At 46.2% G+C, this 72,089-nt stretch overlaps 1 long non-coding RNA gene across 1 annotated transcript; it reads right to left on the minus strand.

Annotated features, from left to right (window-relative positions):
* Positions 1 to 11,841: 11,841 nt before the first annotated feature.
* Positions 11,842 to 59,825, minus strand: LOC149126037 (uncharacterized). Its single transcript, XR_016235306.1, has 3 exons — positions 59,629 to 59,825; positions 12,368 to 12,519; positions 11,842 to 12,139 (listed from the first exon to the last, which is right to left on the minus strand). It is a non-coding gene; the product is annotated as an uncharacterized LOC149126037 (long non-coding RNA).
* Between the last annotated feature and the right edge of the window lie 12,264 nt (positions 59,826 to 72,089).

Raw genomic sequence — 72,089 nt, forward strand, 5'->3', positions numbered from 1 at the left:
TTCAGAGGGATTCTATGTTTTTTTTTTTTTCCCACTTTTGTACTGTCTTGCTACTAAGAGCTACGGAGAGCTACACACAATTTGTGACTGCATACTAAATTAACCAACCTTCACCTTGACATTAAATGCTTCACAGCTTGCCCTTGCCACTCGGTCGACTGTGTGATGACTTGTCCCCACCTAACCATCGGAGTTCCGCAGTCCCTGACACAACTCATGTTTCCCCATCTCTGCCTTCTCATGCTGATCTGTGTACTTGGACCACCCCACTACCTTCTGGGCTCATCAAGATTCTACTGGTCTTTGAGGACATCCCCCAGATGATTCTTTGACCCCAATTTTGCCCAATGGATAGAAGCTCGTGCACCTCTAAACCTCTCTAATATTTTGCAGGATATTCCGAAGCTCTTGTTCAACTTTAAATATTTTCAGCTCCCTGTAACACTGGGGGGAAAAAAACACCATTCATTACATGGTGACAGTGTCAGGAACTGCTAGCGCTACGCATGTTGTCATTCAGTCCTCACAGCAACTCCTAGTACTATCCCCATTTTTCAAATACATGCTAAGTCCCGGATAAAGACTCAGAATGAGCCTGCTATACGTGGTGACCAACAGAAGAGATCTACCCGGATGCAGGATTCACCAAGAGTGCCAAGCTGGGATGGCCCCGAGAGAAACAAGGTGGTTTGTCACTCAGTAGACAGAATCCAAGCTTCCCTGTGAGCATTTCAGTCCATTCCGCACAACTAAAGGCTCAGAAGTGGAAGTAGGCGGCTACTGTGGTCCAGCAGTCAGGAGCTGTGCCAGAGTGCACTGAGGCAGGTGTCCAGCCGACAGTCAGAGCTCCAAGAAGTCTCCCCCGTGTTGCTGGTGCTGCGACACGGTGGGTTGGGTGCCTGTGTTGCTGGCATCCCATATGGGCACCAGTTTAGATTCTATTCCTGGCTGCTCTACTTCCTGTCCAGCTCCATGCAAGTAGCTTGGGGAAAGCAGTAGAGGATGGCCTACGTGCTTGGGTCCCTGGTCCATGTGGAAGCCCCAGACAGCACTCTTGGCTCCTGGCTTTGGTCTCTCTGAGCCTTGGCCATTGTGTCTATTTGGGGAGTGAACTAGCAGAAGGAATCTCTCTCTGTCTCTCTGTCTCTCTATTTCTCTCTCCCTCCCTCCCTCCCTCTCCTTCTCTCCCTCTCTCTGCTTAACTGTACCTTTCAAGTAAAATGAATACATCTTTAAAAAAACAAAAGGAAGTATCTCCATTATTGGGTTCTATTCCCAACCCCTGTCAGAAGGGTGCACTCACCCTGAACCTAGAATGGTCTCTGAGAACAGTCAATGTAGAGACTGAATTTGTGGAAAATTAAACCCAGTGACAACATACGTGAAGATGCTTAGTTAAAATATCACTTTTGATGCTCAAGCTACAATACTTCCTTTGCTACCTACCCCTATTTTCCTTTATTGGACACATTTTGATGTTCCCAATTTGCTGAAATTCTCCCCAAATTTGCAAGTCTCTTAATGAGCACTCCTCATTCTCAAGTTCAGCTTTATTCCTACAGAGTTACCTCCCAAAGAGCTCTACTGAGTTAACACCTTGTCCTTATTACTTTTATCTCACAGTCAGAAATATGAGTTTGCAAATCCTATACAACCACTACTCATATAAGACCCTGGAATCTTTCTATTTATATAACTTGGACTCAGAAACTTGGTGTAAATTTTAGGCTTTTAGCTATTTTCAAAGTATTTCTACAAGAAAAAATCTTGGAATGAAATACTCTTAAAAATATTGCAGTCTGAATTTTCTAACATTTACTTTATAAAATTATCTTGATCGTGGTAATTATTTTCCTAATGTTACATTAAAAGTGACAGTTTAAAATGCTGAACAGGAAGAAGATAGTAATTTAATGAAGGGCATCTTTTCCACATTGACATGGATGTTAAATCCTTTTTTTTTAAGATTCTAATATGGTCTAATTACTTTAATTTAAAATTCTGGATACGTATGTTTTATTCATGACTTTCTCCATGATTGGGAAAGTTTTGTACAGCTCCTTTGAAGCTCTAACTTTGGAACTATAACAAATAATGAAGCCATCATATTTTCAAAACACTCAGAGGAGACTTTTGGAAGACAGTATAATTGTGATTCAAAGCTTAATCAGTGCCTGTGAAATTAGTCTTTAATTATAACATTGCCCCGGATATGCTGGAGTTCACCAAGGTTAAAAGAGTGACCTCACTCACACACACTCCTTCCGACAGGGTGGGGTTTTCCCCTTTGCTGTACATCACACCTAAACCATGCAGGGGTGCAGGTACTCTGCTGCCTAGGAAACTGTCCTTCTGAACCGGTTTTTCTCACTCAACCTTGGTTCATCTCTCGCAAGAAACACAAAGCGTCACTTGTTTTTCTCCAACTAGAATGGGTTGTATCTAGCAGTGGGAACAATGCTCTCTGAAATACCATACTCATCCGCCTCCTCTGAAGACAATCACATTTTCCAACATAATTTATTAAAGAGGTATCAAAAAGGTGCTTACAACACCCACCTTTAGATTTTAGAATTAGGAGCCAAAAACGGTTGGTGTTCGGGTGGGCGTTGGGCACAGTGGTGGACCCCCGAGATGACCACACTCCATGTCAGAGTGCCTGGTTCAGCTCCCAGCTCATCTGCTTCCTTTGACTAACGCATACCCTGGGAGGAAGCAGGTGCTGGTTCAAGTTCTTCAGTCTGCCCCACTCATGGGAGACCTGGTTGTCGTCCTTGGCGTCAACATAGCCCAGTCCCAAATGTGGACATCTGGGGTGTGAACCAGCAGATGGAGAGCTCTCTCCTGTCCATGCCTCTCCAGTTTTCAAGTAAAAATTTAAATTAAAAAAAATCTACAGGAACTCATTTTATGACAGGATTTTCCAAGCTGGCCAAGAGTATGGTGGCACAAAGTAGCACTATGGGCAGTCAGCACTTGACTTCTCTTGAGACAAAATTCAACTCAAATTTTCTTTTTTAATAAATGGTCATTTTAAAAAACTGTTCAAAATTCCTGTCTTAAATGCAGACATCCACACATAGCCTAACCTGGCAGCTAAATAAAATTAGATCACAACTTAATTTTTTTTTAAAGTTCCTTAAGAATCAAAGAAATATTACATTTCCCAAAGCTCTCATGTCCATGGTTTCAATTTCAACTCACCTTGTTTTCTCCTTGGATAATAAAGCATTTCACCAAATGAAAAATTTGTGTTCTGCTTAGAGATGAGCACCAATGTTTTGACTTCATCTTAATTTTCTGTACCAATGAACAGAACTGGGACTCCCACGTAGTTTAACAAGGAACACTTGTCTAATTTACTTCCAACTCACAATCTCTCTGGTTCCTTACTATACACAGACGGATGGACGGATGCAAGTATTTCATACTCAATCAAATCACAGAAACAGGGATAGATGACAAAGCAGCCACCGCCCCCCACCCCCCGGCCCCAGAATTCCTCCTGAATTTGTCCTGTGGCGGAAATGCAAATAATCTGGGGCTCATTTAACCCAAGAGGTTGGATCTGGTAATAAGCGTGACTTATAGGAAAGTTGTCATTAAAAACGTGGCTCCATGGGCCGGCGCCATGGCTCACTTCGCTAATCCTTTGCCTGCAGAACCATCACCCCGGGGTTCTAGTCCTGGTTGGGGTGCTGGGTACTAGTCCTGGTTGCTCCTCTTCCAGTCCAACTCTCTGCTATAGCCTGGGAAGGCAGTGGAGGATGGCCCAGGTCCTTGGGCCCCTGCACCCACATGGGAGACCAGGAGGAGGCTCCTGGCTCCTGGCTTCGGATTGGCGCAGCGCCAGCCATGGCGGCCATTATGGGAGTGAACCAACGGGAGGAAGACCTTTATCTCTGTCTCTCTCACTCACTGTCTAACTGCCAAAAAAAAAAAAAAAAAAAACAGCTCCAGAGGTTGAATTGATTATATTTAGTAGCCGCTCAGGTATCTGTGTTAAATCTAGTAGCTTCAACACACAGGTTATCTTTTCTGCTCACATTAGAACGGGCTCAATGGCTACTTGAGAAATGCGGCCTCACCCCCTCACCTGTCCATCTGCGGACACGCTTAGTCCCTTCCAGTTCTCAGCTGACAACTCAGGACTCACACAGCATTTCTAAGGCTGAGTCAACGCTGTGTCGTTTATCTCTTGAAAATGCTGTCTCTGGGGGCCAGCGCCATGGCTCATTTGGTTAATCCTCCACCTGCAGCGTCAGCATCCCATGTGGGCACCAGGTTCTAGTCCCGGTTGCTCCTCTTCCAGTCCAGCTCTCTGCTGTGGCCCGGGAAGGCATTAGAGGATGGCCCAAGTGCTTGGGCGCCTGCACCCACATGGGAGACCAGGAGGAGGTACCTGGCTCCTGGCTTCGGATAGGCGTACTTCCGGCCGTGGCAGCCATTTGCGGGGGGTGAACCAATGGAAGGAAGAGCTTTGTCTCTCTCACTGGCTGTAACTCTACCTGTCAAATAAATAAATAAAATCTTAAAAAAAAAGAAAAGAAAAGAAAATGCTATCTCTGAATGCTTCAGACACCTCTGCCATGGGAGATAAGCGCCCTAAGAACCAGTGCACATATTAGGAATAATAGTACTAGGAATAATACTAATAATAAAAATAGAAGCTAGCATTTATCAAGCGATTAGAAACTGCCAGATCCTGTGCTAAGTGCTGCCCAGGCCTTTCAGTGTCTCCTTGAAACCTCAGGCAGCTGCCATTACTGACCCACACTGACAGGTGAGGAAACCAAGCCTTCATGAGGTCACTCAACCCGGCCAGCATCACAAGCTCTCAGGGCCGGAGTTAAACGGTAAAGTCACCTTTCCCAGGGGCTACATAACCAGGGCTTTAACAGATGCAGACCCGAGCCCAGCACAGTCACCACTTGGCCTTGAGCACCGCTGTTGCAATAAAAACTCGCACAGCAAGCCCACCGTGCTAGGACAGAAATCATCCAGAAAGATGGCCATGCAGACGCTGTGATCTCGTGACCCCGCGCCATTGGAGGGTCTGAGCACCACACCCCATCCTCGTTGTTACCTTCCGGGCACTCCGTGTTCGAAGTTTTGACCTCTAGCCACAGGAAAGACAAGCGATAAAAGTCTGAGTGATGCTTTGTGTAGTGCCCTGGTGCTCAGTTTGTGTTCAGAATTGTTACTGCAGATGCAGAAATGCGTTTGCCAATTAGTGAGAATCTTAGATGATGGAACTAAAGCACCCACCAGATCATTAACTCATACTGACCGCCTGTGCCAGTGCCCAGACCATGCTTGCCACAAGGTCTCAGCACACACAGACAGACTATGGACACTCACACTAGGCTCACGGAGACCTCCACAATTAGAAATCCATCAACACGGGGCTGGCGCCACGGCTCACTAGGCTAATCCTCCACCTAGCGGCGCCGGCTCACCAGGTTCTAGTCCCAGTTGCCCCTCTTCCAGGCCAGCTCTCTGCTGTGGCCAGGGAGTGCAGTGGAGGATGACCCAAGTCCTTGGGCCCTGCACCCCATGGGAGACCAGGAGAAGCACCTGGCTCCTGCCTTCGGATCAGCGCGGTACACCGGCCGCAGCGCGCCGGCTGTGGTGGCCATTGGAGGGTGAACCAATGGCAAAAGGAAGACCTTTCTCTCTGTCTCTCTCTCTCACTATCCACTCACCTGTCAAAAAAAAAAAGAAAGAAAGAAAGAAAGAAATCCATCAACACACAAATACTTCGGTGGCTCTCTCCCCAGTTGTGCCCATTGCAAATGGATTTTAAAACTCAAATACTGCTAGTTCCAGCCTTGTCGGAATAAAAAAAAAATCCAAATTAAAGAAAGAGATCTTTGTAATTAAGAAGCATTTGTACGGCTGCATCAGAAATCGATTTTTTATAAATAACACACAATGCATTCCACATAGAAGACCATGATTGCTTCTGATCCATATGCCAAACCTCATCTATTCAACAAATATTTATTTAGTACCTACTATGAACAAGGCACAGGATAGACGCTAGGGAATACAACATGATTAAGACATACACTCTCTCACTATCACATGCTATCTAGAAAATATCGCTAGAATTAAAACGAAGCAGAATTGTCCAATGATCTATTGAAATCCCTGAGAGAAGCAATCAAGTTTCTAAATTATTCCATCTCACATGTTGTTCCCTGAATTGCAAGAAATCAGAGAAAGTTTACAAGGAAGGAAAAAAGAAAGAGCAACGTTACTGTACTTCAATCTGAAATATCTGGACTCCAAATGTTCTGAATCATTTTATTTCCACCATGTAGCTCACTTTAACTCCCACTGACAGACAAGTCACTAATACATTTCAGTCCTTAATTGGGATCAATTTTGATCTAGTTTGGCCTAGGGAGGAGAAGTATCTGAAAATATCCGGATCAGTTCTGGCCATGGATCCAGGACCAGAACATTTCCACATACAGTCCAAGTGAGAGCTAACACACATTGGAGCAGCTGGGGCAGGAGGAACCCTACTAGCCTCTGCACTAACCCTGCCCCACGTTAACTAAGTCTCCCCTTTCTCTCAGAGTCTCCCTCCTCTTTCATGCCCCAAAATACACAATTTTCCCCTCAAATGCTGTCTTTGACTCAACTTTCTGGAGCAATTCCATAGATCCGATCATCTATCAGCAATGCCAGTTCTCTGGCTAACATTGTACTTCTGGGATCAAAGGGTTGTATCTCATGAGGGCTTTCTTACTCCATCCTGATGCAGCAGCGGGTGTCCCATAGTTAACCAGCAATGCGGGTGAAGGGGTATGACTACTCCTTTCTTCTAACTAACCCAGTACTGGAATAGTGCCCTTAAATTCACACCTAATGGAAGAACCCCAGGACCTAATTACCTCTTAAAGGTCTTACATCTCACTGGCACCGTGGCTCAATAGGCTAATCCTCCATCTAGCGGCGCCGGCACACTGGGTTCTAGTCCCAGTCGGAGCGCCGGATTCTTTCCCGGTTGCCCCTCTTCCAGGCCAGCTCTCTGCTGTGGCCCTGGAAGGCAGTGGAGGATGGCACAAGTACTTGGACCCTGCACCCCATGGGAGACCTGGAGAAGCACCTGGCTCCTGCCTTCAGATCAGCACCGTGCACCAGCCACAGCGCACCAGCTGCGGCAGCCATTGGAGGGTGAACCAACAGCAAAAGGAAGACCTTTCTCTCTCTCTCTCTCACTGTCCACTCTGCCTGTCAACAACAACAACAAAAAAAAAAAGTTCTTACATCTCAACACTACTACAGTAACTGTTCAACTTCAGCATGATTCTTGGAGAGCATTTTCAGGCCATAGCACGCTCTGAGATGGATTACAAGAAGATACAGCCTACTATCTCTTTCTACATTCTCCAGTTCTAAACAACTCCTCATTCCTGCATGTATCAATCACCACCAACACCTCTGACCTGATGCCTTGGCTCCAGCTCTTGCCTCTCAAGGACCCCCTACCTCATCACCATATGGATTTTTCACCCAAGACTTTCGGCCTGTAATGTGTAATGACTCAGCACTGCTGGAGAGTACAATACAAAACTCTTGAATATGGTATGCCAAACACCCCACTATAAGGTCCCCATCATTCCCACCCAGGTCACTGTGACAATTTCAGGCATGCAGGTACACACCTGGGGAGACGGTGAGATACAGATTGTGGGGAGCAACTGGGAGCAACTCGGACTAGACTAAGTTACTGGAATTAAGACTTATTCTATGCATCTGCTCTCCCACAATATGGCGCTGGAGAGGAGAAAACAGCTTCTACGCAGCTGCCTCTTGCCAACTTGAGTGATGACCTCCAGGAGCTGATCCTGCTCCTGATTGGAGGAGAGCAGCGTACTCGGCGTGTGGGCAGCTGAGTTGGGATTGGTGGAAGAGGACTATAAAGGAGGAGAGAGACAACATGCACCAGGAACATCTAGGGGGAACATCTAAGAGGAACACCTGTGCAGCCCCCGAGAGAGCCGGCCGGCGGTGTGCCGCTCCCCCGCGGAAGTGGGGAATGTGGCAGGGGGAACCGCCCTTCCACGGAGGTGGAAGGGTCGGTAACCAACCCGGGAAGAACCAGCAGCAAACCCGGGGAGGGCCGAGCAGACAAAAGAACAGCGCAGGGTCCTGTGTCGTTCCTCCACGAAGAGGGGGAGCGACAACAGATAGAGACAAGCCCCACCTGGCTCTGTAGTGATTTGTGTGAACAGGTCTCTTGTGCTCAAGGATTTTATCTGCTTCTACCCGTGTCGGCACCTCTCTGGGATGCATCTCACCCAATGACGGCTATGAGACTCAATTCTCATTTCAATACAATTTTTCCCATAAGTCATTTAGATCAACAAAAAAAAAAAATATGTAACTCCTAAGAACTGGTGGGAAGTTAGGAAGGCAATATTCTTTAATTCTCATGTAATATGTGTATCACTAGTCTCACGTCCCCAGAATCTAAGCTAGAAATTCTCAGTAAGAATATCAATAGAGTAAACCCTGCCTCTGCTTCCCTGGCACTTTTCAAATTTGATTAGTATTCTTTTCTGCTGATCTCATTTTCCAAATTTTGCTAAAGTTTGAGGTTATTTTAGGATTGGTGTTTTTGAAAACAATCTTATTTCCTGGAAGGCAATACAATATAATGTACTACATTTCAAGTTGTAAGAGTAAAGGACAATTGTAATGATTTTTTAGCAGATTGATTTATTTATTTGAGAGGCAGAGTTACAGAGAGAGAGGTAGAGACAGAGAAAAGTCTTTCATCCATTGGATCACTCCCCAGATGGATGCAACAGCTGAAGCTGGGCTGATCCAAAGTCAGGAGTTTCTTCCAGGTCTCCCATGTGGATACAGACGCCCAAACACTTGATCCATCTCCTACTGCTTTTCCAGGCCATCAGCAGAGAGCTAGATCGGAAGTGGAGCAGCCAGGACTCCAACCAGTGCTCATATTTGAAGCTGGCCCCACAGGCAGTGTTAGCCTACTAAGCCACAGCACTGGCCCAGACAATTTTAATTGTGTCTATAGTTTTGTTTTCTAATCTTTGCCTAGTAACGATTATGGTAAGAACAGGATGGGGGAGCAGGCACTTGTCACAGCAACTGGTACACTGCATCCCACACTACATTGTCTGGTTTCAGTCCCAGGATGTACTTTTAAACCAGCCCCCTGCTAGAGGAATAGTAACACCACATACTCCACAGAATATTGTTGTAAGGACTAAGTGACATAGTGTATTATAACATGGTTTGTTAAGTAAGACACTAATATTACTACCTAAACCCAAGTGTAAATGTTCAGAATCATAGCACCTAAAGAACAGAAAGCTGAACAACTGTAAAACAAACATCTCAACCACAAATGATAATTCAAAAACCTCTTCATCATGGTGGTGGGAAGAAAAGATTCTCAAAAATATGGTAAATGGGATTTGGCTTACATTCTATTAGTTTAACTTCCCAAGTTAATAACAAGAGGAAAAGAAGCATTTAGTTTTATAACTATATGCTTTGTTCGTTGAAATATTTTGTTTCAGACTAGCCACCAACCGAGAACAACTATAAATGACAGATAAAATATACAAGGAAGATTTTTGAAGTTTTCCAAAATCAAATAAGTTAATCAGGACTTAAAGGGGTGAATCCTACAGAAAAAAAAAAAAAAAAACACACACACACAAGAAGGGGATGTGCACGAGCAACAGTCTTGAGGTTAGCTTCCACACTGCAATGAGAGTCAAACTGCAAGCAATGACCTGAAATTCTAACAGTCTCACTGGAGATGGTGGTAACTGCATACACAGAATTCTTAAATTGAGTCAACAGCAAACTAAAGAACAAAAAGATAGCGGGTAACCTGGAGGATAGGGTTATGGAAAACCAACACTGAACCCTCAGCAGAAAAATGGATGTAAGATAGAGAAAAACAACTCAGAGTGATTGACATAAGGTTAGGTGTATTAATGGCCATATAATTGGAATCTTAGGAGAGGAGAGAAAATGGAAAACAAGCAGCATTTGAAACCACAAATTGCCAATACGAGGAATGAAATGGGAGCTACTACCACAGATCTTATAGATACGTAAAAAGAGTATCGTGAACAATGAAATGATCATGGATTGACAATTCAATGTTGTAAAAGTATCATTTTGATCTGAAAATTGAATAAAAATTTCAAAAGGATATGTTTGTGGAAACTTACTAACATGTTCTAAAATATATATGGAAAAGTAAAGGGCCAAGAACAACTAAGACAGGTTTAGACACAAACAACATTGGAGGACTTATGAGATACAAAGACCTACTGTAAAAATCACAGTTAACCTTATATAATTGGCACAAGAATAAACAGACCAATAAAATTGAGCCTGAAACAGACACACAAATGTTTGGTCATAAAAGCACTGTTGCACTGCAATGCAGTTTGGGTGGCCTTTTGAATAAACGATGTTGGATCACTGGATATCCACACACAAAGTAAATTCCAGTGGACTCAAAATCACAATATAAAATCGAAGTAATAAAGCTTTTAAAAGTTAACACAGGAGGGGCCAGTGCTGTAACAAAGTGGGTAAAGCCATTGTCTGCAGTGCCACCATCCCATGTGGGCTCCAGTTTGAGTCCCAGCTGCTCTACTTCCAATCCAGCTCTGTGCTATGGCCTGGGAAAGCAGTAGAAGATGGCCCAAGTGCTTGGGCCCCTGCACCCGCGTCAGAGACCTCAAAGAAGCTCCTGGCTTCTGGCTTTGAATATGCCCAGCTCCAGCCATTGCAGCCAACTGGGGAGTGAACCAGCATTTGGAAGACCTCTCCTTGTCTTTCTTTGCCTATGCTTCTGCCTCTCTCTAACTCTGCCTTTCAAATAAATAAATAAATCTTTAAAAAAAAAGTTAACATAGGAGAGTATTTTTGTAATCTTTGTATAAGAAAAGATGCAGAGCAAACCAATAGCAAAAACATTAATAAACTGGACTTTAGGCCAGCGCCGCGGCTCACTAGGCTAATCCTCCGCCTTGTGGCGCCAGCACACCGGGTTCGTAGTCCCTGTCGGGGCACCGGATTCTGTCCTGGTTGCCCCTCTTCCAGGCCAGCTCTCTGCTGTGGCCAGGGAGTGCAGTGGAGGATGGCCCAAGTCCTTGGGCCCTGCACCCCATGGGAGACCAGGAAAAGCACCTGGCTCCTGGCTTCGGATCAGCGTGGTGTGCCGGCTGCAGCGCCCCAGCCGCGGCAGCCATTGGAGGGTGAACCAACGGCAAAGGAAGACCTTTCTCTCTGTCTCTCTCTCTCTCACTTTCCACCCTGCCTGTCAAAAAATAAAAATAAAAAATAAAATGGACTTTATTACAATCAAAACTATACTTCAAAAGATATATTATCTGATTGGAAAAAGGCAAACAGAATGGGGAAAGATAAAAGAAACAATTCCAGGATAAATCTTAAAAATGAAAGAGAAAAATACAGATAACCCAACTTTCATAAAACTGGACAAAATAATCAACAAGTTTTTTTTCCAAAAAAAGATATCCATATTCCCTAATAAGTATATGAAAATGTTATTTGCCATTGTTTTCCATAAGGAAAATGAGATACCACTAAATATTCACTAGAACGGCCTAAGTTTAAGGGTGGCTTTTGGTAGTTTCTATTGAATAACAATACATCAGTAAAAAATAAAAGAAGTATGAGTAAAAATTAAATCATCTGGAACACTATTAACAGTTATCTGCATTATTACAAATACTGTGGAAAACAATTTGTCACAAACACCTAGCTGCCAAAGCTAAACTTAGGCATCTTTATAAGACAGCAATTCTAATAATTAGGTGTAATCACAATCCAAAACCCTACAGCTATTCTATAAAAAAAAATGAGTAACATTGTTTACAGCAGCCTTTTGTATAAATTCCCAAAACCAAAAACCACCCAAACATCCATCAAGAGTAGAACGGATACATAATGCTTCAGTCTTTCAGCAGAATACTGTACTGCGTGGATCAACAAATCACAACCCGTGCGTCGATTCCAGCCGTGCCTGTTCATAGAGCACCATCTATGGCTGTATTAGTGCTGCAAAGGTGTGTCTCAGCGGTTGCCTAAACCTGCAAAGCTGAAAATGGAATTGGGACCTTTACAGAAAACTTAGCCAACTATTGATATATCGCAGTATAAAAGAGTGAGTTACCACTGCTATTAATAGTACAACTGCTACTCTACAGTGCAAAGAAACCAAACATAATAAGAGTATTATTATTCAATTTGCATCAGGTTCAAAACATAAGCAAATTTAATTCATAGTGATGGATTCCAATGCTGATTAAAGTTGGGGGGAACTTACCTAGGAAGAGCAATGCCTGAACACTCAGTGTGAACTTGATCATGGCGTTTACGATAGAGATTAAGCAAGGAAGACTATGGAGAAACAGCCAAATCCTCACCACTCCACAGAGGCCACCGGTCACTCCCTCAGAGCGCCAGACTGTTCTACAGCTTCCCAAGTTAGGAAGGGAAAGAGAGTAAAAAAATCTATCAGAAATATCCTCTGGTTCCCATGATTTTCAATTTCTGTATTTAAAGGTTGAAAGGGAGGGGAATCAATTACAACTTAAACCAAGTAGAGTGCTTTTAATGTCAACTTAAAGAACACGTCCACCCCAAACCCACCCCCTTATTCAGATGAGCAGATGGAACTGCTGAAGCACATGACATTATTGATTTTGGAACAATAATGAAAATCTAATGGAGTTAGCCAGTGCCACACAGAACTATAAATTTCATCCAAAGACATGATCAAGTGTTGAATATCTAATTGCTTATCTACTCAATTTTTTAAAATTCAGATTTCATTTTCTGACAGTGTTATTCACTTTAACTAGGAAATTGTCATACTATCTGGGATGCTGGACACTTTATTCTAAGAGGGGAGGGAGAAAAGACTCGTTTTGGTTCTTTATGGGGGTCAAATTATACATCAAACAAAGTATGAAGTTCCAGCGCCAGATACATTTCATAAAGTTAAATGGTTCTTTCAAGATTATGCTGACAATAGAGTCTTCAGTCTTTGTTATAATATAGTCTACGACCTCACTAATAAGGATAATAATGTATCATCAAAAAATGCTGTTAATTGAAAACTGTAAGTCTAATTAACCAGGGATGTGACCATGCATAACATATTATTAACAGAATGAAAAGATTGCATTACACCAACTGCTACCCAGAGAAAAGAAAAACTACAAGGACAGTCCAACAGTTCAAAGACTCTTCACATCCATTTTGGCAAAAGTTACTGATATTTTTCTTTCATTAAACTGTAGACTTCACAGTAAAATGACTTAAAACCAGAAGAAGAAAGTGGAGGCAGATTTAAAAGATGGGTCACAGGGCAGCCGCTAGGGATCCAATCTATAAAGGGCCCTTAAGCACGCCTGGAAGAATCAGAAATATAGCGCCAATTAATTCATGTTTCTACATGAAACTCTTTACATAACGGGTAAAATGTAAATTTGGTCCCACTCCCAATGAATCACCCAGTTCCCACTAATGAAGAAATATCAGTACTTTGCCTAGTGCTCACCTCATTCCTCTGAACATTCTTGTCATGGACGTGAGCAGCCAGAAAATTTGGGGGTTGGTCCAACTCTTACAAGCAAACCTGAGAACACCCAGCTGATGGTCCCCAGTAGTCAGGTCAAGCAAAATTTCCTTACTAAAATAACATACAGTATAGGACAGTCTACAGAGGAAAATGGGCATATTGCCTAAATATTAAATTCTATGCCTCCTAAGAAGTTGATTACATAAGTAAAGCCTTTATTATAACCCTAAGTAATCTACAGTGTAGAAAAATGGAACGCACTTGCCAACATTAAGAGTGCTCACCCAGGTTCATGTAGTCAGACACATCCGAATTAGCCCCCTGCCAGCATCCAACACTTAAGGTGACAGCAGGAATGCAATGGATATACACAGATGTGTGTAAAAATATCAAGTCTGCATTCATTACAAGTAGAAAAGAATGAAGCAATATGCACAAGAACACTCAAAGTCTCACAGCTCAAAGAAATGGAATATGGAGACGAGGGTCTCAGTAGACCAGTAGGATTGCTAGCAAATCTACCCATGTAATGTAGGTGGCTCAGAAACAGGCTCTGCAGTCACAACAGGAACAGACCTGAGCTGCTTGTCCAAGACTGCCACTGCCCACTTTTCCACATGGGTGACTGGGGAAGGTGTAGAATCTCCTGCAGGACAAAGAACCCAGATAGAGAACAGAATTCTAGTCGCTACACCAGCTACACCAGCTAAGCAACCAAGAGGTAGCCACCCCATATGGTGTGACAGAAGGGCTCAGGTGTATTTGTTGACTGAGCTGGAATCTTGACACTTGGGCCATATTCCACTGCTTTTCTCTGGCCATTAGCAGGGAGCTGGTTCAGAAGTAGAGCGGCTGGGCCATGAACCCATTCCCATATGGGATGGCAGCATCATAGGCAGCAGCTATACCCCCTACACCACAATGCCGCTCCCTAACAGGTATAAATCTTAGTATGGTCAACATCAGTAAAACAAACTACTACATAGGGAAGCTGCAATTCAAGAGATCTTTTGAAACGGCTGACATTTCAACAGTCTGTCCAGCAAATACAAAGGAATTATTCAAGTAATAAAAAGTTTTATCCATTCAAGTAAAACAGAGATAACAGTTGGCAATGCACTGAGAAGAAATTCAAAGTGTTTTCCAAGATGCAAATATGGGAGCTTGACTATGCAAATAATTGAAAAAAGCATTCAGTAAATGCACTAAATAGAAGTGGGCACAGCCAAAGAGAAAATCGCTGAAGTGAAAGATTAAATAGAAGAAATCTCCCAAGGTATAACACAAGGATAAAGATCTATATACAAAAGAAAGAAGTCCTCACTTCTTATATCTTAACACAGCGTAACAGAATGCAGCCACTTTGGGAACAGTATGGAGAGTTCTTAAGAAGCTAGAAATAGACTTCCCATATGATCCAGGAATTCCACAACAGGGTACACTCAAAAGGCACGAACACGAACTCTTAGCATCAAATAGATAAACACACCACCATGTTCATAGCAGCAGTGTCCACAACACCCAGAACAAGCCATAAGCTAAAATATGTCCATCAATAGATGAACGGGCAAAGGAAACGTGGCATATATACAATAGAATATTATGCAGCTATAAAAACCATCAGGACGCAGTGTGTGGCACAGCAGTTGGATTCGCTGCCTGCAACAGCAGAAGCTACAGCTACCTTTCAATACTTCCAAAATTTGTTAAGGAAAAAGCACATCAATATTGGACTATTAAAATTTAAAGCAAAAATAAAGGAAAAGGAAAAAATTCATACTGGAAAAAATAAATGTTAAGTCTATTCTGAATGCTCCATATGATTATCTTCTGCATACACTAAGCATGTCATACAGTTAGGAACAATGTCACGGTTATGGTTGAAAGATGATTCTGTATAAGCTGAAATACCACCTTGAGTTCATATGACACACCTCTTAGTTTTATTAATTAACTGTCATTTGTCAACATTCAGAGTGAGGAAGATCAGGGTACCCTGGGCACAAGGTATATCCCTGCATAAATAAGTTTCTGTGATTTTTTTATTGCTACCTAATTATATCTAAAATACATAAGCCACAAAGTCAACAGTTAATCGAAATGATATTTCTGTTTGAGTCTGGACAGATTTTTTTTAATAAAAATCTCCTTTAGAAAGTATAAATAAATTTGTGTATTATATCATAGTCACATAAACCTATTACCTGATAAAGCCCAAACTTTGTCCATTGGCAGTGCCAAGGTTCTGTCAGATCATTGCTATCCACTACTTAGAGTATAAAGCTGCTGTTGTTGGACCTACCATCACCACTGCCCTCACATCCTAGTCCCCTTTTAATTGCTCAATTTCTCAATTTCAAGGCCAGAGAAACTAAAGATGAATTGTTGAAAATTAAAATAATTATTCCACATATGCTCTGTCAAACAGATAAATTCAAAGCTATTTCAAGTCATGAATAGTATCATTCTTTGTGAAGAACTCTTCCCAGCCATGCGTTTTCCCACTCTGTAAAAGATTTGAGCATGAAATAAAGTGAATTTCCAATACTGTACAATGAGGTAGCAGCAAAACACATACAGGAAGCTCAAGGCCTTTGCACAGTGCCTTGGTAGGCTGGACACTACAACAACAGAAATTTCTTGGTCCTATAAAGAACAGAGTTAATTTATACTAAAAATAAAAATATTGAGAAAATGAAGAGCCTTTCCAGTTTCTTTTGCAAAGCAACATCAATGGAAGAACTCACCAGGTCCGGCGCCGCGGCTCACTAGGCTAATCCTCCGCCTTGCGGCGCCAGCACACCGGGTTCTAGTCCTGGTTGGGGCGCTGGATTCTGTCCCGGTTGCCCCTCTTCCAGGCCAGCTCTCTGCTGTGGCCCGGGAGGGCAGTGGAGGATGGCCCAGGTGCTTGGGCCCTGCACCCCAAGGGAGACCAGGAGAAGCACCTGGCTCCTGCCATCGGATCAGCGCGGTGCGCCGGCCACAGCAGCCATTGGAGAGTGAACCAACGGCAAAAAGGAAGACCTTTCTCTCTGTCTCTCTCTCTCACTGTCCACTCTGCCTGTCAAAAAAAAAAAAAAAAAAAAAAAAAAAGAACTCACCAGTCAGTTTTTCATACACTGAAGACAAAGGTGGTATTTCTATTTTTACCTTCAAGTAAGCTCTAACTATTTGATGTCTCTCCTTCAGTCTACCAAGAAGCAAACATCTCCTACTCACAGAAACACAGCGACACTCAGAGCCTAAGCTGGGCTCATGGAGTAATTCTACCAGTCATCTGTTTATGGTTGCAGAAACTAAAAAACAGGCATTTTCGCTTCTAGCATTAATTTTAACTCATAAAGTTTATTAGTTGTACTTTTGATGACAGAAAAAAAACTGTTTTTAACATAAGGGGAAAAAATAAATTGCTGTTGCAGAATTTCCAAGTACAAGCTTTAGGGTTTTTTTTTTTTTTTTAAGATTTATTTATTTACTTGAAAATTACAGAGAGGGAGAGGGAGAGAGAGAGAGACAGAGAGAGACAAAGAGGGAGTGGTCTTCATCCGCTGGTTCACTCCCCAGATGGCCGCAACGACTGGAGCTGTGCTGATCCGAAGCCAGGAGCCTCTTCTGGGTCTCCCACCTGGGTGCAGGGCCCAGGGACTGGGACCATCTTCTTTTTTTTTTTTTTTCTTTTTTTGACAGGCAGAGTGGACAGTGAGAGAGAGAGACAGAGAGAAAGGTCTTCCTTTGCCGTTGGTTCACCCTCCAATGGCCGCCACGGCCGGCGTGCTGCGGCCGGCGCACCGCGCTGATCCGATGGCAGGAGCCAGGAGCCAGGTGCTTTTTCCTGGTCTCCCATGGGGTGCAGGGCCCAAGCACCTGGGCCATCCTCCACTGCACTCCCTGGCCACAGCAGAGAGCTGGCCTGGAAGAGGGGCAACCGGGACTAGAACCCGGTGTGCTGGCGCCACTAGGCGGAGGATTAGCCTAGTGAGCCGCGGCACCGGCCAATGGGACCATCTTCTACTGCTTTCCCAGGCCACAACAGAGAACTGGCTTGGAAGTGGAACAGCCGGGACTCCAACCAGCGCCCATACAGGATGTCGGCACTGTAGGCGGCAGCTTTACCCACTACACCACAGCACTGGCCCCAAGGGTTTTCAAACAGATGAAGATCAACTTGGCTTATTATAAAAAGTACTACATATTTTATAGAAGAATTAGATCATACACATTTATATATATATATACACACATATATGTATATACATATGTGTCTATCATAGGTTGCAAAAAGATCCAAAAGGCTTTATAGGATTAATATAGCTACCACAAAATGAATAGAATAACAACACAAAATGCAGATGTTTTTACTTGTTCTCTTGCATTTCATAATAGGTTGGATTCTAACTTATCTTGTGTGCTTATTACTATGAGATTCATAAAGGCAGCTTAGAAACTAGCCTGCCTTTCACAGAATTATATATTTACCAAAAAAAAAGAAAATGTTTTGGGGGCAGGGGGTGTCAGACCAGGTGTAATAGAAATCACATACAGGGGCTGGCGCCGTGGCTCACTAGGTTAATCCTCCTCCTGCAGTGCCAGCATCCCATATGGGCGCCAGGTTCTAGTCCCGGTTGCTCCTTTTCCCGTCCAGCTCTCTGCTATGGCCCAGGAGTGCAGTGGAGGATGGCCCAAGTGCTTGGGGTCCCTGCACCCACATGGGAGACCAGGAGGAGGTACCTGGCTCCTGGCTTCGGATTGGCACAGTGCCGGCCGTAGCGGCCATTTGGGGAGTGAACCAACGGAAGGAAGACCTCTCTTTCTCTCTCTCTCTCTCTACCTGTCAAATAAAAAAAAAATCACATACAAGGATCAAACCTCGGTACCTGGTCACATGTCAGAGGACTGACCTCTTTGAGGTGCTTACAAAGTTTCTTCCAAAAAAATAGGAAAAGTACCTTGGTCGTTGTACCATTTTGACCATGTTATAAGAAATATAAACACGGGAACAAATATCCAAGCTAGAATTTCAGAGACTTTGCATTATAACAAGTATAATAAAATCCTTGAATAACACAGAGAGGAAAATAGTTAATTTCAGTGAAATTCTACTTTTTTTAAAATAGCGTAATTTCTCCATGATACCTATGATTCTAAATCCTATTTCACTTCAATGTTAAGTCAACCCTTTCTTTATTCATCACAAGGGTTTCACCTTTTTAGAAACTTTCCAACATTTATTATTGGCCTCTGGTTGTCATTCAGTACAGACAGACCTGCCTGGGACCTGTGCAGTGGCATGGCAGGTTAAGCTGCCACCCGCAGTATCTGTACCCCCTATAGACCCCTGTTTGAGACTGAGCTGCTCCACTTCTGAGTCAGCTCCCTGATAAAGGCCTGGGAGAACAGCACAGTGCTTGGGTCCCTGCACTCACATGGGAGTCCCAGAAAAAGCTCCTGGCTTTGATCTGGCATAGCCTTGGTCATTGTGGCCTTTTGGGGAGTGACCCCAGCAGATGGAAGATCTCTCTAACTCGCTCTCCCTTCCCATCCCCCTCCCCCACCCTGCCTCTTTCTAACTCTGCCTTTCAAATAAGAAATCTTTAAAAAAAAAAAAAAAAAGAAAAGAAAAGAAAAGAAAGATAACCTGCTAGAAGGCTCTTCCTCACCGTCACAACTTGCAAGTCCCTTCTTTGTTCTGCTGCCCTCATTGATTTAGAAGATTTGATACATACCAGTTACTAATCAATTTTTCAAAATATGATGTGCTTTCATCAGGTTAATTTATAATGGCATGACTTAAATAGAAACAAATGTGGGGCCGGCGCCGTGGTGCAGTAGGTTAATCCTCTGCCTGCAGCGCCAACATCCCATATGGGCACCGGTTCGAGACCTGGCTGTTCCTCTTCTGATCCAGCTCTCTGCTATGGCCTGGGAAAGCAGTGGAGGATGGCGCAGGTGCTTGGGCCCCTGCATCCAAGTGGGAGACCTGGAAGAAGGATTTGGATTGGTGTAGCTCCAGCCGTTGCAGCCACTGGGGAGTGAGCCAATAGAAGGAAGACCTCTCTCTCTCTCTCTCTCTCATCCTCTCACTGTCTGTTACTCTACCTCTCAAATAAATAAAATCTTTTTTTTAAAATGTTGTAAATGTTATTAAGGAGGTACCCCTCATGTTACATTTCTCCAAAACTTTGATGGGTATTTTTATGCCATTTATAGTTTTCCAGACCATAAAAAAATTTTGCTAGAATCATAATATGAAATAATACATTATGTAAAACAAATGCAAGTCAATCTTTTTATGACTGCCATGCATAGGGACTAAATGTCACCCTAGAGACACAAGGAGTTTTAACAGATTATGCCATAACCAAGTAAGTTTCGTATTAAGAATAATAGGATGACCTAATCTTGGAAGAATACTAGAGGGGCTGGCACTGTGGCTTGGGAGACTAAGCTGCAGCCTGCAGCGAAGGTATCCCATATGGGCGCTGGTTCGAGTCCCGGCTGCTCCACTTCCATTCCAGCTCTCTGCTATGGCCTGGGAAAGCAGTAGAAAATGGCCCAGGTGCTTGGGCCCTGCATCCATGTGGGAACAGCCTCTGGATTACAATCAGCTCAACTCCAGCCGTTGTGTCCCTCTGGGGAGTGAACCAGCTGATGAAGACCTCTTTCTCTCTCTCTCCCCCTCTCTCTGCCTCTCAAATAAATAAAATCTATTTTTAATAAACAAAACTTACTAGTAGCAATGTTTACTTGTAGAAGTATGATTTTCTACAAGAAAACACATTCTCTTGAAAATGTTGCTCAAGTAATATGAGAACATGTGAACAGATTACAAAATCCATTGCACAAAAAGCCTATTTCCTGTATAGGAAAAAATAAAAATGAATGGAAAAAAATCTAAGAAAAAAAGTCTAAATTAATAAAGGCATAGGAACTACGTGTTTTGAAAGATTTAGCTAAGGACAGGGTAATGAACACAGCTTTAAACCAACGCCTATTTCTAAGGGGAGATGAGGCAAAATGAGACCAAACTAGCCTTTTTTTTTTTTTTTACAACTTAACAATAAATTCATATTGTACTTTACTTGGAAAATTAAAGGTTTTAAAATGACAAAAAAAATAGACTGACAACTATGCCTACTAATGTCAGGGGAGGAGCTCTACCAAACACAAGTTTATTCTATTCAACTGCAGAGACTGGAAGCACAGCATTGCTGCTGCAGAGAGAGGCATCGACAGAACCAGTCTGGAAAAAGACCCAGGTATGACTGCTCACTTCTCACCTGACCAAGGATGCATTGCCACTAGAAGCGGCCACACTAGGGGCCATGTTGCAACAACTTCTTAGTTACTTGAAAAGGGGGAAACCTATTAGCTAGACATCTACCTCACTATTTATCTAATTCCAGATAGAAATGCTAAAAAAAAAAAAAAAAACACCTAAATGAAAGATCTCCACGAGTGAGATCCCAGTGGAAAGAACGGGTCATCAAAGAAGGAGGTACCTTTCTCTGAAGGGAGGAGAGAACTTCCACTTTGACTACGACCTTGTCTAAATATGATCAGAGTCAGTGAACTCCAAAGGCTTCCATAGCCTTGGCAGCTCATGACAAGAGCCTAGGGTGATTACTGATGCCATAAACAAGAGTGTCAATTTGTTAAGTCAACAACAGGAGTCACTGTGCACTTACTCCTCATGTAGGATCTCTGTCCTTAATGTGCTGTACATTGTGATTTAATGCTATAACTAGTACTCAAACAGTATTTTTCACTTTATGTTTCTGTGTGGGAGCAAACTGTTGAAATCTTTACTTAATGTATGCTAAACTGATCTTCTGTATATAAAGAGAATCGAAAATGAATCTTGATGTGAATGGAAGGGGAGAGGGAGTGGGAAAGGGGAGGGTTGCAGGTGGGAGGGAGGTTATGGGGGGGAAGCCATTGTAATCCATAAGCTGTACTTTGGAAATTTATATTCATTAAATAAAAGTTTAAAAAATGCTTAAAAAAATACAGCCAAGATAAACCTATGCATACAGTTCCTAACAATTTTTTAAGTTTAAGGACATCTTTCTCAACATCCTACAACTCGCAAAACTATGAATAAAATAAATGTATTTGAAGGCCTAACTACTTGGTTAAAATATGTTTGTATAAACAGAAAAACATTAACACACACCCGGTTTAAAATCAACACACACAAAAATAAAACCTTGAAAAATAATTTTGCACACGTTAAGAAAAAGCAGGTTTTTTGACTATAGAAAGAACATATATTAATCAATATTAAAAAGGCCAAAATCCATAACAAAATTATCAGTAAAATACATGAAGTGTAAATGAACAAATCAGATAAATATTCATCTTATCAAGTAAACACATGAATTAAAACAAGTGTCAAGGCCAGCGCTGTGGCACAGCGGGTAAAGGCGCCGCCTGCAGCACCAGCATCCCATATGGGCACCGGTTCATGTCCCAGCTGCTCCACTTCCAGTCCAGCTCTCTGCTATGGCCTGGAAAAAACAGTAGAAGATGGCCTAAGTCCTTGGGCCCCTGCAACCACATGGGAGACCCAGAAGAGGCTCCTGGCTCCTGGCTTTGGATCAGCACAGCTCCAGCCATTGAGGCCAGCTGGGGAGTGAACCAGCAGATGAAAGACTCTGTCTCTCCCTCTCTGTTAATCTGCCTTTCAAAAAAAATAAATCTTTAAAAATCTAAGTCTCCCAACACAGCACACCTAAACAATTTTAAAAGCAAAACACATACTCTTAATATGGAAATGTAAGATTTTTGATTGTATGCATTTCCATGTGAGTAACAGATGTTACAAAACACACATTTTTAAAGATTCTACATGAGATTTTAAAACAACAGAAGTAGAAGAGCCACATTCTCTGCCCATTGCCTAATGAAACATCCTAAGACTCCTTGCAATGCATCTAGTCATATAAGAGATTACTGAAATACTCACTGATTTTTGTGTATACTCACAGGAAGTGGTGTTGATAGAAAAGAAAAATGCTGAACAGTGAGTAGAAGGTGACCTCATCTTTGGAAAGAACACATGGTGCACTTACACAACATGCAAAACATATGTAACACTATACAAGAACCTCTCAGGAATAGCTCCATGTGGGAAATAGGCTAGAGATGAGAAAAGCAACCTTGTAACTTATTCCCTTTCATAACTTGTGAATTGCACAAGCTGCATGTTAGTTTCATACGGGTATATCTTGGAGATACTGTGAATTCCAGATCACCTCAACAAGCAAATGTCACAAAGCAAGTCACATCGATTTCTTGGTTTTCCAGTACATAAAAGTTGTGTAACACTGTAGTCTGTTAAATGTGCAAAAGTATTATTATTAAAAACAGCATGCATAGCTTAATTAAAGATAGCACTTGCTTAAAAAAAATAGTACCAATGAGCATCTGAGCCTTGTGAACTGTAAGCCGTCTGCAAGCCGCAATGCTCTTGCCAGTACATAGTCTTGCCCTGGTATTGATGGCCGTTGACTCATCATGGTGGTGTCTGCCGAAGCCACGGGGACTGGGACAATTCCTTAAAAGCAGACAAGGAAATTAATCACATCAACTGACTTCCTTTCACGAAAGATTTCCCTGAGTCTGCGATGCTGTTTGTTGCATTTTATGCACAGTACAACTTCCTTCCCAGGTGAAGTCCTTCATCATCATGCCAACAATGTTCACAGCATCTCCTCCAGGAAACGTTTCTATCCTAAGAAACCACTTTTGTTGCTCATGCATAACATGAGATTGCAGCCCATCAGCCCTATCTTAGGGCTCCTTATCTAACTACAGATGTTGCTAACTCTGTAACTCCAGTTACTTCCTCCACTGAAGTCTCCAGCCCCTTGAGGCCATCCCTGAGCATTGGAATCAACAGCTCACTCCTGTGGATACTGACCTTTGACCTGCTGCATCTTTGCTCTAAACAACATATTGAATGGTGAACCTCTTCCAGAGGGTTTTTAACTTCCTGGACCAACATCCAGCAGACCAGTCACTGTCGACAGCAGCTGTGCCTTACAAAATGTGTTTCTAAAGGATTACAACTTGGAAGTCAAAATTCCTCCTTCATTCATGGACTGAAGAATGAGTGGTGTGTTATCAGACATGACAACAACCATAATCTCATTGCACACCTCCGCCAGAGTGCTTGGTGACCAGGCACATTGTCAGTGAGCAGTAAGTAGCATTTGGACATCTTTTTCTCTAAGCAGTAGTGTTTAACAGTACACTTAAAATATGCTAGTTTTCTTTTTTTTTAAAGATGTATTCATTTACCTGGATGTTCACTCCCCAAGTGACCTCAAGAGCCAAGCCAAAGCCAGGAGCTTCATCCAGGTCTCCCATGTGGGTACAGGGGCCTAAGCACTTGGGCCATCGTCTGCTGCTTTCCTAGTCATATTGCAGGGACATGGATACGAAGACAGAAACTGGTGCCCATAAAGGATACGAGTGCTGCAGGTGGCAGCTTAACCTGCTATGCCACAAGGCCGCCCCAAAACATACTGTTAAGCAACTGCTGCAGCACTGGCATCCCAGAAGGGCACCAGGTGAGTACCAGCTGCTCCACTTCTGACCAAGCTCCCTGCTAATGCCCCTGGGAAAGCAGCAGGAGATGGCTCAAGTGCTTGAGCCCTTGCACCCACATAGGAGACCCATATGAGGCTTCTCGCTTTGGCCTGGCCCAGCTGTGGCTATTACAGTCATTTGGGGAGTCAACCAGCAGACTGAAGATTTTTCTCTCTCTAACTCTGCCTTTTAAATAAAATAAATCTTTTAAAAATTAGAAAATAAACTTAACTGGGACCGGCACTGTGGTGTGGCAAGTTAAGCCACAGTGTGTGATGCTGACAATCCATATGGGTGCCAGTTCTAGCCCCAGCTGCTCCACTTCTGTTCCAGCTCTCTGCTAATACCCTGAGAAAACCAGAAGATGGCCCAAGTATCTGGGCCCCTGCCATCCAGGTGAGAGACCCAGGGAAGCTCCTGGCTTCAGCCTGCCCAGCCCTAGCCACTGCAGCCACTTGGGGAGTGAACCAACAGCTGCAATATCTGTTTCTCCCTCTAATTCTTTCCAACAAGTAAATAAGTAAACGTGTAAACCATGTTGTAAGTGTCCATGCCGTTACCCAGGCTGTGCTATTCCACCTCTAGAGCACAGTCTACATGGAGGTGGTCTCATTCTTCACGGCCCTAGGATTTTTCAGACTATGGTAAATGACACTGGTTGCAATTTAAAGTCACCAACTGCACTAACCCCTAACAAGAGCATTGGATTGTCTTCCGAGGCCAGCTGTTGACTTCTAACTGTGAAAGTCCTCGATGCCAGCTCCTCCCAATAGACAGCTGTTTCATCCGCACAGACAACCTGTTGTTTAGCATAGCTGCCTTAACCCATGTTCTTTTGTTTGTTTGTTTGTTTGTATTTTGTTTTGTTTTGTTTTGTTGACAGGCAGAGTGGACAGTGAGAGAGAGAGACAGAGCAAAAGGTCTTCCTTTTTGCCATTGGTTCACCCTCCAATGGCCACCGCAGCCGGCGCACCACGCTGATCTGAAGCCAGGAGCCAGGTGCTTCTCCTGGTCTCCCATGGGGTGCAGGGCCCAAGCACTTGGGCCATCCTCCACTGCACTCCCGGGCCACAGCAGAGAGCTAGCCTGGAAGAGGGGCAACCGGGACAGAATCCGGCGCCCCAACCGGGACTAGAACCCGGTGTGCCGGCGCCGCAATGCAGAGGATTAGCCTAGTGAGCCGCGGCGCCGGCCCACCCATGTTCTAAGCTCCATCATCTGGGTAACTTCCGGCAGCTTTTGCATCAGCACCACTGCTTCCCGTGTACATCTATGCTACAGAGACAGCCTCTTTCCTTCAACCTCATCAACCAGCCTGTGCCAGCCTCAGACTTGGCTATGCAGCTCCCTCGCCGGTCTTAGCCTTGACTAATAGAACTGAGTCAGAGCCTGGTTCTGGATTAGGTTTTGGCTTTCAGGAATGCTGCAGCTGGCTTGTTCTTCTATTGGGCATTCTGAAACTTCCTCCCTATCAGCAATTGGGCTACTTTGATGCGTTATTATTTACGTTTTCATTGGATTTTTCATTCCAGAACTTTTCATTTCCTTCAAGAACATTCGTCTTGCATCCAGTCCTTGGTTAAAGGACAGAGACCTGGCTTTCATTCTATGTCAGTCTTCGGCATTCCTTTCCTCACTAGACACCCCAATTCCTAGCATTTGGTATCAAGTGAGACATGTCACTCTTCATTTTCCTTGACCATTTAGAGCCCATTGTCAGGCTGTTAACTCATTTCAATACGGTTACATCTCAGAGACCAGAGAAGCCCAAGGAGAGAGAAATAAAGAGCGGTGCAGCTCGTAGAGGGAGCAGTGAGAACACACTTGTTAAGTTTGCCATCGTCTATGGGCACAGCTCATGGCATCCCAAAACAATTACAACATTAACACCAAAGATTACTGATCACAGCTCACCAGAGCGGGTATAATGAAAAATTGTAAAGTATCCCCACAATTACCAAAACCTGACACAGAGACAGAAAGGGGACATGCACCACTGGGGGCCAAGGGCAGCACTGCACTTGCCTTAAATCCCTCAGGAAGGCATTCACTGCACCAATGAGGCAAAGTAAGGCATGCCTGCCGTCAACTATCCTAGTGCTCAAAGTCAATAATTGCAACATAAAAATTAAAATTGAGCGAGGCTATGGAAAAAAGTTGTCAGGAACGGTAAAATGTCTATTATACATATGGTTAAATATTCAATCTCACAAGAGAAATGGAAATCAAAACTGTGTAGAGACAGTTTGACAACAACATCTTACCAGGAGAACTGTCACCCTCATTCATTGCTGACTAAACTGTCCATGGTAGAACCCCACACAAGGCCATTTGGCAACACCTACCAAAATGTAAAATGCACATACTCTCTGACCCAGGACTTCTACTTCAATAAATTTTTCCTACAGACACAAGTAAATATTTTCACTCCAGGGCTATTTGTCGCAGGTTAGTAAATACTGGCTAAAATCAATCTAAATGTCCTTTAAGAGAAGTGAAGGAAATTAACTATGGAAAATCCATTCCATGTATAAAGTTTTAGCTGCTGAAAACTCCTTTATATGTATGAATATTACATAAGCTTGAAAACATGAATTAAAATTTAAAAAGGGCAAAAGAGTATATTTAGTTCATTGTATATAACACATTTTGATCAAAAAGGGAGGGGACATTCACATCTGGTTCCATGTAAGTCCCTTATGAGAGTATTTGCATGTAAGCTAGGTATAGCCTTCCGTCAACTCGGTCATCCCTCCATGGCTCACAACACCTAATGTAATGTAAATGGCAACAGCTTCCAGGGTGTGCCTTCCCAGCCCATGGACCCAGCAGGGTGAAGCAGATGTAAGTGCCTGCCGGCGGGAAGCAGACCTGAGCAGCCAGCGCACAGAAGCGAGGTAAATTTTCACTCCACTCACTTTCCTGACATTTCTTTAGTGATCCATGGAGCCTCCATAGTGATCCAGGTCTGGGACTTCAGCCCTGGTGGTCCAGGCCCCAGCTCTGCCACCTGGCAGCTCAACCATGAGAGCAGCAGCATTTTTTAGTTCAGAGCCATAGTTGTCATCATGCATCCCTTCACCCATCCTACTCAAAGGGCACGCACTGCGCCAATAACCAGGAGAAGCGGGTTCTAAACCAGCACCATCGACCACCAACCTCACTTCCACTTGGCTATCACCTCCACGCATAGAAAATGAAGTAAGAAAAGGGCTAGGTATTATTTTAAAATCCAAACCTGTTGTGTCACCTAAACCGTCTGAAATATCTTCAGTCTGGTGGCATTTTGTAGCTACCCTTTTCTCCAAAGCCAGTCAAATGGTTTGTGTACCTACTCCAAGCCGCAGTGTGGTCTAGCCTCACTCTCTCCCTTGCAAAATCATCGACCTCACTCATTTAAGATCACAGGGGTCATTCTCACCCACCCCTCAATCGAGCCACATACAAAAGGCCACTTCTCAGCTGTTGCCATCCCCATGTGTTCTGCACACCCAATTTCTGTCTCACTCACGGTCACTGTCAGGAGCTGGGGAACCAACCCTCTCATCTTTCATCCTAACCACAACACCAGCTACAAAATAACAGCTGTCTTCCAACACTCCCAGGAGTACCTAAAATAAGGCAGAAATAACCTCCATCAGTAGAGAGAGTACACCGTGCTGTCTGTGCAGTCTTCGAATTGGGTTTTCCAAACGTTTGCAGGAGAGACAAAGCCTCTAAGAGGAGAATATGCTTGATCTCCTTTTTTCAAACTCATTGCTAACAAAACTCCTTTTACTGTTAACAGGTAGGTTTGAGCCAGAGAATTTTGCTTTCTGCCTGAGCGGATGTCTCTAAAAGCTCCAAACAGTTCAATGGCCATCTGAGACAGAGTTCATGAACTTTAAAAAAAAAAAAAAAAAAAAAAAAAAAGATTCATTTGGGCTGGCGCCGTGGCTCACTTGGCTAATCCTCCGCCTATAGCGCCAGCACACCAGGTTCTAGTCCCAGTCGGGGCACCGGATTCTGTCCCAGTCACTCCTCTTCCAGTCCAGCCCTCTGCTGTAGCCTGGGAGTGCAGTGGAGGATGGCCCAAGTGCTTGGGCCCTGCACCCGCATGGGAGACCAGGAGAAGCACCTGGCTCCTGGCTTCGGATCAACGCAGCGCACCAGCCACGGCGGCCATTGAAGGGTGAACCAAAGGAAAAGGAAGAAGGAAGACCTTTCTCTCTCTCTCTCTCTCTCTCTCTTTCTCTCATTGTCCACTCTGCCTGTCAAAAAAAAAAAAAAAAAAGCTCAGAGCTGAGCCAGGCTGAACTCAGGAGCTAGGAATTCCATCCTAGGCTACCCTCATGGGTGGCAGGGGCCCCAGCACCCAGGCCATCTCCTACCACTTTCCCAGATACGTCTGCAGAGAGCTTGATCCAAAGCAGAGTGGCCCGGTGTTGAACTGCGCACTGTTACGGAGCGCTGGTGTCACAGCTTCACTGCCTCCAACACCAGGCCAGCTCCCCTGAGCCTATTTTATTTGCTCACCAATGCTCAAAGCTGTCAACTCCATGCAGAAGATAAAACCAACAACAGCTTCCCCATTTCTCCTAATTAAAACATCTCTCCAGTAGGTGAGAGCAAAGCCTTCAAGTTCCCATGGGATTGAAAATCCCTTTATCAACAGTGTGGCAGAGAGCAAGAAAATTCACACACACCAGGGACAAGGTGCTGAACATGGATGACCGTCCTGTGCACGCAGCTGCAAACTGCTGCTGGTGATTTTTTGTCAAGCACACATTTAGAAATAAGACTGAAATCAGCCAAATCCATTGCCACCATTGCCAAGTATCAAGAGGATATGTTGGAACCTCTTCCGGAATTAAAACTATCTCAACTCCAGTAACAATTGCTTTCTATCTGTAACAACCTACCACTCTTGTTTACAATCAGCCATTTTTTTTTTAATTTATTTGACAGGTAGAGTTACAGACAGTGAGAGAGACAGAGAGAAAGGTCTTCCTTCTGCTGATTCACTCCCAAGATGGCCACTGCGGCCAGCACTGCACCAATCCGAAGACAGGAGCCAGGTGCTTCTTCCTGGTCTCCCACGCAGGTGCAGGGGCCCAAGCACTTGGGCCATCCTCCACTGCCTTCCCAGGCCACAGCAGAGAGCTGGACTGGAAGAGGAGCAACTGGGACTAGAACCCGATGCCCATATGGGATGCCAGCACTGCAGGCAGAGGATTAACCAGGTGAGCCACGGCGCTGGCCCCTGATCAGCCATTTTTTAAAAGCACATGGTTAAGAGAAAGGGCCAAGGAGACACCTACCGATCCATCCTGATGGCAGCAATGTCTCAGGAACTGACGCCAGCACTCCCTACTGTCCTGCATTAACTCTCCAATTAAGGGCTGAAGTACAGCTAAGTAACCTACATTCTAGCATTGCCTGGTTTCAGTTTCCACCCACAGCCGGCTTATGTGACCCAGGCCATTCCTGTAGGGAGGCCAGGATACCCCAAGTCTTTCCCAAGAAAATTAACAACCTCCAAGAAGCCAATGGCTTTGGTTTTCTGACTTCACAGATTGAAACTGCCTTTTTTCCTGGACTCATCACTCTCTCATCCAAATGAAAATTAAAGATGCCATTACTGTTGCTCTCCCCAATCAGGGTTATCCAGGAGCTTCAAAGGCGGTCAAATCCTACGTGCAAAGCAGAGTCTAAGGCCCTGAGCCTACTGGATTCAAACACGGCACATTGCCCAGTGCCCTCACAGAGATGGACAGAAGCAAGTTCCATCACCATCAGGCCTGGGCTTCAGATGAGGCCATTGCTTCCTCAGGAATAGGAGGAATAGATGGATAGAAGACACTTGATTAAGCAGCCAGCCACCGGTCTCTTGGGCAGGAGAGTTATGAGGCTAGCAGAATGCTTCTAGGACAAGAGGGAGAATGGTGTCCGGGTTGGCAGCTCCAACAGTCACTGTCTCACCAGGTGCATAATCTTGGGGTGGCCTTTTCCCCCAGGAAAGTAGGGATAACCCCTAACTCTTGAGTTCCTTTTGAGCAAGAAGTAAGTGCACACATTCAGGTGCTTGGAGCAGTTCCTATCACAAAGTAGCTACTCAATCCACGCGCTGTGAGCAAGGAGCCATCTTTACATTTCTGTAGGTTCTTTAGAGGCCCGATAGGCCACACCTGTGGCAAGCTCTCCGACTTGGACATTCTGAGGGACTAATGCCGAGGTCCCCTGGATTCAATGGTGTAGCCCCCCTTACTGCTGTTTCACTTTCAAAGGCTACAATTAGACCATAGAGGGAGGCCAAGTGATCACTCCAGTCTCCCACCAGCTAGAACAGCCGTGGATTTTCTGCAAAGTCACATCTCCAATTTCATCCTCGATGATCTTGTGATCATGGGGAGATCTCCTGTTCCCTAATATGTTCCCAGGATCCAGAACAGCAGTTTGGGCAGGTCGTGTAGGGACAGAAAGCCACACCCTCCCCACGTTCAAGTCAGCACGTGAAGCAAATACAGTCCCTCCTCGGTGAATTCCGACTTTCGCTTCCAAAGCCTGGCTGGACAGCAGACTCAAAACTCCTCAATACATCTGCCCACTAGTCACTCTCTCTGCAACACAGGCCACTCCAGCACCGGCTTCCTTCAGCGTGGGATTCTTAGACCAATATCACAAGACAACAGGCAATGTACATTTTACACTGATGCTTGTTCTACCTGGGTCACTTCCTCACCTTGCAATGCCTTTGGAAACCACAAAACACATACAAAACATCAGTTAAACAGCACAGGAACAAACCCTGATGAGTTCCTTCGGCTGTCACACAGCAGAGAAAATAGCCAAGCACTGAGTGTTAAGAATGCTAACTGATAGAATTTAACCAAAGGCAAGTTCTCTTAACTCAGAACTTTGCAGAAAAAGTGAATAAGAAACAAAATTGACTTGATGCAATTTTTGACAGCAAATAGGTTTTCGTTCTTTTTTCTTTCCATCCTACAAAATATTTTTTTAAAGCAAAGAGAAAAGAAGATGAAAGGAACAGAGCAAATTCCAAGCCCATTTTTAAATAAATTCTCTGCTTTGCCCAAAAGCTGTGCCAAGTTCACAACAGGCCTAAGAAAACGAGACTAAACACTAGACAATTGAAAATGTCATCCATTGTCAACGCCCTTGAAAGCACAGGGATTCAGTAAGCACTAGTCGGGCTTCGTGAAAACCAAGGCCCGTGGGATGTGGACTTTTCCTCCTTGGATGGGCAAAGACCAGGGAGAGACAATGGATTTGCCCTTGACTTAGGACAGGTTTTCCATTCTGCGGCACACAGGTACTAAGATGTTGATCAAGGCTGTCTCCCACCTTAGGATTTAAAATATGCCTGAAGCCAGCCTGAGAGCAAGAGCAGAAATGGAGGGAGGAGGGGAGAGGGAGTTGGCAATAAGGTGTAAATTCTGCCAAAAGCAGGACACATAAGTTACGAACATAATACACAGCAGGGTGACTCGAGCCAACAATGCTGTATCGTATTTCAGATAACTCAGAGAAAATTGCAAATATCTCACCGGGAGAATGGTTTTGTGAGCCAGCTTGTTTTCATCACCTACAATGTGCACAAACCATCACCTTGCACCCCAGGAATGCGTGCAATTATTGTTTACCCATTAGAATACAAAGAGATCAAAGTAGCACACACAAGAGTACTTCAACAATTTCTTTGGGGAAAAAAAAAATCAGGGGTAAGTTCATTTAAGTGAACAAGTTTTGAAATCAATGCAAAATTTTTCCTATTTTTGCACAAACTTTTTGAAATGTCTTCCTAAATGCTCAAGCCAATACAATAAGGAATTATCAACCATCAGTTTAGAAGATACAGGGACTTTCCAAAAGTTCATGGAAAATGCTCAACATTTTTTAATTCTGTTTCTCCACAATTTTTTTTTTTTAGAATTCCCTGGTGTGGTGTCTTTCGTGTTAGATTTGACTATTCTACATTTCTTATTCTCTCTCCCAAATACACCAGCAATTCCACATCCTACTGAGAATTCAAAGAAATTATCAATATCTTACTTGCACAGCATAATTATCACTTTTACTTTATGAAATATAATTTGCCACCCTCACATTACCATTTTATCTGGCTATTTAACTACAGATAATGATACTTTATGAATCAAGCCTGCAACCTGGAGATTTTCTATCTCATGGACCCTTGCAAAAACAATATAGAACGCCTGCAGTGTAAAATTAGGCCGAAACTTAATTATCTTGCAGCCTATTTCCTGAGTTTAATTAACTTTTCTGAGTGGTTTCCACAGCAGTGAGGACCAGGCCCGTTCTGTATTATTTAGTGTCATAATTTCTCTTCTCCCTCTGTAGCAAGGACACCACCAGCTCCCTCCAGTCCTAATTGCCATGGCAAATGCAGAGATGTGAGAACTGAAAAGCAGCTATAACCAAAATTCAGAACGTGCTGCCCTGCGTACTAACACAGGGCTGGCGATCTACGAGCACGCATCTATAATCCAGCTAGCCTCTACACAGACAGACCTTAAATATTTCATTATCTTGTTGAGTAAATTCAGATTATGGATTCGAGCGCTCATTGTGATAGATCACAGGGCTGTTTCAAGAGAATAAATTGAGCCCAAGCCAGCAGCCTTTTCGAAACTAGACCATGACATCACTTACAGTCTGTCTGCCTGCTCCGTGCTCATGGGCACAGTCACTCTGCGCTCAGAAGGCAGGAAGTAGCAAGATATTCCTGCCTCTAGGAAGAATCAGGACCTCCCACACACAGTCCTTGAGCGACTGGGGGCTTGGAGCAGCAGACTGAAAACAACCCAAGTCTTGCCGTTAGCTCTGGAGCCAGGGGCAAGTCTCTCAGGGCCCAGATTTTCCAGCTGTCCAATGCAAGGAAGGGCCAGTGTCCCCCTGGGAACCTGTGACAGTTCCGTGAGATGACCCACGCGCTCCTTCACCTCTCCCTTGCCCAGACAGACAGGGCTCCTTGCAAGATGGCCAGCTGACTTTTAGCACACCAATGTGTTTTTTGAGTGGCTTAAAGATAAACAGACTTGAAAGAGGAGGGCCCTTTTGTAGAGATGGATAATAGAAATAAAAATTCTCTAAAGAAACAGCAGAAAAGATGGGGGAGGGAGAAGTCAGAGAAAGCAAAGAAAGAGCCCAGGGGATTCCGGTCTTTGAGGGCAAGAAAGAACATAAGAGTAAGGAAGAGGTCCTGACAATAACCAAAGAAAATCCAGAAAAAAAAAACAACAACAACGAGAGTGGGTCAAGTGGTAGCGTCCAGGTCTCACCTCCACACCGCCCGGAGACACTGCTGCTCCTCTGCCCAGATCCTGCTTGCACACCCTGGGATTTGGTGACCCAGGAAGATCAAGGTCAAGTTTGCAGCATCTCCCTTCTGACGCTCCAGGGACTCCGTGCCCAACACCGCCAGTGCGCTCATTCTTGCTGCGGCTCCAGTCACACACCAAGACCCTCCGTGTTTCAAGGCACACTTCGCAGCCTTAGCTCGATAGCGAGGAAGCTGCAGGGTGGCATGCTGGCTCAGCATCGTCCATGGTCACTGGGACACCTTGACCTGACTCCCTTCAGTCCCTCTTTATTCCCTCCTCGGCAGCCATGGGAACTTTCTCCATCATCCAAGATCCTATTCCCCTCCAGGTACCAAGGGAGACTGACAGAGAGGTGCTTTGGATTCTGAGCCCTGGAAGGGGGCACCTCCAGTCCAGGAAGCTCCACCAGGGGCCCAGGCTGACGGCAGCTCTGATGGGCTCACTGCTGCCTCATTAGATGCACACCTCAGGGCCAAGAGAGGACAATTGGAAGGACCTCGACTCAGGCAACCTGTGATGCCACAGCCCTCGCTGACACTGATGTCCACGGCTGATCAAGCTTCTTCCCCAGGTTCCCAAGAGTTGCTGTCCAGGCTCTACAACAGGCTCTGGAAATGTTCCCCTGTATCCTGAGCCCACAGGGATTGAACCACCCAGTCCTCAGGTTCCTAGGGTGGTGACGTTTGCTGAGGTCCCGGTCTTTTCAGTATCGCTGGGGCTGTCCTCAGGTCATCTCACAGCCCAGGAGTTCAACTCCACTCATTCCTCATCTCGCTGCTTTCACTCAGAATTCCTGCATCTACTGTGTTCAGGGAAACAATCCTCAACAATTAACCCAGTCTCTGATCCCATTCTCTGAGAGAGGACATTGTGGATTATCCTAGGAGAGCCCGTGTTCTCCTCATTTTTAATGCATAATCTTGGCCATTCCAGGCCCTTACAATCACATAGCAGTCTTTATTTTCCATTCAAATTTTTAAAAAATTTAGCCTTGAAGTCACACTGAGCCACAGAGCACTGTACCTGCGTCTCTCTCCCCAGCCGCCCACACACTCCACTGCACAGACCTTAAATCATACACCCTGCTCTTGTACCTGCCAACAGCAGCCACTGTCTAAATGCAGCTAGCAGCTGTTTATTTACAATTAGATCTGCCAGCTGGAAAGCAAACATTCAATGTTACCGAATCAATCAATGTTGCAGGCAGAGAGGAAAAAAAAAAAAAATCAAGTACAGCATCAAGCGGAGGACAGAAACATTGCCTTATACCGCAGCTGTCCTTGTCCAACGCCATGAGCGGTTCTTGGCACTGAGGATTAATGTAATGCAGTGCATGGTCACTGCCTTCCGGGGGCAGATGTGACAACCAAAGGAGCACAGCGTAGGACACCCATAGCCTTCATGCTATGTGCAGTGGTGTCCATGTCCCCTCCTAGACTTACGTCGCGACTGAACTGCCCAGCGTTAAGAGGTAGGACTTCAAGAGGTGGGGGGATCGAGGGGGCACCACCCTTTTAGATTTAGGCCATTCGCTGCGGGGGGAGTGGGCCCCTGGAAAAAGGGGACGCTCAGCCCAAGTCCACCTCACGCATGCCCAGTGGCCTCCCTGCCACAGCACGGCTCCGCCTATGCTTCCTCAGAGGATGACAAGCCTTGTTCTGGGCTTCCCAGCTCTCAGACGCCGAGCAAGAGAACACTCAGCTGTATCTGAATCACCCAGTCTGAGCTACCCTGCTGTCGCAGCAGAGAACGTACTAATAAGTCACCCTGTATGGGGCTTTACAGGTGTCCGTAAGCGATGATCCTACCCAAGTCTAGGGGGACGCCCTCATTTTGGAAGTCTCAACGAGTTAGATCTCACAAAGTGGTCTTTCCCAAGTAATCCTCCAGTTCACCCTGGTGGATACAGTGACTGATGTCCATACCCTTGATTTGTTCACTAATCCATGCAGCCCAAGTGAAAACCTATTTGCCTGGTTTGTTCTCAGAAATTAGTATAGCCCAAGAGCAGCCATTTCTGAGAAAGGCAACAGCAAAGAGCTTATGAGAAATAGTTTGGGCTCAAAACAGGTGCTCCAAGTAATAAGGTTCTTTATCTGAGATATTTGTTTTATACCAAAAAAAAAAAAAAAATCAAAGATGACCAACCAATGGGACTCAAAATACGGTAAGAAGAGCTGATAATTAGACCATCAGTGAGTGAACACACGTCTCGAGTATATAATCCCAAATGTTTATCTCAGAGTTAGAGAATGAGCTCCCACCCACTGATTCACTCCCCAGATACTGCACCAGCCAGGCCTGGGCCAGGTCGGCACTCAGACCCAGGAACTCGGTCCCCCAGCAGGAATCCAAGTGCCGGAAATTCCCCTGCTGCTTCTCAGGGTCTCCACAAACAGAATTCTGCAGTCAGGAGCCAGAGCTGGGTATTGAACCCAGGTCTCTACCATCCGGCGTGGGTGTCTAAACTACCATCTCTGTGGCTGAACACCCACTCAGCATCCCCATATGTTTCATTTATGAGTTAAGCACCCTAAGATCAATAGCTAGTGACAAAAGACAGCAATCAGAATCAGCTGTGATGCTGGACATTTAGGTAAGCCACACACAAGTAACAAGGGGCTTCCTTGAAGTGAACAGGTGCAAATTCAACTTAACAAGTAATGGGGCTGGGGGGACATGGTAACACTGAGGTTGCTAAAGAATGCATCTTCTACTCATGACGCCATGAAGGAAAAGAAAACACGTACTCGTTTCGTACCTAGATGACCTCCGGTGGCTGAGACCATAGTCTTTCTTACTCCCTGGCTTACCGAACAGCCCACGGCAGCCTCATGAGCCCTGGGGGCCAGTGCGCATGGGAGAGCTTGCGGTTTGCAACTGTAACCAGTGCTGGGGGATAATTAAGTCGGCAGTGAGGACCAGTGAGCTCAGAGAAGAACCACACTGAGGGGAACCTCATGAGACCAAGCGAGACCTCCACAGGCACAAGGCTATGGATAAGGTGCAAAACTAACAAGAAGTCAATCACAATGGAAAAGCAGCCCCGGCAGCGGGACAGTCTCCCCGTCTCCCTGGGACCACACAGACCCATCACTGTGGATTCCTCCCCCCTCTCATCAGCTCTCCCTGCTCAACTCACTTTGTGTAACCTCTCAGTCACCGTGTCGTTGGAGTTCCTTCCACAGCTTGGCTTTGCTCCTGCAAGGACCAGCCGTCTTCTCCCACCTTATGTGCTCATTTCCCTCGCTCGTAGCACCCTGGTCACACCATCTCCACTGCTTTAGATTATTCGGTTGAATGCGACACAAATGAGATGCGGGCCACTCGATCAAGACCAAAGTTAACCCTCTGGAAGAAGACTCGGCAGTGCATCAAATAGAAGCCAGAGCTCAGCAGTGAGCTGTAAGCGTGGGTGAAAATCAGGGTAAATCCAGGAAAAAATACAGAATCGAAGCAAAGTCTTCAAAAAACACCAAAGGCTAAGTCAAAAACAGCCATTTTTAGTCTTGTGCAATTCTCCTCAGATCCCTGATTCCTTGGTTGGGCTACATACCTACCCTTGGCCTGAGAAGAGCTGGGGCCTCGAGACTCCCACAGAGGCCACGTGGAGTGGAAGAAGCAGAGACCCCGGCACTAGCCACAGAAGGCAGACTGCATGCTGACGAGCCTCACCAGTGCCAGACACCACAGCCTCACAGGACACAGACGAACCACGCAGCAGGCTCGCCTCCCAGGACACATCCGTCCACCTGCTGCTCCACTCACAGCTAAACACTTCCTCCCCTGCCCACACCTGGGGTTACATGTGACTCTTTCTAACATAGAAATTTCTCACTGCATTGTCTGACTCATACCTGGAAATCGCCTGTGATAGTGTATCTGTCTCATCCCAAAACTCCCATGTTCAAACTTAATCCTCAAAGTGGCGGTACTTAGAGGTGCGACCCCTTGGGAGGTAGTTGGATCACGAAGACAGGACCCTAATGAATAGACCTAGTGCCCTTAGCAAAGGGGCCCAAGGGAGTTTGTTTGTCACTCTGTCCTGCAAGGTCACAGGCAACGCAGAAAGAGCCCCCCAACAGAACGAGACGTGGCTGGCAGCCTAATCCGGGACTTCCCAGCCTCCAAACGGACAGAGAAACTTCTGCTGGGAGGGCTGTTGGCCTGCTAGTCTCCAGGACACGTGCATCTCCCAGCAGAGTGCCCAGGTTGCAGCTCTGGCTCTAGCTTCCTGCCAGTGCAGACCCCACGGGCTCCAGCAGTCACTCATACCGGAGACCGGGACAGAGTTCCCGACTACCAGCTGCAAACGGCCAGCCATGAGGACATCTGGGCAGTGGCCCGGTAGATGGCAGCTCTGTCTCTCTGCTCCTCAAAAAAACCAAAGGAAAGGAAAAGAGAGACTCGAGTCAATTGCACTGCTGTGGTTTGTAAGCTATCTGGCTTGTAGTCTTCTGTTATGTTACAGCGCCCTAAGCAGACGAACACAAATCCACACCCTTGCCCAGGGTTCTAATTCTGTTTGTGGTAAAGCTCAAGAGCAAAGGAAAAGTGGGGCGGGGGGGGGGGGGATTGAATGTGAACCATAGCCGCGTTCCCAATAGAATTTTCTGCAAAGGTAGAAATACTACCTATCTGCTTGTCCAGCCCAGTGGCCTATGTCGCTCATAGGGCTGCAGAACAGACTTACTTCCTGTGTGTTAAGCCTAAGTTTTAACATCCAACATGGACAGCGGCTACCACCTTGGACATTGCAGACGATACACACTTCTAAGGCCCAAGAATTCCTTGTTCTATTCATCCGGAGTATTTATGACTTCCGTGTACTGTGCACTCATGTATTCCGTCAATACCCTGGAGGGCTCCAGGCTCCATCAACTTTCCTGAAGTGGTTATCAGTAACCCTGGGCCACTCATACACGCATGAGGCACAGTGTAGCTAACTGGCCTGCAGCATGGCCCCCCAGGCCTAAAACATCCCCAAACAAATGCAAAGCGCCTACAAGTCCCAAGTTTTAGCTCTGTCCCCCCATAGGTACACGGCCTCAGGCAAATCCACTTTTCACCTGGATTTTAAGGGGCTGGCGTGGGTACAATCCTAAAACCCATAGTTTGTTGTATCTCCAAGTAAAATACTGAAGGTAGAAGATATAGATTGCATCCCTAAATGGCCCCAGAGTCCAGGCTGGCCAACGAACAGCACCTGCCAGGTGAGGGCTGGAGACTGAGAGAACAGACGCCTCAATCAATCATACATCCAGCTCATCTCAGGTACCTGATGTCCAAAGAGACTTTCACATTTTCCCTCGTTGGCTTCTAAAGCCATTTGTAGGAGGATCTCAGCGGAGCAAAGCTCATCCGCTGGCAGGGTAGACAGAGCGTTTCCAACACATTGTAACCAAGAACCTGCAACACCGAAACCCCATCCGCCACCCCAAACCACAACCACACTTCTGACCTCTTCATCCTCCCGTGGTGCTTGTGCTTCTGGGCTCCAAAAATGATTGACATTAAAGCATCGACTGTTCTCTCAAGGCATAGCACCATGATGCCAAAGGTGGCTTTTGTTTCTGACAACTGGAACAGCCAAGCTATTGTAAAGTACCAAGGATAATCGCCAGACACATCTTTCATTTCTCATCTGAGACCCTAATGTGGGAATTTTAGTATAAAGGGAATTAAAGCCTTCTGTGATTCCTTCATATTTGTGTTTTGTGGGCAATACATTCAACTTAGTCTCAGAAAAAATGGCAAATAATTGCTAGCGAGAAAACCCTAACCTTTCACTGAAGCGTTCTTAACATTGCCTACCCTGTACAGCTCACTGCAGTAAATAAAGATGTACACCAGGTGGCAGCATTGCTTCATTAAAGAAGCTCAAATCTTGCATCTGCGAGGTGCTGCAGATCTCACACAATGCCAATTAATCCACCTAACAGATTTCTTCCTGATAATCATTTTTTAATTTAAATTTCTTATTCTAGTTTAAGCCATTCACTCTGAAACAGGCCCTAAATGTGTAAAGTTTTCAGAATTGAAGACCTTTGGCATTAAATATTTAAAAATTACATAAGGAAAATTAAATAATTTTTTTAAGATATATTTTATTTATTTGAAAGATAGAGTTACAGAGAGAGGTAGAGACAGAGACAGAGAGGTCGTCTATCTGCTGGTTCACTCCCCAGATGGCTGCAATGGCCAGAGCTGCGCCGATCCAAAGCCAGGAGCTTCTTCCTGGTCTCCCACTCAGTTACAGGGGCCAAGGACTTGGGCCATCTTCTGCTTTCCCAGGCCACAGCAGAGAGCTGGATCAAAAGAGGAGCAGCCAGGACTTGAACCGGCACCTATATGGGATGCCAGCGCTTCAGGCCAAGGCGTTAACTCCCTGCACCACAGCGCTCGACCCCTAAATAAGCAATTTTTAAAAATCCATTTAAGAGACTGAGAAAGCTCTCACCCAGTGATTCAGTCCCCAGATGCCTACAATCTCTTGGGCTGAATCCAAGAGCTGGGAACTCAACCCGGATCTCCTATGAGGGTAGAAAGAAACCATGTGGACCATCACCACTGCCTGCAGATGGAGTCAGCAGAAGGAGCAAGACTTGAACCCATGCACCCCGATATGGGTTGCAAGCCAAATTCCCACCCCAGCGAATTTTAAGTAGGGTCCTTGTATCACACATTCCTGAGTGTGACTGATAATGTATTACATACATAAAAAGAAATGAAATGAAAAATAAACACTAATTGTTAAGATTTTTATGTTGAGGCCAGTGCTGTGGCATAGCAGGTAAAGCCACTGCCTGCACCACCAGTATCCCATGTGAGCACCAATTCAAGACTTGGCCACTCTACTTCTGATCCAGCACCCTGCTAATGCACCTTGGAAAGCAATGGAGGATGGCCCAAGGCTTCGACCCCTGCACCCAACAGGGGAAGAAGCTCTGTGCTCCTGGATTCAGCCTGGCGCAGCCCTGGCTATTGAGGCCATTTGGGAAGCAAACCAGCAGGTCAAAGGTCTGACTCTGCCTTTCAAATGATTTCTTTAAATAAAAAAATTTTTAATTTATATTCTGGAAACCAAAGGACCGTATAGTAGCTCAGGAGACAGCCTGGCTAACACGCAGGCAAACGCGGAAGACAGAGCAGCTGCACCTCCGTGTGCCCTGGAAATAAAACCCCAATTCAGACCCCAGCTGTGAGCCCAAACTGGTGCCAGCCAAGCACCACCAGTCTGTTCTCCCGCTACCCACTGCCCCACTCACGGGTCAGCTCCGTCCTCAGCCCGGGCAGAAGCGGCCACCCCATATGCTCCAATGAGACAAATTTCACCACTAAATGTATGCACGAGGGCATTGTAGAAGGTTCATGGAAAAATTGAGAACCTGAGTTCATTTAATCATACATCAGAAATGTATTCTAGAACAGAACTATGCATGATTTCCAAAATCGCTTCCATACCAAAATAAATTCAGACTTTTAATTCCATTTTTCCTTAGAATTTTTTAAAAAGATTTATTTTATTTGAAAGTCAGTCACACAGAGAGAGGAGAGGCAGAGAGAGACAAAGAGGTCTTGCAACTGCTGGTTCACTCCATAACTGGCTGCAATGGCTGGAGATGGGCTGATTCAAAGCCAGGAGCCAGGAGCTTCTTCTGGGTCTCCCTCGTGGGTGCAGGGGCCCAAGGACTTGGGCCATCTTCTACTGCTATCCCAGGCCATAGCACAGAGCTGGATCGGATGTGGAGCAGCCGGGACTCAAACCAGTGCTTATATGGGATGCCAGCACTACAGGCAGGTGGTAGCTTTACCCACTATGTCACAGTGCCAGCCCCTTTTCCTTAGATTTTTTTTAAAGGCCCTTGTGCATACACACACATACATACCTTTAATTCTATTTTCTTCCTCAAAAATATCAATTCCTTACTGTCCCCAAAGATTCAGGAAAGGCCCTAGTTTTCACCTATCTCATGAATGGTATCTTAGTCCAGTCCTGCCGACCTAACAAGATGTCTCAGGATGGGTCATTTCTCAAGAACAGAATTTTATTTTCTCACCATCTGGTGACCAGAAAATGCATGATCAAAGCCCCAGCAGGTCTGGGGTCTGCCTAGGGCCCCTGCATCCAGCACGCCAGGCCTCGCTGTGTGCTCACCGAGTGCAGGGACAAACGACCTTGGGACAAACCTTCCTCCAGGAGCGGGTCCCATTCCTGATGGCTCCCCGCCAGCCCACAGCTTCATCTCTGACTATAGGCTTCACACCACTGTCCAATCAGCAGCTAAGTTTCAGCATCAATTTCAGGGAGAGGTACTCAGACCACAGCTGTGTGCCCCAGGGACTCCCCTAGCTCCCAGCTTTGCTACAAAGTATCTTCATTCCACCCCACAAGTCAGAAGTCTCAGCTCCTTCAAGTATCAATTGAAAACTTTCCAACCCGGAGCCTCACCTAACTATCCCGAGCGGGCATGTTGTACACCAGCCATTCAGCCACCACAGGGGACACTTGCAGCCCTTGGCAGAGGGCCTGGCCCCAGTCCCACCTCAGCTTCTCCTCAAGCTCCCTGTTACTAAGCCTGGGAATCACCATGCACAGGGACCTCCACCACCCCTGTGGGAGTCCCAGATGGAGTCCCCGGATCCGGCCTGCAGCCTTGCCCAGCCCTAGCTGTTGCAGTCATGCAAGGAGTCAACCAGGGGCTGGGAGTTCTTCCTGCCTCCTAAGTAAAGATAAATTAAATTTAAAGTAAGTATCATCGACATCAGAGATGGCTAAGATCTGAGGCACAACTCAGTCTCAGACACATCGCCCAGCAGCTGTAACCTGAGCTGTCAATCAAGTTACGTGCTTCCGAAATACAGGGGCTAGAGAGGCATCGCACACACACTCCCATTGCATGAGGGAGGGATAGGGGAGCAAGGTGAATGGACCTCAACAAGTCCACAGCCCGGCAGGACAATGACATCAATCTTGCAACGTGGCGCTCACCTTCTTATCTATGTTCTTACCTTCCCACACACTCAGCTAAGCGCTGGGCTCCTATGGCCACAAGCAACTCCACTCACCTTGTGCTCACTGTGCACAGCCCTGGCTGCAACTCTCAGAGGTTGCACCCCTACGCCTGTCGCTTTCCCAGGCTGATACTGCATGCTGGCGACACCAAGCTCTAGGTCCCATGGCCCCAGCAGGGGCTCTGAGACAGCCCACCTCCCTCTTAAAACAAGCCCATGTCTGGGTTCCAAGACTCTTGCACTCTGAGTGTCTACATAGTTGTCAACTCACAGATACTGCCAAGGTTTTGTCACCGTGCCACCCAGAAGGGCAGCCCAAGTCACACCTGGTCCAGCTGGAGCCACACCTGAAACAACCAAGAAGCGCTGCACTTGAATGCAGAGAGAAGAAACAATGCAGCTCTGGGCAGGGAGTCCTCAAGTCCCCCAGCTGTCCTACACCCCTGTTTGCAAATATCTGTCCCCAGGGCCCTGGCACTCTAGGTCGTTGGTGATGAGAGCCAAGACAATCAGCAACGCCTTTGGGGTCATTCCTCCACCGTCTTCACCCCCAGCACGTGGCTCCCTTCTATCCACACCCACCTTCCTAGCAGACAGTGGCTGAGCCACGCCTCTGGCATTCTCTTTTACAGACTTTACTGTTTATGCAGAGAAACTGAGACTTCCCCAAACCTTCAGGGTCTGCTTCCCTCTTGGATTAGGAATTCCACTGCCAATTCATTTTTCTTGCACTTGATGCGAACACCCAAGAGAACCCACGTAGCAAACACGAGTTCTTCACTCTTAAGTTCCACCAAGCACGATGTACTAAGACATTGCCAAGTTCTGCCAGGTTCTCCATCGTTTTCCAGGAGGGACGGCCTTTCCTCCCATTTCCAGTAAGGTCATCCTAAGCTCTGAGACATCATCAGGTTGACCTTGACCGCTCACCTCTTCTATCTGCACTACGATCATGCCACTAGGATGTTCTCTAAGAACAATGCTTCCCTGACAGGCATCCGCTGAGCCCTCTCTGGAATCGCCCTTCCTGGACCGCTCACTGCAGCACACACTTCACCTCTCTTCCTGCCTCTACTCACAGCCACTTGCACATTTTTAGGTATGTGTGGTTTTTTTTAGTCCATTCCTGCTGATTTAACTCAACATCAGCAAATCGTAACAGAACCATTTCTCAGTTCTGGAGGCGGGTAAGGGCGAGATTTAGGCTCCCGCACATTTGGTGTCTGCTGATAGTCAGCGCTTCCAACACGTCGTCCCCTGAGCCGTCTCCTTGCAGTCAAGAGCGCACAGCTCTCTAATGCCTGCTGCACAGGTGCTCGGCCCATCCAGGTGTCTGCAACCCCGTGACTGGATCCCCTCCAAATGCCCCCACACAGTCACGCACTGACAATCACTGTCAACACACAACCTAAAAGGGGACACAAGGACCACATCGAGCGTCCCCAGCTGTGAAAAAAAGAAAAATGCCAGACCTCTTCTTGGTGTATGTCCCTTACACGATTATATTTGGCTGAAAGTTGCACTGTGGGTGGCAACTACCCTTGGAGGGCTTAGCAGTGCAGAGCGCTTGACCTTGAAAACTCAACCCTGAAAGACACACCCACCCATACCCACCCACAACCACACCCATCCCTATATACCCACCCACAACCACACCCGTACCCATATACCCACCCATACCCACACCTACACACAAACACACACACCCACTCCCCCATACCCACACACACACACACACACAAACGAATAGGTGGAAATACTCACCCTCTCTCCATCTTTACAGGGCACAGAAACAAATTACTGACAAATTTAAAATAGCCTTTAACCCCAGTTCCAGCAACACTGAGTTCAAAAAAAGAAAATCGCGAATTCTCTGGTATCCCGAATACAAGTTCAGCAGCAACAGTAGAGAGAAAAAGGTGTCTCTTTTGTTTTGTGAACGTATCTTCACCTCTTTTACAAAGGGGCAAAGAACCTGGCAAAAATCACAGTCCTGGTACTTTGTGAACTTGAGAGAAACTAGGGTATGCGAGGGAAAGAAATCTCCAAGCCATGTATTTAAGGTGCTGAGACAGCAGCCAATATATGGGGTCATTCGGCTCCTTGAAGACAGCCACTTGCCCTCTGAAACCCCTAGGAAACCTAAAGGTGTTACAGACACTCCACAAATCGGGGGGTGGAGGCGATAGGTGAGACCCTACACTAACACAGGGAGCGAACACACATCTACGGAGGACCCAGGACCCAGAACTCATGCATGGCCCCCCAGGGACGACCCTGCTGCACTCCCAATCTCAGTTATTCATCAGAGCTGTTGTGTGCACACGGGACGGCTGGAGAGCACAGCAAGTCAGGCACAGCACGACCCGGGTCTTCCTCAGGCCCCCTGTCCACGTCTCACCAGCTCCGCTCGGTCTTCTTTTATATTGTATTACTGCATTTTCTCTCTATAAGACACGGAAGGAGACAAGCCAGATAACCTCATCCAGAGAAGCCAAGCAAGGTGCCAAGCTCCCAGACACTGGCAAACACTCCCAAGGCACTCTGGTCATCTGCCTAGAGACTAAAATTCTGCCCATTTCTACACCTGGAAATCCTGTTTCTAGAGATCCAGCCCAAGGAAATAAACATGATTGTGCCAATGATACAGCCAGAATAATGTTTATTCTTGTGGTTTTTTTTTTATTTAATTTAAAGGCTGAGTGACAGAGATAGAGATCTTTCATCCACTTGTTCACTCCTCAAATGGTGGCAACAGCCAAGGCTGGGACAAATTGAAGCCAGGAGCCTGGTACTCTATCTGGGTGTCCCACACAGGTGGCAGGGGTCCAGGTACTTGGATCTTCTACTGCTTTCCCAGGTGCATTAGAAGGCAGCTGGAGTGTAAGTCTTGTACCATAGCTCCAATATGAGATCAGGCTTCACAAGCCATAGTTTAACTCGCTTTACCACAATGTCTGTCCCTGTTGTATTTTTTTTTTTTAAGATTTATTTATTTGAAAGAGTTACACAGAGAGGTAGGGACACAGAGAGAGGTCTTCTGTTCTCTCATTCACTCCCCAGATGACTGCAACAGCCAGAACTAAGCCAATAGAAAGCCAGGAGCCAGGAGCTTCTTCCAGGTCTCCCACAGGGATGCGAGAGTTGGGCCATGCCCCAGTGCTTTCCCAGGCATATTAATAGGGAGCGGAATCAGAAGACGACCAGCTAGAACTTGAATTGGCTCCCATGTGGGATGCTAGTGCTGCAAGCCAGGGCTTTAACCCAGTATGCCACAGCGGCAGTGCAGCTGTTATATTACTTTTAAGACTGAAAAATAACCAACTTTCCAACAATGTTGACTGTGCTATGCACATGTAATAAGCATTATCATACACAACCTTGTACTGGATTAATAAGGGTGAGTGATAGTATTGAGATATGGTTGACATATTGAGCAATAAAAAGATCCTGAAATACTGCCAAGAGTTCATGTTGATAGCATATTGTGGAATGACATATACCAAATGCGTAATCATGATACCATGGACTCTACAATCAGTTCTTATTATTTGATTATTTCTGTTTATTTTCCACTACATAAAATGCATATTGCTATGTAGTAAAGGACAGTTTCACACATATGTACACCCACCAAAGATGATTTTCAATGGCGAAGAGACAAGAAATTTCCAAGATGAGAGAGATAGCAAGCTACCTATCAAAATGACCATAACTCTCCCAAACTTTCCAGACAAACTTTCCAGGTCGAGATCAATTCCAGGAAGGAGACATCTCAAGGCCCAAATGAGGTGGCCAAGATACTACAGGGACCAGAAATGGTTTACATATAACAGAGGCAGTAAGAATATAGCTGACCATAACACCCATCAGACTGACACCCACCCGTCACACCCACCACACTGACACCCACCCATCACACTGACACCCACCTGCCACTCACACCCATCAGTCACACTGACACCCACCTGCCACCCACACCCATCAGTCACACCGACACCCACCCGTCACACCCCCCTGTCACACCAACCCATCTTGTGCTCCTAGAGAAGTCTTGATGCATACAGCTGATAACAAACTCAATCCGAGTCTGTTGCTTTATCAACAGTGGCTCTCCAAGCCTATAACCGAGAGGGCAGATTTTTGTTTTCCACTGCACACCCCTGATAAGCTCCAGGGTAAGCACCAAGTGAGCCAGAGCAAACTCAGGCCTCTTCCGGATAAGGAAGATCAACAGCAGCTGCAGCTTCTCTCAACTGCTTTGACCGGGACATATGACTTCCTCCTTCGCAAATCTGAGCACCTCACACCCAGACACAGCTGGAGAAACTCGGGCGAGATTTCTCAGACTTGCAGGCCCAGAGGATTTTACTTTTGTAGCCCTGTTTGCAGTCTTGTCCCTCCTTCTGCAGTGAGCTAAGCTGATCCAAGACTCTGTCCCAAATCAGAACTCTGCAGGGATGAGCAACAAACCCCAACTGCCAAGCTTTTTAAAAATTCAAGAACTCCGCATCACAGATGCCAACATCAGCTGACCTGCACTCGGCATCGGTAATACAGGTACAGTCACCGAGAACGCCATTCCTTCCCATTCATTGCTTAGGCTTAAGTTCTGAAGGCGAAACCTTGGGAGCTGGGCCCCGTGGCTCCTGTGCCAGCCGCCATGCAGGGAACCCCCACAATGCACCGAGGCCTCAAGGGCTCAGAGGATCCATACCTCTGTTTGAGCAACACTCCCTGGGAAGCCCAATGCGATGAGTCCAACCAGGGCAAACTGGAAATGCACTAGGACTGTGCCGATGGCTTCCTCAACCTTTTGACACTAAGTGTTGCATCTGGGTCCAATGAATTCAAGGGAGATAGTCTCTGCCCTAGAAGCAGAAAAAAGTCGCAGCATAGATTCTGTAAGTAGCTTCTAACATTTCCCTTTCCCAAGCTCTTCCCAAGTCCTTTGGGTACCAAAAAGCTATTTACATCTATCTGTACTCAATGCTCTTAAGTATTCTAATTTTTTTCACTTTGCAGTAATTTAAAATTACCCGGAGTGTAATTAATGTGGACTTGGCATGGATTAATCAGCCTGTAAGTCATATAGGTATGTTTGCTCCCTTCCCAAATGGACACACATCCCAAGGTTAATGCCATGCTCTCAAGAGGGCATTTGTGGGCCTCTGTCTATCAGCTAACAGGTGCACACTAACTGTGGGCCATCCCACGATTTCCTGGTGAGGGTGGCATCCAGAGACTGCCATCTGGAACAGGCACTGTGCTCGGTGCTACACTCAGCACCAGCTTTGTCCCTTACTAACACGGTGACCCTGAGCGAGTGACTTGTGTTCTGTGCCTAACTCACCTCATCTCTACAATAGAGCCACACAGAGTTGTTTAAAGAATTAAATGACATAGATAGATCATCCATATAGCAAAGTATCTGAAAAAAATACAGGCCTTTGAAAAAAGGTTCATTTATTTCAAAGCCAGAGTTACAGAGATAGAGAGAGAACCCAGAGAGAACCAAAAGCCAGATTGGGTCAGGCCAAAGCCAGGAGCTTCACACAGTTCTCCCACTCATGCGCAGGGGCCCTAGCACTTGGGCCATTTTCTGCTGCTTTCCCAGGGCATTAGCAGGGAGCTGGATCAGAAGAGGAGCAGCTGGGACAAGAACCGGCCCCAGTATGGGATGCTAGTATTGCAGTCGGCAGCTTTACTGCTATGGAATGAGGTCAGCCGGCCCCACTGGTGACCATTTTTAAGGAACTCATGAAGTTGGCTCACAAGGCAAATGATTCTAAAGTGTATCATTTCTTCACACCATTCTCTAAGAGTATTAGAGAGAGAGAGAGAGTTTGTTTAATTAGCTCAAGATTGGCATCAACTAATTCATGGCTAGACCAGCAAAACATTCTAGAACAAAACAGGGTAAATGGAAACCTTTTTTTTTTTTTTTTTTTTTTTTTTTTTTTTTTTTTTTTTTTTTTGGCAGGCAGAGCTAGACAGTGAGAGACAGACAGAGAGAAAGGTTTTCCTTCCTTTGGTTCACCCCCCAAATGGCCACTACAGCCGGCCGGTGTGTTGCGCCGATCCGAAGCCAGGAGCCAGGTGCTTCCTCCTGGTCTCCCATGTGAGTGCAGGGCCCAAGCACTTGGGCCATCCTCCACTGCCTTCCCGGGCCACAGCAGAGAGCTGGACTGGAAGAGGGGCAACCGGGAAAGAATCCGGCGCCCTGACCGGGACTAGAACCCGGGATGCCCGTGCCACAGGCAGAGGATTAGCCTAGTGAGCCGCGGCGCCGGCCGGAAACCTTTTAATCAACCAAAGTATGCCTCCAATTCCATATTACACCAACCCAAAACTCTTCCTGTAGGTAAACCTTCATTTGTCACACATGACCACCGACACATCCACTCGGTAGACGGCAATGCCCAGGAAGACGCTCCCCCAAGACTTTTCCATGTCAAGGTAAAGTCATGGCCATACACGCCCCCTCTGAACAGCACACAGACCTACAGGAAGATGCTCCCTCACCATCTGCAGTCTACCCAGCATAGAAAGCAAGCTCACGCTGTCGACAAAGGCCCCAAGCAATGCTAACTTTCAAATTCTACTTCTCCAGTATTCAGGACACCGAGTTTCCCTTTGCAAAACTCAACATCAGGATGGTGGAGTTTGGGTTTCCATGAAACCTATGAAAAAAAAAATTGCCCATCAGAGCTAAGCAGGGGCTCTCAGCCAGGTAAGTCCAAGAGAGTTCATTTGAAATCCTGGCTGAGATGACCCCTCCTGGTGTGAGGAGGCTTGTCTGCCCTGGGCTTTTCATTCATCATCCTTAGCTTTTGTTGGGAGAGGGAAAAAAAATAGCTAGCTGTTCACCTCTCTTGAAAGATCAAATCCACTGAGTTCAAGACTAATTGCTTCCTTTCTCGGAGCTTTAAAAATTATTTACTTCTGAGTCCTAATGAAGATATATGACTTCCAAAGCCACAGAACAGAGGCCCCAGATACAGCTTGTCAGTGCATCCCAATAAAGATCAGGAGGCTTGCAGCCTAAGAGATGTCTGCTGCCTTGAGTCAACCCCTCAGAGCTCTCCCCAAGCCCTCCGCAGTCGCTGCTACCCAGCAGCCTTGGCGGGTCAAAGAACAGGCTCGCATCCGACACAGATGGTTTTCTTCCCCTTAGAGGAAGATAACTCAAGACGCTTCTCATACAGTGTGTTCAAAGGGGAGGCTCCACACGGCAGTAGGCTGTGTTTTCATGAAAAGGTGGAGCAACAATTCTGCACTCAAGCCCATAGAACGCAAGTGGGCAAGGGCATTCTGCTGGATAAAGAGACACTCGGCGACAGAGACACCTGGTCCTCAAGAACTCCAGCTACCACTCCATCAAGCACAAGGGCACACACTGCTTGGAAGAACAGGTACTTGTTCCCTCTTTTCTCCCAGAATCCCATAGGAGTGTGTGTCTGCAGCGCAGCTCATCACAGCATCTTTATGACAAAGTCTGAGATGAAATGAGCTGTGAAGCTCTCACAGCGGCTCACAAGATCACTCAGCGAGACAGGACAAGGCAAACTGCTTCCCAGTTGAGCTTGCTACCAGGCTCGACCCTGGGCTGCCAACTACTGGTAGAAGGCTGTAATGATGCCAGTTTTTCTTTAAAGAATTAGTCAAGGGGCCAGCGCTGTGGCACAGTGAGTTAAAGCCCTGGCTACAGCACCAGCACCCATATGGGTGCCGGTTGGAGTCTCAGCTGCTCTACTTCTGATCCAGCTCCCTACTAATACACCTGGGAAAGCAGGGGAGGATGACCCAAGTCCTTGGGCCCCTGCACCCACTTGGGAGACGCAGAAGCTCCTGGCTTTGGATCAGCCCAGCTCATGCAGCTGCAGAGTTGAAGCTGTTTGGGGAGTGAACCAGCAGATCTAAGATCTCCCTCCCTCCCCCTCCTTCTCTCTTTCAAGTAAGTAAAATAAATCTAAAAAATAACTCATCAATTATCACACATAAAAGCCAAGCATCTTCACAAGGGCGTTTATCATCCACAGAAGACGCGGGCGCATGTAAACTCCTGGCGCTCTGGGAAGAACACATTGAGGTCCGGTGGTTTTCAAACCCAGCCCCACAGAATCCCTCAGGGAACACTACAGCAGCAAGAAGAATGAGAAATGACCCTGCACCCCACTCCCCTCCATCTCACCCACAAGAGCAGTAAGCATTAGATGCTCAGAGGGGCCCATGGGACACCTACACAGGCAACCTAAGCTAACCCTATTCATTTAAAAATCAACCAACAGAAGCAAGGCAAAGTCAAGGTTATGAAACCACAATGGAAAGCAGCCAGTGCTCAGTCTAAAACAGAAATGGAGGTACACGTGGTTGTTCCAAGACCCAGAGAATAAGTGCTTGCTGCAGGGGACTCCTTGCAAACACCTTAGACAAGCTGTATGCAGATTTTGCCAGTGGACTTTTTAAAAGATTTATTTATTTATTTGAAAGACAGAGTTACAGACAGAAAGAGGTCTTTCTTCTGCTGGTTCACTCCCCAAATAGCTGCAATGGCCAGAGCTGGGCCGATACGAAGCCAGGAGCTTCCTCCAGGTCTTCCACACGTGTGCATGGGCCCTGAGTACTGGGGCCAGCTTCCGTTGCTTTCCCAGATGTGTTAGCAGGGAGCTGGAACAGCTGGGACTCGAACCTGTGCCTATATAGGATTCCAGCACTGCAGGAGGAGGCTTAACCTACTAGGCCACAGCATTGGCCCCATTGCTGATAAGTTTAGTATCACTCCTTCTCCCTTTGAGCTTCATTTTTTTAAAAAAATCACTGAAGTAACAGACAGCAGTGTGACTACTGATCTTGCTCATCACAAACACATCTATCCCCCTACAGGTTCACCCAAGTGATTGCTGTCCTTTTATTGTCTTTCATTCCTAAATTCTAAATCCTTTCCTTGGTACCCTCTGCAAACGCCAACCTTCTGTGGGCTTTTTAATTGCACAATATTATCTTAAAACATCAATTCCATCTTGCATCTGTGCCCAATTTTTCTTTGTGAAATTCCAAGTACTTAAATAGTGAAATACACACAGCACCCCTGCCTTTATCAGGTGGACTTAACATTTTTCTACTTTACCATGGCATGAAAGCAACTTGCCTTCAGCAGAAACCAAACATCACTCTTGAAATTGTGATCTTTCCCGGGGGTAGCTGTACATGGTACCAACCTTTCTCATCACGCCGGGCAGCTGTAGCTCCCAGGAAACCATGTGACCACAAGGAGACCAACACCCTACAGTGCACTGTGTTACTAAGCTTGGTGGTTCAGAGAGTTACACAGATGCAATGCATCTCCATTTCACAATATTTTGAAGTTACAATGCGTTGATGATAACCCCAGGGACTTATTTTTCCTAAGCGCATATTCTTTTGAGGACAAGACACTTGAAATACAAGGCATCGGAGGACTGTTACTCCCTTTCACACTGTGGTTCAGCGGAACCCGATGCTGCCAGGAGCACACCCCTGGCAGGGCACTTAGGCAACCACGTGGAGAACCTCAGCCTCACACTGACAAAGAGCACCTGCAAAGCCCTTGCTCTTACTATTTTTTTTTGGGGGGGGGGGGATATCCAGGGCTTTATTTTGTAATGCAGAAGCCATACCGTGGCCCCAACCCCACTTCATACCCTGCATTTTTTAAAATGTTTATCACTCTAGGAGACACAGCAATCCCCTTCATGGCCTTTTGAAGATCATTGAACTGGAAAGTTATACCCTTTTTTCTCTTGACCAGATCAATAGCACTACTTACAGAATTCATTTTATATAGATAGCAAAAGTTATAAGAACATTTTTACTACACTAACTTTATATTTTCCTTGCTTCAGTTTCATAGGTCAACATCGTCACAATGCCTTCTGGTTCTCACAGCCCTCACTTTTATTTTCTGTTTCTGGTTCCTATCTTTCAGCCCTTCCCCACACTTCTTTCTGTTCTGCCCATCGCCATCTCATCCTGAAACACCAGGCTACTCACTAGGTCTCAACACAGCCTGAATATGAGAAAAAAACCTATGAAGCTCCTCCATACCATGTGCTTCACGGGACACCTGACTTGCTTTTCCTCAAAATTACAGAGAAGTCGATTAATAAGCAAACTTCACCAGTGACACTGAAATATACTACATATTCTCTTTTCCATGCATAGCTAGATTTAATCTTTCATTAACATTTTTCATCTTTTAGTTATCTTCTGGCATCATTAAAATTGAGCAGGGCCATTGTTTTCACACTCTAATGTTTTCGTGATTTATCACATGTGCACAGAAGTATGTAAATCTGGGATCAATTCTACCTTCCACAAAGTTCTTCATCCTTTGTGTAGCTCAGAGTGTTTATTATTCTGACTGGTTCCCCACAGGCCTCCTTGTCTGTGTTCTCTGTAACTCATGGCCCATGACTGCTAGCCCTACCTTCCTAAAACCCAGGGACAATCATGCTACCCCTGTTAATTCGTAGTAATGTAAAGAGAACAGATTTCATGTATTTTATATACAGTTCTAAGATAAACATCTGCACTCCCTCCCTCCATCAACCCCCCTTCCTTCCTTCTTCCTCCACCTTTAATTTTTACAATGATACACTTGAGTTTTACTTTATAATTACAGGCTTAACGCACCACTAAGCATAAGGCTCAACCAAAAAAAGCATGAAGACCACCATTCCACAGGAAAATCAAGAAGTGCTATCATCAATAAGCAAATTTAAGACGTCAGTTTCTTAGACTTTTTTTCTATTCCACATGAAATAACACTTACCAGAGAAAACTTATAAACTTAGGTTTTCAGGACTGGCTTATTTCTCGAAGCATAATGGTCTCCAGTTGCATCCATTTTCTTGCAAAAGACAGGATTTCATTTTTCTGTGGTTGAGTAGTAGTCCATCATGTATATATACGTCTCCTTGTTCCAGTTACCATTTAATGGCCATCTGGCTTCATTTCTCTTATGTTAGCTATTCTGAGTGGAGCTATTAGGAACCTGGGATTACCCTCCCCCTTCTTATAATCCTATTGCTCATGCTAAAACCCAGTATTTTTCTCAGAAAAAGCTCGAGGCTAGATTTAAATGGGCTTATTATTTGAAAGGTAGACTTATACAGACAGAGGGAGAGAGAGAGGGAGAACGAGAGATCTTCCATCTGCTGGTTCACTCCCCAAATGGCCCCAATAGCCAAGCTGAGCCAGACCGAATGCAAGAGCTTCATTCGGGTCTCCTACCTAGGCTTGCAGGGGCTGAAGCACTTAGGCCATCCCCCGTTGTTTCCCAGGTGTGCCAGCTGGGAGCTGGATGGGAAGTGGAGTAGCCAGGACTCAAACCGGTGCCCATACGGGATGCCCACACTGCAGGTGACAGCTTCACCCACTATGCCACAACGGCAGCCCCACCCTCTTCACCTTTCTCCAGCCCCCTCTAGCACTCTGCTCAACCCATGGAAACCCAAGTCCCTGTGTCTCTACTGTCACTTTTCCTATATTCTCTAACACCCAGTCAGCTTAAGATCCTTCTTTCTCTATACCCTTCTCTGCCAACAACAGAGCTCAGCCCCCTGTTCTAAAATCATCTGTGTACAACGGCATTTGTATTCTAGTCTCTAACTTTCTGCATCTGTCTCTTCAACAATCCTGCGAGAACATGGCTTCTTCACTCTCACCCTGTGGCCAGGCTTACCATATAAGACTAAAGGCATTTCGGTCAGCTTTAAACTCTGGATCCCAAGGATGAGATCCATTGTCACCCATAACATTGCCTGATAGAGGGCTCCCTTGTGATCAGTGTTCAGTTTCCTCGTAGGGTTTCTTGGAACCCAGGCCCTGTATTGGTAGCTCCTCCTGGCTTGCTGAGACACCAGGGTTCTTTCTCTAGCAAGATGCAGTCCCAAAACATTTCAGCACTAAAGGTATTTTGTGTTGCTGGGTTGCTTTCATTCTGTTGCTCACTGCCACTGGTCTGTTGGGTGTTCAACCCCTAAACATGATATCTATGTAGGCTGAAAGCCAATCAAATTCTGAAAAATTCAGTCAGTCTGAAATCAACGTGGCCAACTTAATTCTTTCTTTAACCATTCAGAGATGCTCACCCTCAGTTGAAGTCAGTGAGGACTGTCTGTCCCTTTTTGTCCTACTTTTTAATGAACTGAAATAGAAAAGTATTCAAGGCCGGTGCCACGGCTCAGTAGGCTAATCCTCCGCCTGCAGTACCAGCACACCGGGTTCTAGTCCCGGTCGGGGCGCTTGATTCTGTCCCGGTTGCTCCTCTTCCTGTCCAGCTCTCTGCTATGGCCCGGGAGTGCAGTGGAGGATGGCCCAGGTCCTTGGGCCCTGCACCCAAGTGGGAGACCAGAAGAAACACCTGGCTCCTGCCTTCGGATCAGCGCGGTGCGCCAGCCACAGCGCACCGGCCGTAACGGCCAATGTGGGGTGAACCAACGGAAAAGGAAAACCTTTCTGTCTCTCTCTCTCACTGTCCACTCTGCCTGTCAAAAAAATAAATAATTAAAGTGTTCAAGCACACACCTCAATTCTCACAAAGCAGGCTGACCAATAGAACCAGTCCTTAGATCCTCATCACCCCCTGAGACCCACTTGCATTGACCCTGCCCCTCTCCCCAGATACCTCCTACCCTGTTCTCACTGCAGGTGAGTTTCACCCATTTTCCAGTGTAACTGGACATATACTGGGTATATTCTTACATCTAATTTCTCTGGCTCCATGTTCTATTTGTGGAATCCATCTTTATCCTAATATGTGGCCACAATTTGTCATTCCCTTTACATCCAGAATTCCTGTCTTGGTTTCAGAAGTACCTCATCAAACAAATATTCTGAGAAAGATACCTGGAGATACACGGACAGAACATCAAAGCTTTACTCAACAGAGCCACGGTGGCTCAGACCAACTCTTCCAACAGCCTGAAGCCAACTGTTAAGCAGCAGCTCATTCAGGAGCTAGTAAAAATGTCCGGGGACATGTTAGCCAGCCTCATTTCAGCATTTCACAAGGTCTACTTGCTTCAAAACATCACACTGTGTCCCCTAAGTATATACAGCTACCTGTAAATCCCCAAATCAACTGAAAAGACTCTATCAGACAAACCAAGCCAGCTGTCCTGGAAACCAACATCCAAGACGGAGTCAGGGCCCTTAGCCTTCTGGAGGGATTTTGATTCCTGCCCCCTTCCTCTTCTCTGTAGCAAAACCCTTCTCTCCCTGACTCTGCCATTGGGAAGGCAGCACCGCGTTAGGGGTCAGCTTTTGTCCCAGGTCCATGCGTCGCACCACAGAACACTTGACCAAACAATTCTTCACATGAAAAGGCATTAGTATTCCATTTTTGCCTCTTCTAAACACTGTCTTCTGTTACTGAAAGTCTTCCTGGTTAGTTTTTCTATTTCCCCTACAGGGAGCTATCACTTCATAAATATTTCTGTGTTACTATTGTCACCAGCCAAGTTTTCCACTTCAGGTACTAAGATTTTTACCTGTAATTCATGGAACTACAGCATTGAAAGCACATTTCCACTCCTCTTTGAAGATACGTACTAGTCATCAAAGTGGTCTCATAAATATGGATGCCATGGAGAACCTAAGTGAAAACATCCATGTCCTTTTCAACAACAGTACAGAAACCTAGTCTCACAAAACAATTCCTTTGAAACAGCCTTTTAAAGATACATGTCCATTTCAGTTTCATTTCATTTCATCACGTTCTACTTATGAAAGATTAAACCAGAACCAAATAATATCCTGCTTCAAATATTTATCACAAATAAGAACAAGAGCATTGGAATATTTTCTAGGATATTAACAGGGCAGGAATGGGTTGTCACTTTTTTTTTAAATAGCATTTTTTTATATGACAGGTAGAGTTACAGACAGTGAGACAGACAGAGAGAAAGGTCTTCCTTCCATTGGTTCACCCCCCAAATGGCCGCTATGGCCGGCGCTGCGCCGATCCAAAGCCAGGAGCCAGGTGCTTCCTCCTGGTCTCCCATGCGGGTGCAGGGGCCCAAGAACTATTGCCCTCCCTGGCCACAGCAGAGAGCTGGACTGGAAGAGGAGCAATCAGGACTAGAACCTGGGACCCATATGGGATGCTGGCACCACAGGCAGAGGATTAACCTAGTGAGCCACGGCGCCGGCCCCTGGGTTGTCATTTGTTAGCACACAACTCGTTTGAGTTCTAGTTATAAAAAGGAAACTCAGGTATGAGGACACCCAAAGTTCATTCATTCCCTACCTCCCAAAAAATATGTTATAATAAATTGAGAAGAGTCATAGATTAGGTTGGCTCCTCCCATTCAAAGAGGGAATCGGGTGAGCATTTGGTTGGCATAGCAGTTAAAATGCCACTCAGGACGCTGTGTCCCGCGTCAGCAGAGGGGTCCAATTCCCAGCCCCCGGCTTCCTGTTCATGCGCACCCTGTGAGGCATCTTCCGTCCCTGCCACCTGCTTGACAGACACAAATGACATTTGGGCTTGGGGTTTCAACCAGGCCGGGCCCCCGCTATGGTGGGCATTTGAGGGATGACTCAGCCCAGTGGAAGATCTTTCTGCCTTTCACGTGAAGTGAAATGCAGTAGTTAGAAGAGATGCAATCAGCTCTCGCCCCTGCCAATCCGAGTTGTCGTGTGGCTGCTCTGGCTGCAGGACAAGGCAGAAGCAATGCTGTGCGTACTACGGGTCAAGGCCCCAAGAGGCCTTGCTGCCCTGCTCTCGCCTTCCCGTCCCCACTGCCTCCGTGGTAGAGCTGGACCTTGGCTGCCAGAGAAGCAACCAAATCTGGGAACCAAATCTACTGAACGCCCTGACCAGCCAGCCCCAGAAGGCAACAGCTTCTCAAGGCTGGCCCAGGGCAGAGAGTAGGACGGAAACGCTTCAGTGAGCCTGGCTCAGCTGTGCGAGCAAACGAGTCATTGACTGAAGCCAGCCTATTTGGGCAAGGTTAACACAACCAGAGAACTCCCACAGGCACCCACATCCATTTTATTGGCCACCAAAGACATCCACTTGGTAAGGAAAATGGCTGATACAGTCCGCATTCTCTATGGCATCTAAAATTTCACAGCATGGCTCTGCCTAATTTAGGTCCACTTTACTCAACAAGACAACTGACAGCTGGTATAGGTTCCTCCACCCATTTACTCCCCACATCTATGTGTCCTACACAGTAGCACCATGGTAGCCCCAATCCTAATTCAAACTCTCCCTGCCACCGTTCCCCTCAAACAATTCCACCACTTGAACAACATCCAACAATGAAGATACTCAGGCTGCTTCCTAGTGAGCCCTGCGCGGCCTCAGGGAAGCCAGGGAGTGTTACCCACAGCGCCCGACCCCGCTCACAAACACGCCGACTCCACCTGTGCATCCAAGCAAGGCCTCGACCTTGGCCTAGCATTCTCCGCACGTCGGCAACCTTTTCCAAGTCTGAAATCACTTGTATGCCTTCCAATTAAAAAGTTAAAGAAGTCTTTAAAACTTATTTGTAAGAAAATTGGGGCAGATGTGCTGCGGTGGGTTTGGTCCCCACCTGAAATACAGGCATCCCAGACGAGCGCCAGTTTAATTCCCGGCTGCTGCAGCGGGAAATCAGGGGAAGATGGCCCAAGTGCTTGGGCCCCTGCCATGCACATGGAGACCATGAGAGAGTTCCAGGCTCCTGGCTTTGGCCTGGCCCAGCCCTGGCAGCTGCAGCCATTTGCCAAAATGAACGAGTGGGATGGAAGAGCTTTGTCTCTCCCTCTAACTCTGCCTTTTGAAATAGACATTTTTTCAAAAAAAAAATCTTATTAATGAAATCAATATGAAGGAAGATGGACAATTAGGAAGAGGACCCGTGAAATTACAAGTGACATCTCTCAAATTCAGCTGGATACTGGCTCGCAATAGCAATGATTTGTAACACTCCACACACAGAACTCCCCTGCCCCGTATTCCTAATTTGACTCTGTCAAGAAACGTAGAAATTTCCAGAACAGCACTGCTCACAATTCACTTTCCTGCAACATCAAGTAGCCTGCATTTATCGTTGTTATCGGGTACAGAAAGTTAACAAGCCAATCATCTACCCTTTGCAGGCTTAAAGTCATCAGCTAAATCAAAATGACCTGGGCTGCATTTTAAAAACCATGGCGCCCGAGAGACTCACGCCAATCCTGGGGACGAAGCCACGGGCGGGGCTCAGGGAGTCGGCAGCACACAGAAGACACCGCCGCTTATCACCACCGGCCCTACATCAGGACCTGCTGACCACTAGGTGGCGCCAGGAACTCACACATGGAACTTTCTAGCACCACATTCATTACCCCTTTGAGTACAGAAACACAAATCTCCTTTCTCTCCTCCGCATCCCTCTCGCTTTTAAAAAGGGGTGAACCAACGGAAAAAGGAAGACCTCTCTGTCTCTCTCACTGTCCACTCTGCCTGTAAAAAATAAAAAAGGGGGTGTCTCACACTACATCAGCATCGTTCTGAATTTGTGGTTCTAACAGAGGGCTTGTCCTCAGAGGACCTAGAGTCGGGGGCCCGTTGTGGTCAGCAAGGAAATCCACTCTCCTTTCCCGGGGCAAGGGGCGGCCACGGGAACCAGGGACTGGGTCACAGAAAACCACGTGATAGGTTCCTGACAGCCACGTTCCCAAAACCCCGACTGCAGAAGTGTTCCCAAATCATCAGCTGATTCTTTCCCACCTGCCACTGCTTGGGCGACAGAGAAGTCTGCGGCCCCCTCAACCACCTGCCACTCCTCAGATTTTTTTGCACATTAAACAATTCCCTGTAAGTAATCATCTCATCCCACCATTTTTCTGAGGAGTTCGTGCATCCACTCTTTATTATGTGCGTCTGTTTTAAAAGGTACATTAAACAGAAATGGCGAGAAATTAAAAAAGATAGTATTACTTCTATGAATCCTTTACTTAGTCTGCTTTCTCTGTTATTTAAAAAAAAAAAAGGCTGGGAAATTCGTGAAGAACAAAATTTTCTCTTCTCACCATTCACAGAGGTTGAACAGTCCGAGACCAAGGGCGCAGCATAGAGTGAAGTCTCTCTTGCTGGGGTCTCACCGGGAGCAGGCAGACAGGAAGCTAAATGAACGCCCTGAGAAGACTTTTATACGGTGCCCAACCCGGTGCATGGGGGAGAAGCCCTCAAGGCTGAGGTCCCTTCTAAAGACCCCGCCTCTTGCTAATGTCACATGAGCAACACCTGAATTTTGGAAGCACTGCATTCAAACCATAGCAACCCTAGAAATACACATCTACGGCGGTGTGTTGCAGGCACCGTGACATACCCAGGCGCAGGGACAAAAAAGGTCGAACAAAACAGACAAGACAGCCACCCGCACAGATTTGCTTTCTTCTTGGGAGAAACAAGTGGCAGGAAAAAATAAATAAATGAACGAGACAATGCTAGACAGTGATGACACCTCAAAATAATCAGACACACACGTGGGAGAGTCTCTGCACCAGGGAGAATTATTTCCTGACAGTGGATAGGGACGGTACCCCCTAGGAAGGGACGCCTGGGCAGGGATTGACGTCGGGGGCAGGCTGACTAGGCAGAGGACACAGCGGGTGCTTTGGGGACAAGCGTTGCCTTCAAAATGAAAACCAAAGTAAGGAACTTGAGCCAAGTGAACTTGGACAGATGGCAAAGGCGGACAGGGTCAAAGGTTACCATTTGGGTTCTATTTTTAGTGAAAGGTAAAATCATCAGGGTTTAAGGAAGAGAGTAACAGGGCCTAACTTTTACATTTTTTTAGATTCCCCTGACTGCTGATGGCAGAGGAGACGCAAGTGGACGAAGAGATGGGACTGGAAGCCGTGATACTGATCCAGGTGGGAGAGGCTTGGCACGGGGCCAGGAGCAGAAACGAAGAGAAGCAGCCACGGCCACTGTGTCCTGACGATGCAGCTGACAGGACTGGCAAAGGCACTGGGCTGCCTGTCTCGGGAGAGAAACCAAGCGTCTGAGCACCGCGTGGAAGGGGAAGAAGCCCTTTACAGAGGAGGGGGAAATCGGTCAAGGGACGTTTTGGGGACGACCCGTGAGTGGAAATTCTGGTTCGGTCACATCAAATCTGAGAAGTTTACTTAATAGGGAGAAGGCAGAAGGAAATGATAAGAATTGGGAGTTATCAGCGTATGCATTGTATTTAAAGTCATAGGGCTGGATACTATGGCGCTGTAGTGTAGTGGGTAAAGCTGCCACCTGCGGTGCTGGCATCCCATGCGGGCATCTATTCGTGTCTCTGCTGCTCCACTTCCAATCCAGCTCCCTGCTGATACACCTGGGGAAGCCATGGAAGATGGCTGAAGTCCTTGGGCCCCTGTACCCACGTGGGAGACCCAGAAGAAGCTCCTGGCTCCTGGCTTTGGATCAGCCCAGCTCCAGCCATTAAAACCATCTGACGAGTGAACCAGTGAATGGAAAATAGTCCTCTCTCTGTCTCAACCTCTCTCTCTCCTCCTCTCCCTTTAAATTAAATAATTAAATAAATAAATCTTTAAAAAGAGAATGTGTGTAGATGGAGAAGAGCAGTCATGGTTGTTAACTCTCTCAATAAGGCTTCCATGGTGATCAAACATATGGATAAAATCGCTATAGGTAAGATGAGAATGATAACGCGTGCGGTTAATTCAAGGAGTAAGTGAGGAATATAGAAAATATCTAAGATGATGCTGGCCATGTAGGCCATCAGCAAAATATGGTTTTTTTCCCCATTTCCCTCCTTGATAGAAGTAGACACTCAGTCTGCTCGGGGTCTCACAGCCCAAGGAAGTCTTGGACATGGTCCGTCTCTGCTTTTCCAGAATGGGGATCGGGTTTCCATGACGTCTGTCGGTGACCCAGTTGTGAGGATTTCCTGAGTGTGATTTTCATTCAGGCTGCAGGAACTGACCCCAGACTGTACTTTAGGAAAGCACCCATTCACCCAGGCCCACATTCCACGTAGGAAACAGGAGGACAGAGGAGGTGACCTAGCTTGGGACTCTTCAGTCTAAGCTACCAGCATTATGACAGCACTTGCTGTGACTAGGGCCAGCCCAAGTTTCCCACCAGCCAGCCGCCCTGCGCGCCCTGTTCCCACTCTTGTCCTAAACGTGAGGCTACGAGGAGTCCGGCGCAGGCGTCAGGTTAACAAGCTACCCCCAGAGGGCCTTCGGTTCCTCCCGCCATCCCAGACCCCTCATTCCAGCTGCAGGGGGAGCTGCCTACATCAGAAGTTGGCCAGACATCCAGAATGCAGAGTCAGGAGCGGCTTTGCTGCTGCTGCTTCTCTTGTTAAGGAACAAACTGGGCTCTCAAGCCAGCACTGTACTGATGGCCGCACTTCCAATCACCGTGTGACCTTGGAGCTATCCCCTCCATTAAAAAGCTCTGACCCTTCTTTCTCCAGCTGCTTGTTAATGACAAGGCTGTAAACTGGGGGTTAATGATTACTCGCACCTCGGCCCTCACTCCCAGACCCAGATCAGCAGAAAGTGTCTTCACCTGCAATAGGAAGAACCCTGGACTGGAGAACAGCAATGACTTTTTTTTTCCCGATTTCTTTCCTTAACTGTAAGTCTAGGCTCTTCCCGTAAGAGGAAGAACAGAGCCTTGCCCAGAGCTTCCCTCTTTCTTTCTTTCTTCACTTGAAAGTCAGAGCTACAGACAGGAGAGGGGCAGAGAGAGAGAGACAGAGAGAGAGAGAGAGATCTTCCATCTGCTGGTTCACTCTCCAGGTGGCCACAACAGCCAGGGCTGGGCCTGGCTGAAGCCAGGAGCTTCATCCAAGTCTCCCAGGTGGGTGGCAGGGCCACAAGCACTTGGACCATCTTCTGCTGCTTTCCCAGGCTATTAGCAGGGAGCTGGATTGGAAGTGGAGCAGCCAGGACTCAAACCTGCATATATACAAGTTGCCGGTGTCCCAGGCAGCAGCTTTACCGGCTATGCCACAATGCCAGCCCCCCACCCAGGTGCCTTTTCTGATCACCCCTCTGCAGAGAGGAAATCCAGGGGTACACCGAGCCTGTCCTGGGCCCTGTGACATGTCAGACACAAGGCAGCCTGGGCTTGACTCACCCCTGTTACTGCTTCATTGCAAAAACCTGCGTGGCATCAACAGCCAGGGAGGAAGGGGTGCCGCAGCAGACCAGAGAAGAGTGAGCAGTGGGCACAAACATGACACCTGCACAGGGAGACTATGGGGGCGGGGCACTGCTGATACACCTACCGCACGTGATTTTGAAACAGAGGTCATCTCCCTTTTCCTAAAAACTATCTTCCCATATTTCTCGGCCGGCCAGCCTCTGGGGCTTATCTGGAAGATCCTCCTCCCTAAATCCCCACCCGCAGCCCAGCTGACTTATGAACTTGAAGGCCCTCTCCAAGTTACCTTCCGCTCCCCTCAGGCAGTTGACAGTGGTTAGCACGCGATTGCCCTGGGGAGCAGATATTATCGTCTGCCCCTATCAGTAATGAGTGTAGTATCTGGAAGCAGTTAGCGATTGCCTGCAATAAACCATCCACATGATTTTAAAACAACAATGATTTATCATTTTTTCAGGAGGATACCAGCTGGCAGGTGGTTCTACTGATCTAGACCAATCAGATGTCCGCTGGGCTCACCACGACACCATGGTCAGAGGGGAGGTCCTTGCGGCTCAGTGGTCTGGGAGGCTGGGCTGATCCAGTTCTGCTCCAAGAGGTCTCACATTGGAGGACGCCTCTCGTTCGAAAGTGATGTCGTGGTGACCTCTCGTTCGAAAGTGATGTCACTGTGACCACAGGGGAACCAGAGAAGAAGCAGGGACACGCAAGGCCTCTCAAGATCTAGACTCAGAGCTATCACAGCATCACTGCTGCCACATTGTGCTGGCCAGAGCCGGCCAGAGCCAGCCACAAGGCCAACCCACGTTAGAGTGGGCCAAGGGCCCCGGATCATGTGTGGAATACCTGAGGCCATGAACTTCACTGGCGTGTTCAATGCCTTCAGTCTACCACAGACTCTGATTGGAAAGTTGGAGAGGAAGGATAGAAGGTGGACATTATTCATAGTCTTCATAGTCTCACACATGAATATTCTGTGTTCTACATAGCCTTAAACTTGAGCATATTGTATTCTTCCTTCTCATTTGTAAATGTTTTTTTTTTTCTTAAGACAGTTACAGAGAGAGGTCGAGACAGAGAGAGAGGTCTTCCATCTGCTGGTTCACTAACCAGATGGCCGCAATGGCCGGAGCTGAGCCGATCTGAAGCCAGGAGCCAGGAGCTTCTTCCAGGTCTCCCACGTGGGAGCAGGGGCCCAAGCACTTGGGCCATCTTTTACTGCTTTCCCAGGCCATAGCAGAGAGCTGGATTGGAAGAGGAGCAGCCTGGACTAGAACCGGTATCCATATGGGATGCCGGCACTTCAGGACAGTGCTTTAACCCACTGTGCCACAGTGCCGGCCCCTTTGTAAATCTTTATCTTAGTATTCCCTCTTTTTTTAAGACATAATTACTTACTTGAAATGCAGAGTTACAGAAAGAGAGAGGTAGGGAGAGAGAGAGAGAAAGAGATCGTCCATCCGCTGGTTCACTCCCCAAATGGCTACAATGGCTGGAGCTGGGCCAGGCTGAAACTAGGAGCCAGGAGCTTCTTCCAGGTCTCCATGGGGTGCAAGGGCCCAAGCACTTGGGACTGCTGCTGCTGCTTTCCCAGGCACATTAGCAGGGAGCCAGATAGGAAGTGGAGCAACCAGGACTTGAACTGCAACTCATATAGGATAACAGCACTGCAGGCGGTAGCTTTACCGGCTACCACCACAGCACCGGCCCCATCTTAGTATTTTCTAAACAAGTGAATCATCTCTCCACACCTTTTTTTTTTTTGGCAACAGTCTTAGTTCAAAATCAATTAAGTACTTAAAAAATATTTAATCATTTGAGTTCAGCCAATTAGATTTTGTCTATCACAGAGCAAACAAGAAATTTAAGTGGGAAGCATTTAGCCTAGCAGTTAAGACACCCACATCCATACCGAAGTACTCGAATTCGAGTCCTGGCTCCAATTTCCATCCAGTTTCCTGCCTAGGGAGGCCCTGGGAGATTAGCGGTAGTGACTGAAGTAGTTGGATCCTTGCCATCCACGTAGGAAATTTGAATCAAATTCTGTACTCCTACTTTTGGCTTGGCCCAGCCCTGGCTGTTGCAAGCATTTAAAGGAGTGAATCAGTGGGTAGAAGATCCCTGTCTGTCTTTTCTTCTACCTTTCAAATAAATAAAAATAAATTTTAAAAAGGTTCAACTTTCATGTCATTTTCTTATTCTAATACATGAACAACTTCAGTGTCTGCAATAGCAAAAATATGGCAGAGCAACTAAAGAAAGAATGAAGAAGATAAACATTCTGGCATAACAGGTTCATCATCGGTAAATATTTACTGCAACCCTACAGTGAAGAAACAACCTGATTAACAGATATGGAAATTCTGATTACAGAAAGCATGGATGGGCGATAAGGCATGGATAGCATCATTTGATAGTATCAGAATTGTGTTGGGTGTGCTTAATCTGCATCACTTAAGGCATGACATTAGGAGAGTAAACCGAGAGGAACCCCGAGGGAGCACACCCTCCCGTCTTCTCACTGGCAGACACATTGGATTCCAGCAAGACACAGGTCAACACCAGCACAGGCACTGTCAGTTCTAAGCCGCCATCAAGAGGAAGACCTTTGGTTTTTAAAAAATTGATTTATGAAATTATATCTTCGGAAGGCAGAGTGTCAGCAGGAGAGACAGAGACAGAGAGACATCTTCCATCTGTTGGCTCACTTCCTAAATGGCCACAGTGGCCAGGGCTACTCCAGGCTGAAGCCAGGAGCCCTGCCCCAGCACCTGGGCCATCTTCTGCTGCTTTCCCAGGCACAATAACTGGGACCTAGATCAAGAGGGACAACGTGGGACTCAAACCCATGCTCCGATGTGGGACACCAGTGTCGCAGGCGGTGGTTTAACCTGCCGCACCGCAACCCCGGCCCTGGAAGAAGCTCTCCAGGCAAGCAGGTGATGTGATGTTATCTGACGGGTCACGGTGTTTCTGTGCTCATTTTCTGGGTTTTGGGTGGCTTGTCCAGTCCCCCTGAGCAGACTGGGAAGCGAAAACCCTCTGAGACAGCAGCTGGGAAGGAAGACAGGCCACTTGGTGAAAGGACTGTCATTGGCCACACCGGGAGTGAGGTCAAAGTCCCTTCCTGGTCCTGCCCACAGTTCCGTGGTGCCGAGTAGCCTCTGGAGGATGAGTGCAGAACGGCGCACCCTGGCAGCCGGGAGCAGCCTCCAACAAGACTTCCAAACACAGCTCATGCCCTGGAGGATTGTGCTCCCGGGGAGAGACCGGAAGCCAAAGAGGCCAGACCTGCAAGTGTAAGTCACAGGTGTCAGACCTGCTAAAACAGTCGAGAGCGGACGGTCACCTCTGCTGGGAAAGGGGTCTTCTGGGTGCCTCGGGGTCAGTGTCTCTGCCTGGAGGAAGTCTCTGTGGTATCCACTGGGAATATTTTGCTTATCACCATCCCAGGCTTGAGCAAAAGCAAAAATGATCATGCAGGCTTTAATGTGCTCAGGAACTTGTGATACAAAGTATTTTGCTTCTCTGTTAATTGCAAAAAAAAAAAAAAAAAGTGGGAGAGTTCGAGGGTGTGCGTGTGTGTGTGTGTGTGAGAGAGAGAGAGAGAGAGAGATTCATTCGAGATGAAGGAAGGAATTCAAGCATAGAGGAATACTGAGCAATGCTAGGAGAGCCCTGGGAGGCGGAGCAGTGATCTAGGACTCCCCACTTCGGGTAAGGGAAACACTGTGAAGCATGTCATCCCAGTCGGTTCTGGTTTTGAGTTCCTTTTCATCTAGAAAGATCGGTTTGGATGGAAGTTGGGTTTCTTTTGAGTTCCGCATTAACAGGCACTACGTGTTAGCCTCTTGGGTTTTGGCTTTGGCTTTTTCTGTAGTTTACATTTTGGTAAAGCTCTAGCGGGGCACATCAAGTGCGTGTCAAGGTATTGGATTTCTTTAATTTCCCTTCATCAGCCGAACGACAATTGCTTCAAATCTCTCCAAGAAGCGTCTCTGTGAAAGATAAAGAATTTCTAGGAGCAATAAGCAGAACGTCTTTAGAGAGACTTCTAACGGCATCCCCACAGTCCATGTGGGCATTGGGAGGCGTGAGGGTGACAGAAAAAAGGGAATTAGAAAGTAAATGAGCCAAGGGGGTTGGGGACTTTCGTTTCCACTTGGGGAGGCTGCGTGTGACAGTGGCACGAGGGGAGGCTGGGCATTCTACACACCTGCTGTATTTGGATCTCCATTCTGCTGCCATTTAACTGAAGGTGTGGGTGAGGACGAGACAGTTGCTCTTGGGTTTCAGTTTTCCTATCCCCAAAACGCTGCACAACGTACCTGTAGCCTGGCGTTCGTAGGAGGAGTACGTTTCTTTATGCACAGAAGTGACACAGTTTCTGCTGCTTCTCGTCCTCCTTAACAGGAGACACTGCAGGGCGTGGCAGAGAGCCCGCCTCCACGCTAACCCAGCCTTTCGCTCCCCTGGCCTCGCCCTGTGAGGTTTTCACAGGTGCACAGGGAGGGCAGACATCAAATTCAAACTCTGCTTGGCTGCGGGTCTCAGAATGACAGCCGAACTGACTTGGCTCAGATGCTCACGAGCAGCCCTACCTGGTCTACAACCCGTTTCGGCTTTGTCCCTCCCGAGTGTGGCACAGGTGACCAGTGCATGAGCCTCTTTGAGCCCCAGCTTTCCCTCTGCAACAACTAGTCTAACACCTGGAGGGAGCAGGCTGAGAAACCAACAACAGCCACAAGAGCGGTGACCTTCAAAAACGTCTGTGCCAATGTGTTACCCAGTTGAGCCTTCGCCTTCATTTATTTTTTTATTACAAATAGAGAACATTTTTCATTTATTAGCCGGAGGCACTTCTGCTACAAGGTGCACGCTTATAAGCTGACTCACTTTCAAAGATCCTATGAGTTCAGTTCTCTTGATTGAACTATCATAAACAGCACAGTCTCGGGCACCTGTTCCGCATCTGACCCAGCCTCACTGCTCTCCACTCATAAAAAACTAGCAGAACAAATGCTGAATTGAAGAGATGTAACCAACAGCAACACAGGCATGTGATAATACATGAGACTCTTTCACTCAACCGTCTTTATTCGAGAGATGGTAGTCTGTGCTCTTCTCTTTTTTTGAGATTTAGTTATTCATTTGAAAATCAGAGTTACAGAGAGAGAAGACAGATGGAGAGATCTTCCACCCACTGCAATGGCTGGAGCTGCGCCAGTCAGAAGCCAGGAGCTTCTTCTGGGTCTCCCACATGGGTGCAGGGGCCCAAGGACTTGGGCCAGCCTTTGCTGCTTCCCCAAGCACTTTAACAGGGAGATGGATTGGAAGCAGAGCAGCCAGGACTCGAACCAGCGTGCATATGGCATGCCGGCATTGCAGATGGCACCTTAACCTGCTGCGCTGCAGTCCCAGCCCCTGTGTTCTTCTAAATGCCTAAAAATTGGCAGAGAAGAATCACTATTGCTGTTCTCACTATTACCATTGTTATCAAGATGGAAATATACAACCACCTAGAAAAATGTAATTTCATGATTGCCAAGAAGGAGTAAAAGAACACACCAAGGGGCCGGCACCGTGGCTCATTTGGTTAATCCTCCGCCCGCGGCACTGGCATCCCACATGGGTGCTGGGTTCTAGTCCCAGTTGCTCCTCTTCCAGTCCAGCTCTCTGCTGTGGCCCGGGAGTGCAGTGGAGGATGGCCCAAGTGCTTGGGCCCTGCACCCGCATGGGAGACCAGGAGGAAGCACCTGGCTCCTGGCTTCAGATGGGTGCAGCGCGCCGGCCATAGCGGCCATTTGGGGGTGAACCAACAGAAGGAAGACCTTTCTCTCTCTGTCTCTCTCACTGTCTAACTCTGCCTGTCAAAAAAAAAAAAAAAAAAAACACACACACACACACACACCAAAAGTTCCAACCTTGGACTTTTGCAGACATAGATTTAAAAGGGTTAAAACATAACATCTTTGAAAGAAACACAGGTGACCAAGTTCACCAATTCTGATTATGTTTCTACTCGCATTGTTAAAATAATTTGTTATCCAGAAATAAATACTAGCATTATGGTTATTTGATTTTCAACAAAGGAGTCAAAACACTACAATGGGAAAAGAATACTATGGGAGAAACAGTGTCAGTGCAATATACAGAAGTCAGACCTTTACCTCACAACATGCAAGACCTTAATCAGAGTGGGTCACATACCTTATGGCTAGGATGCAAGAGCTAAAACTATAAAGTCCTAGAAGAAAACAAAGGAGCAAATCTTCAAGATCTTTGGTTGCATAATGATTTCTCAGATCCAATAACAAAAGCACAAGTGATGAAAGGCAAGATTGACAAACTGATTTTATCAAAAATAAAGATTTGTGTTCAAAGGACCCTGTCAAGAAATTAAAAAGGTGACCTATGAAATGGTAGAAAACATTTGGAAATCATACTTCACAAACTTCATGGAATTAAAGGAAAAGCTTACTTTGGCTCAGAAAATTTCAATTTCAAATCCACGGAATTTTATTTTATTTTATTTTATTTTATTTTATTATTTTTTTTTTTGACAGGCAGAGTGGATAGTGAGAGAGAGAGAGAAAGGTCTTCATTTGCCATTGGTTCACCCTCCAATGGCCACCGTGGCCGGCGCACCACACCTATCTGAAGGCAGGAGCCAGGTGCTTCTCCTGGTCTCCCATGGGGTGCAGGGCCCAAGCACTTGGGCCATCCTCCACTGCACTCCCTGGCCACAGCAGAGAGCTGGACTGGAAGAGGGGCAACCAGGACAGAATCCGGTGCCCCGACCGAGACTAGAACCCGGTGTGCCGGCGCCACAAGGCGGAGGATTAGCCTAGTGAGCCGCGGTGCCGGCCTCAAATCCACGGAATTTTCATAATAAACATTTCCCAAATCTTCTTAAAGACCCTCCTCATAGATCTTAAGGAATATGTGTCTAAAATATATAATGGACATCACTCTAATAAAAGGACAAACAATGCAATTTAAAAATAGGGAATGGATTTGAATCAATTTTTTTATCCAAAGAAGACATACAACTGGCCAATAACTAAATAATGAGCTGCTAAAAACAGAAAGAAAAACAAAACGAGTCTTGGCAAGTATGTGGGGAAACTGGAGCCCACACCAATTGCTGGCATTTTGGAAATCAACTTGGTGATTCCTTAAAAATTGAAATAGCATGATTTCATTCCTCGGTACGTAATCAAGAGAAGTGAAAACCTGGCCACACAGAAACCTATACACACATGTCCAAGGCAGCATTATTCAGATTATTATTAGCCAAAAAGTGGAAGCAATCCAAATGCCCATCAGCTGAGCGTTAGACCCTCGGAGTGAGGATGCTAACACATCGAGAGGCACACCCCAAAGACTCCGACTCCAGACCAGCTGATGCAAAAGCAAGAGGATTTATTCGGCGTCTGCGCAGACGGGCCTCCTGAACTCGGGAGTCCAGAGAGTGCCCCCAGTACAAAGCCACACAGTTTATATACCCGCAGCGACCAATCAAAAGCACTATAGAGTCCATGCACACAGCAGTCCAATCCGCGAGTTGTTCATGTGAAGGGCATGCGTCTTCTATCCAATCAGCTGGGGGATCACACGGGAGGCATGTACCTCGTCGCCATTTTGTTGTTTACTTCTTTAGTAGTTCCTTTCCCTGCCAGCGCCATCTTGTTCACCCTGAGGGGGGACGACGTCTCTCTCCCTTTGTTCCCCTTGTGGGAGAGCGGCGTCCCGCTTCCCACACCGTTATTTGAGTATTAGGAGGCATACAAACTGGGTTAGGTCTTAGCACAGCCAGGCTCAAGTGTCGCAGCTAGCTAAGCATAGGGTCCCTTATTTTATAGCTGCACCTAATTTTAGCTTTGGGGGGAAAAGTTAAGGGCTATAATTTTAAACTTTAATTTTTATTTGGGGCAAAGGTGACTTCTTGTTTTTAATGGTATTGGCTTAGGTCACTCCATCTTGGTTTGATTTTTAAGGTTCTTCACTGAGGAATGGAAACATGACAGGCAGTCTGTCCCTTCAAGGGGTATTATTTGGTCATGAAATGGAATTAGGCAGTGAAATATGCTTTGGGAACATCATGCCAAGCCAAAGAAGCCAGTCCCAAAAGATCGCATATAGTATGGACCATTTATAAAAATATGTCCAGATTAGTTACTCTCTATGTGAAATAAAGACTTTGTCATCTATAAAGAGAGAAGGTAAAAAGTAGATTAAGGGTTGCCTAGAGCTGAGCAGGTGAATGCAGAGGGGCAAGTAACTGGCGCTGGGTACAGGTTTCTTTTAAGAGTGATGAAAATGTTCTGGGCAGCACTGTGGCATGGTGGGCTAAGTCTCTGCCTGGGTGCCAGCATCCCCCGTAGGTGCTGGTTCGTGTCCCGGCTGCTCCTCTTCCGATCCAGCTCTCTGCTTATGGCCTGAGAAAGCAGTGGAAGATGACGCAAGTACTTGGGCCCCTGCACCCACGTGGGAGACCCAGAAGAAGCTTCTGGCTGTTGGGTTTGGACTGGCTCAGCTCCAGGCGTTGTGATCCTTTGGGGAGTGAACCAGTGGATGGAAGATTTCTCTCTCTCTCTCTCTCTCTCTCTCTGTCTCTGTCTGTCTCTGTCTCTCTCTCTCTCTCTCTCTCTGCCTCTCTGTAACTCTATCTTTCAAAAAATAAAATGAGTCTTTTTAAAAAAATGTTCTAAAATTAGTGGGTGGCAGTGGCTGCACAACTCTGAATATACTGAAAGCCACTGAATTATGCACTTCAAATTGGCAAAATTTGTGATAACTAAATTCTAGCTCACAAGGTTGTTTTTTATAAAACTCCAAAATCAGGCAATTGGTTACTATAAATAAGACTCTATGAATTTATTATAAATGTTGGTTAAAAAAGACTATTATAAATCTTGATCAAGATAAACATAAAAACTTCTTGAGTGCTTATTGTGTGCAGGCAACATTCCAAGTCTTTACAAATCTGAATTCACTTACTTTCCCAACAGACCTATTCCATGGGTACAATTATTCCCATTTTGCAGATCAGGAGACTAAAGCACAGAGTTCCTTAAGTCTTCTGGTGATCAAGCAGCACAGTAAGAACTCGAGCACAGAGAGTCGGCATCTTGGAAACCAATCAGTTCTGGCCCTGGAATGTGCCTGTAAGATATGGAGAGCAAATCCCTGAAATTCAGAGAATTTGGGCCTAAGAAGATGAAAACCTGCAAGGAAAATGTCGCTCCCCCTCTTCGTGGAGGAACGACACAGGACCCTGCGCTGTTCTTTTGTCTGCTCGGCCCTCCCCGGGTTTGCTGCTGGTTCTTCCCGGGTTGGCTACTATCCCTTCCAC

This window comes from Oryctolagus cuniculus, chromosome 6, assembly GCF_051225735.1.
Source record: "Oryctolagus cuniculus isolate XC-2025 breed Fujian yellow rabbit chromosome 6, ASM5122573v1, whole genome shotgun sequence".
In the NCBI taxonomy this organism is placed as follows: Eukaryota; Metazoa; Chordata; class Mammalia; order Lagomorpha; family Leporidae; genus Oryctolagus; species Oryctolagus cuniculus.